The sequence below is a fragment of the Mytilus edulis genome, chromosome 10, assembly GCF_963676685.1.
Source record: "Mytilus edulis chromosome 10, xbMytEdul2.2, whole genome shotgun sequence".
Lineage (NCBI taxonomy): Eukaryota > Metazoa > Mollusca > Bivalvia > Mytilida > Mytilidae > Mytilus > Mytilus edulis.
Window position 1 is genome coordinate 38,008,118 of NC_092353.1, and position 72,089 is coordinate 38,080,206.

The following is a 72,089-nucleotide window of genomic DNA, read 5'->3' on the forward strand; positions in this document are numbered from 1 at the left end:
ATGAGGGTGTTTATATTTTATCTACAAGTTTGAGTGTCCCTCTGGTATCTTTCACCCCTCTGTGGTAACTTATAATTTAAGTACTTATTCAGTACTTATTCCTAAATATATACAGTATTTAGAAAATTGTGTTTTGATGGCAGATCTTTGATTGTTTCACAACCTTTCTTTCAATTCGTCAAGTTTAATACAAAAAAATATACAACATAATTATGTTATGCCGCAACACCAGTGTTCCATGTTAGGGAGGGTAAAGCACTGACAAACATGGTGACTAGTACCACGTTCTTTGTGTGCCAGGAGCCTGCATTTTAGTGCTTATCGTTGGTTCATGTTTGTTATATGTTAGGTCGTTAATTTTCTCAATTGAATTGTTTCTTATTATGCAATACTGTACGATGTATGTTTAGCTTTTTTTGATGAAGGTCACGATGTTGCCTGTGGTTGCTTCCACCCACATCATCCGCTGTAAAACAAAAAGGGCGAGTTAAAAAAAAATTAAAAAAAATATAACATAATTCACCAAAAACCAATGAAAGGATTAACATGAACCCCATCAAAATCCGATAATGAACGCAGGTTCTCCGGAAGAATAAGACGTACGCATGTAATACAGTGTACATCTTTCGCTAGTTACACTCTTCGTGTTTCTCAATCCAAATAAAAATACGATGATAACACTCATTTTGTTCATGTAACAATCATGGGAAAAATAGACTGAATTGAGGTTAACACTGTGACAAATGACACTTACGTATACGTGGTCATTTGTAACATAAAAAATGCCATTAAATCTGTGACTATTTTTAGATAAAGTAAGAAGATGTGATATGATTGCCAATTGGACAACTATTCACAAGGGACCATATGACACAATTAACAACTTCGGTTCATCGTAAGGCTGTCAACGATGAGCGTAGCCCATACAGTATAGTCAGCTATACATGATTCTGTAATGAAAAATATAAAACAAAGAAAACTAACGGCCTATTTAATGTACAAAAACAATTTTCGAAAAAATATGTAGCACAGCAACAAACAACAACCACTGATTAACAGGCTCCTGACTTGAGAAAGACACATACATACAGAATATGGCGGGGTCAAACATGTGACATGTTTTAGTTCATGTTCACATTTTTCAAATTGTTCAGTATATTTACCTGAGCACATTGTCATCGCATATGCCATCTTTTAGAGGGAATTTACACATGAAATATAATGTCATGATAAAAGATGATATTTGTATTAACATATGTAAAGTTTTTTGTGGCTTTGAACGGATCATTATCATGCGCGTAGCTACGTTTACGTCAAAACGCCCGGGCGTACACCTGAATTTGGCAAAAAAAAAAATCATCTCAATAATATTAAAAGAATTAAATAATAGTACATCAACCTTCTATGTCTTTCTTCAATGGCTTGTAATTGCGAATAAAAGAGACAAACATTTTTATCATATGATATATTTGTTCATTTTCTGTCAAAGTCTTAATATACCGTGAATTCTATACTCACTTTTCTTTTCTTTTTTTAAAGCAATTCATTATGTGCTAAGATTCGATATGCGGTTTTCATTTTTTGTCGAGCCATTGCCATTTATGTCGCAAAAGCGAGGCATTTCGATCCTAAATTTCGCCAGCGGTGCCAATATTATAACTATGTACCTTTAGGGGTACGCACTGAAACCCGGATGTTGTTAAAGTTTTAAGATATTAATAATTTTAATTGTCAAACCTTCGTAAAATTTTACGGTAGCTGAACAAAAACTGTTGATGGTCAATAGAGTATCCAGAGTATAATGACGAAATTATATATGATGAGTTTTCCCGAAATTTATGGATAAAAGGAATTTCTTTTTTGCATTTACAGTCTGAGGTTAGAATGTGTTACATGTCAATTACTTTGTTAAACATTCGTCGAATTTAATGAAACTTTATTGAAGGTTTTTTTTTATGTTTAATTTCAGAAGCAAACTTTTTTTCGTTCAATTTTCCGTGTAACTGTTATAATGACAGACAGACTTTAATATCTTTACGCAATTTAAATCAGACGATCTGGAATTTTTGTCACGTTTGTTTCGAGCGACATTGATGTGTCCTTTGTAGACGATACGAGCGTCTGGGGCAAGTACAAAATTTCAAAGCTGGTATCTATGATGAGTTAATTTTCGTGATAAATTTATAAACCTCCGTAGTTTGTCATGAAACTTGTGCAGAAATTAATATTCCTGACCAAGACAAAATCTCTAATGAAAATATTTGATTTGTTTAAATCCTGTAATGGACTGATAAATTATTTTTCGCTTGGAGAAATCCCAGGCGAGAACCAGGGTTCCATAGAGAACCCTTTACAAATTTTAATATTTCACCTGAATAACTCATTTACGACATTTGCACATGAAAATGTGTTTTCGTTGATTGAGTGCTTTACCCCACGGCGCCCTAAGGCTTTAATCATATTTGAAAGTAACTGGTATAAGCCAATGACCGTCATTCAACTCTAAATAAACACAATGAATAGATAAAACATCAAAAAGAAACAATTTTTAATCTAAAGAATGTTGTTATTGATGACTTTTCATTGACAGGAATGGTAATATGTCATTCTCGATAACGCATAAACTTCCGGAGGCTTCACCCCCGCTAATCTACTACCAACAGGTTCTTTGGCCTGGATCCGCCTTTAGGCACCTCAACGAGGTTCGGGCGTACACGTAAAAATGACCTAGCTACGCCACTGATTATGATTTAAAATATTCGCTTTTAAAGGGATCTTAGACATGTTTTATAATAAAATCTAACAAAAGAATCGACCAATACAAAAACAATATTTTGATATTTCATGTAAAGAATGAAGTGAAAAACCTTGCTAAGAATTTATACAAAGCTGGAGTTAAGTGAACATTATCACTATGCGCTTTAGTGGAATTAGAAAATGAAAAAAAATCCATTAAACCTACTCTTGGAAACTTGTTACGTAACATTTCTTTAATTAATATATTCCACAGCTGAATCCTGCGATTATTTTGAGAAAATATTTTGTCACCTCTAACTGCTGTCGTGCAAATCCAAATTACATTCTGACATGTTTGAACCAAATGTTGTACATAGAAGTGTACGTTCTTAACATAATGTTGGTCTGTTAGGGCTGGTAGAACCATATCGTGAATACCAGAATTAACCACACATACATTTGGCAAGTTTGAATTGAGGTACAGAGAAACAGCTTCTTGTGTAGTATTACCGATTGTAGACTGAATTTTGACATCTCGTGCATATTCAACTGAGATATATTCAATCTTGATTTCTCCACAATCAAAAAGTGCACTGTAACATCCAGAACAATCTGTACAAAATGGGTGTTTCAATCCATAGAAAAAAGGTCCTTCTGTACTAGATGGTTTAGTCCAATTAGAACGTTTTTGTTGACGTAAATACGAGATGAGGTTACATCGATAAGCCTGTTTTCGAACTTTGCATGTTTGTTTTTTTTTCAAAATATATTATTATTTATAGTCATGCAAATAGATCTTAAATTAACCGTTAAAATTTAAGTATTTAAGCTATGTAACATTTAGGACAAAACATCCCCTAAGGTTGTTCCAAATACGAAAATGTATTCTAGTCTTGGGTTACAAAATCTGTTTTATTTAGAACAATTCCAAGTTTTGCTAATATTTAATTTATCATTATTACATTATCGATGTTAATTCGTGTTATCACAGACATGCTGAGTACTGAATTGCTGATACCCTCATGGAGCAAACCTCCCCCGGCACTGCCATCCACCCACGGGTTGAAAGAATACTCATCAAAGATACCAGGCATATATATATATATACTTTTAATAGCCAACAATACGTAATGGGTTGCTGCCAGCGTTAAAGGCTATCAAAATGTTTAACTCTAATTTGCATCTATTCTGAAAACAAACCGACTAGATTTAACAGAGAATACAAAAGATCCATCTTATACATATAACTAAAAAACATTGTCAGCTTAACATTTGACGGGCTTTGTCTATTTTACCAATTTTTGAAGGCCGTATAGTGACCTTTAGTTGTTAATTTCTGTGTTAGTTTGGCCTCTTGAGTCGAGTTGTATTTTTGGCAATCATTTCACTTATTCTTCCACTTCTTCTTATTTCTATATTTAAAGTTAGCTTCCAAATTATGCAGAGATTTTTGTTTTATTTGACTTATAACCATTTTTATTTGAAATTGTTTCACACCATTCAACAACCACTCGATTATTATAAAGATAGAAAATTTATTAATTTCACCAATATAGTTTTTGTATTAAAGCGGTCTTGATACATGAGGTAAATATAAAGCCAATATTATAACTTTTGTTACCAAAATATTTATCAATATATTGACAGTTTCTATTTCATCGTATTAACGATTTATTGAAATCCTTGTTTTTATATCAGTTGCTGTGTAACAAATATGTTCCCCTGTACTTATTTATCTTGTATACAGTCAATCAATGTTAAACTTGGCAAGCCGAAAGCGTACATCAAACTTGTAATACTTGTGTATTTTTCCACAACCTATTTACTTCAGTTTTTGGGTTGGATATATTCAAATAATTCTATAAATAGAAATAAAATAATGAGTCAAGGGACAAGGGGCCAATTTTGCGTTAATAATTTACCACATTCATTTTGTATATTAAACAGCAACAGTAGTATACCGGTATTCAAAAGTCATAAATCGATTGAAAGAAAGCAAATCCGGGTAACAAACTTAAAAGCTAGACGTACGCTGTAATGTCATTATATGTCAAATTTTTAATGTACCTGGTGCAAAACAAATCATGAAACATAAAAAGGATGTGGTCGCGCTGTTTGTACAAAATATGAAAAAAACACCGTATTTGCCCCTTTACAGAATACCAAGACAAAAAATACATAACTGTGATGCAGACTTTAAGGAAGCTGACTTGTCATGTTTTGGATTTTTTGAAACATTTTCGGAATCCTCTGGTTTTATCCATTTGAATGCCTGGAAAAAATTTGCCCGGTGACCCCCATTTTTCTTTTTATAAATCTTTTACATGTATAATGATAAGCAATCTGTAAAAGTATTATAAAATTTTAATTACTTTTTAACAGTTTTTGAGAACTTCAACTTGTCAATGACAAAGCTATGAAAAGTCAAGAGAGAATATTTTCCCGCCAAAATTTCAATGGCATATATCTTGAAAACAAGTACGGCGACCTGTATATTTTCTTTGCTCTTTGGATTTCTTTTAAAAAAAACCTATCGATATAAACTAGTGTTTTGAAAAGTTAATTACTTTGACACTGAGAAGCGAACTCCCTTAAATTGAAATGAGGAAAATGTTAATTCGTGAGGAAAAAAAATGGTTTTTACTTTTGTTTTCTTAGTAAATGAAACCAACGCCTTCTAAATAGACACACAAATTGATAAAAAAAAAATAAAATAGTGAACCCTTAAAAAAATAAGAGCTTAATGTTAAACTATTACGACAATCTAAAGAAACGTCTAAATTTTGTAGATTTGCATGGAGTTTTGCAAGTTTCTCATTAGTTTCCTCCATATTCTGTACATTTACTTTTATTCTTATTTGTTCTATTGTTTGATATTATCGAAAATTTGATATTTAAGGTGATCTGAAACGTCCACCAGCAGTGACATCACAACTGACTACTTACTTGATGATAACACCAGGAACAAGTTGTCCACCGGCAGTGGTATCGACACAGTACCAATAATAATTTTGTTTTTAGATATTCCAAGCACTTAAAGCGGTTTTTCAGATTAATTTTATTAGGAACTCACAAGCTATCTTGTGACATTTGAAAGTCGGGGATGCGTAAATGAGTAGAACCGTTAGGAGTTTTATGACCAAAAAGAAACTGTATATTGATGATGTACATTTATATAAACAGTGACCTCACTTCTTACTTCTGTTCTGTGTTATTATTACAAGCTCCCTCAGACAAAGTTTAACTTATTTCAATCCTGTTATATTATTTATGATGAGTTTATTTACAACCACTGTGTTCATGAAACAGTAATTTTTGTCACAGGAAAAATAGATTTTAAAATGGTAAAGATGTTCCATCAAAGGCAAAATCTTTATAATTTGTATTCCTCGATGGTCATTTATTTGTCTTTTGTAAATGCCCACATATAAATAAACAGAATAAACAGATTCTACTGAAAGAGGGACGAAAGATAACAAAGGGACAGTCAAACTCATAAATCGAAAATAAACTGACAACGCCATGGCTAAAAATGAAAAAGACAAACAGACAAACAATAGAAAACATGACACAACATAGCTATAGAAAACTAAGGAATAAGCAACAGGAACCCCACTAAAAACTAGGGGTCATATCAGGTTCTCCGGAAGGGTAAGCAGATGCTGCTACACATATGGCATATAAGGGTAAGCAGATCCTGCTTCACATGTGAATATAGGTTTACAATTTCTCCTTTATACTATACATGTAAAGTAATATATCTTTCGCTATGTGTTAATTTTGCAACAAACAAAATTCAAAGTTAGAACCGTTTTAAGAAAACGTGTCTAGGATTTTTTTTTTAATAGATCGTATCTTAATCATCGAGATCTATACACAACATCATCGCAAATATTTAGATGCGATATTCCATTTTTAATCAGAATTCTATATGAGGAAGAATTTAGCTAAAGTCTAAATCAACTTATGCTAATGAAATTCCTGACTAAATAATATACCTGTTTTATATTGAAAATAGAATGGAAACGAAACATATGTCAAAGATGCACAGTAAAATTTAGTTTGAAAGAAGAGCCCGCTGTTAATGGAAGAATCTAAGCAAAATGGCAATACACGTAGATTATTTTCTTTGAAATCTAAAAGGCCACTACAACTATGGACTTGAAAAAACAATTTGTGAAATGTACACCTCGTAAGAAGGATCCAAATGAATATCACGGTCCAAAACAAGAAAATTAACAATAGGTAACTTATAATCGTCTCTATCGTTGTGAATGAGTGTTTCATTTATGAAACTATAAATGTTTTAAAGAATTAATGAGGGTGCTGGTCAGATACGTACAAACAATCCTTATCAAAGCTGTGATGGCGTTTTCTATAAATTTCCTTTAAAGCATTATTTTGTTCCAAATCGATATCGGGACATTGTTTGGTAAAATTTGTTTAACTGAATGTTAGTAGAAATAAGATCACATCTATTTGTATTTGCTGCTTAAATTTTTGCTAAAGAGGTTTCTTTTTATATTTTCAGATGATTAAAACACATTTGTGTTTGTATGTCTTGGATGTTTATTAATACATATTTAATTTAAATTTATAATTTTTCGTGACCTATAACAAGACAATTGCATCAAATATTGCTATTCTTATATAATAGAAATGTTATTAATTACTTTGGAATGTCTTACAAAAATTCTATACATTCCTCGATAAAATCAGTTTGCATATCTTTAACATTATTCCGTATTCAATACACTTCAAACTTTGCAGATTTATCAAGGTCATAAAATGCTTCGTTGGGAAAGCGCAATCTGATATGTTTAAAATCCGTGAATTTACGCCTGTTTAAAACTTGCTTTTAAAAAGCTAGGGATAAATTACTTTTAAAAAAACCGTTGTTATTTTTCTGTGAAATAAATCCTCCATTTAAACACTTGAAAGAAATTTGTACTTTTTATGAATCAATGTTCCAAAGCGAACTTTAGTACATCCAACAAAGTAAAAACTGCTGACTATATACTATTTTCCAATTTAAAATCAAAACTGTAAACTGTTTGTACAGAGGTATGGCGAAGGCATCGCTTTATAAATTTGATATTTTATCAGTTATTTTGACAATATTGCATAACTTTCGCTATTGGTTTGGAGAAAGACCAAATATGCACATTGCCTGCATTCGTTCTTCGATTAGTGCACTGGATAGTTGCTTGGAATTTCTATTTCTATATATCCAAAATTCAAAGTCAGTTCTTATAGATAAAACAGCGAAAGGATTATTTTACACGTGTCTAACTTTAAATTTTATATATGTAGTTACCGTTGTAGCATATTTGTACAGAGTACATGGCATATTAGAACAGAAGATTAACCAGACTCCAGATGTAGAAAAAATTAAAAATAACCAAGCAAAATACGACTCCATATTGGGAAAAAGAGTAACATTTCTTTACAAAGCAGTTGGATTTCCTATTACAGTTATTTTAGCCGCATTCGCCTGTTATTTATGGAATTTTTATAATGAAAGCCTAATGGTATTCATCATCGTTAGCATTGATGCATGTCTTGAATTATTAGAATTTTTGTACATGATTGGGTACTGTTTGTTCAAATCATCAAAGACGGGTACTGCTGATCTCGGACCAGTAAAACCACTTAAAAAAAGGATGTCAGATACCAAACATATGGGATTTATAAAACCTATCCTTCCACCTATAACAACTCCGAATAATGCTGTAGAAGTATATGTGATGGAAGATATTAAATATGAACCAAATCCACCTAAAGTGACTCCATATACTGATGACTATGACTTCAATGCAAAAAGACCAAAGAGGAAACCCACTCCACCAAAAAGTATTTCATATACTGAGGAGGACTCTGATTTCACTGAAAAAAGCCAAAGGAGGAAACCCAATCCACCTAAAGGTATTCTATATACTAAGGAGGACTCTTACTTCATTGTAAAAAGACAGAGGAGGAAACCAAATCCACCTAAAGTTACTCCATATACTGAGGACTCTGAATTCAATGACAAAAGACAGAGGAAACCAAATTTACCTAAAGTTACTCCATATATTGATGATTATGAATTAACTGACAAAAGACAGAAAAGGAAAAAAAGAAGATCAAACACTAGACTGTATGATCATGTTTCTTAATCGATATGATTGTAAGCTGTATTTGTTTTCCTTTAAACTATGTAAAAACTGCAATTTAAATATTCGATTTTGTAGCTGCATGGTGTATTCTGCAAAAGATTTGAGCATAGACGAGGGTTATTTTATAGCATATTTAAATATATATATATATAACTGCATGTGTAGTCTGTATATATACTAGTAGCAACATCTAGAATTATAAAATAGTATCGATAGCTTAATGAAATATTAACATTTGAATTTCAACGACAGAAGCGGTTGAATATTACAAAAAGTAAAATCACAAAAATATGAACTCCCAGGAAAATACGAAATGGAACGGTCCTAATAAATTGGCAAAATCAAAAGCTCAAACACATCAAACTAATGGACAAACACTGGCATATTCATGTGAAGTGTAAATATATTAAAATGTATTGCTATGAAAATTTCAAGTATGTAAAACAATTATGAACTTGCAAGAAAACACTAGTTTGATTCATACACTCAAATAACTATCTTGGCGTCTTCAGATCCGTCTCTGTCATTTGCTTATATATAAATATACAATAAGTAGGCACTACTGTTGTCTTAAAACATCATTTCAGTATAAGAATCATTTAAGTCATGACCGTCTTCTATTTGCTACTTGCTCATGAAGATCTACGATTTGAGGGAATGATTATTTAATGTTCTAGTTATTCAAGGGTCAAGAGAGATCTGAATCCCTCTAAAAAGAACACGGATCAAACTAAAAAGTGTTTCTGCTCATTATTCAGCTAAAACAATCATGATAGAGCATTTATTGCAATCTTTAAAGATGGCATGGAGGAATTAAATGTTTTTCTAACGCTTTTACAATTTCCTTTTTGATTTGTAAATCATTTTACTATAATAATCATAAAGGTAAGATTTTATAATTGATAGACATATGTGAAATATAGTATCTTTTACACATTTAAACAACAGCTATGCACTATTGAATTGTTTGTTATTTTGATATGCACAATCATGACAATGGTATCTATTTCACCGTGTAGTGTATGATATAAGTATGCATATTTACAATACTGAGCTCTTGTACACTGTTGTGTCGAATAATAATGATTGTAATGGTTGTGGTTGTACCAAAGTTATTTGTGACCCGGAATGTATTAACACTTTTCTCTTTGTCATATCTGTTTTAACGGGTATTTACTTGTTTATACAACAAATCTGGGTCTTTGCTAGGAAGTAATATTGATATAACCCACTTGCATACACAATTTGTATAAAGCAAATGCAAGCAATATGTGTTTAACTTTTACGATCATAATCTGATATCTGTCGATAAATTTTGTTTACAATTATCAGTTATTAGTTTTCAACAATAATTTTTTTTTATAAATTACTCGAACATCAAATTTTTTTCTGCACCAAAATGCAATTGCTTACTCACCATTACATTAATAGTTGATAGTATAAGGTGTTTGTATGTATGTATACTTGCATACATGAGTTTTTTTTCTCTCACTTTATAATAGCTGAACATGTGTAGCACATCTACAACGAATTTTTAAATTGAAGGTCAGATTACTATTATACGTATTCAAATTAATAGAATTTTTAACATGCAAGCCAATAAATGAACAAACATTTATAATATTTTGTTGTTGTTAAAAAATAGATTTCAAATGGCTCTTTTATGTCAAACTTCACTAACGTATAAAGCAAACCTTCCCTTTGGAGGTCCATCTGTCTGTCCATATCAGAATAATTAAAATGAAAAAAAAGTTGATAACTTGAAGATGATGTTAAACATCACTGCATCTTTTCAGATTGAGATACTAAAATAGTTGGTATTTTAATATGCAATTATTCTTAATCTTTGCACAATAGAATAAAAGCTATGAGGGTAAAATTCAACCGATGCAATAAAATTGAAAATAAGAATAGGGAATGTGTCAAAAGACAAGAATCTGACGACAGAGCAGAACACAGCACAAATCCATCAATGGGTCTTCAACACAGCTAGAAAAACCTACACACGGAGACAAACTTCAGTTTGCCCCTAAAACGTGTACTAGTTCAGTGAAAATGGACGTCACATTAAACTCCGAAACATACAGTGATTCAAATTTAAAACGTGAGGCTCGCCGAGTGTTTTAAATATTTAAAATTTAACTGTCGAGAGTGGACAAATATCGTATTACACGAGATTTGGTGGTGTAATCTGTTTCTCTAATGATTTTCAAACAATACGCAGGCAAACTTATTCCTTCTTTTCGACTGATCTGCAAAAAAATGTGCTCTTTCTATTTGACGTCATCAGGCATGGTCGCCTGTTTTCATGCCGCAACAATAGGAAATTTAGAGGAAAACATGTAAATTCAACATCATAATCGAATTTTCACCAATGAAGAACTGAGATCAAACGAACCACACGTTGCTTAATTTTTTTTATACAATGGGTGCAGAAAGGGATAAAATGACGAATAATTTGAGAAATACAGTTTAACATATAGACATTAAGATCCAGCTAACAGCAGTATTCATTGTTAGTATTAGCTTTATCTAAAGTAAGTTCGACAGAATAAATCTGTTTTGTGTATAAACTGAAGTCGTCATTATTAAAAGTCAATATATCATCCAAATATCTCATATAATATTTTGTATCAGATTATGTTTCGATGGCCAACCATTCAACTTCATTCAATGTCATATATGTTTTTTATTTCATGTAAAAAAAAATCCTAACAATTTAAAATAACTTTCGGTAACAGTTTCATTTAAACAACACAATATAATATAATTAATAAGTGACATGCATGTTACTTCTTCTAGTCAGAATAATTTTTGTTTTTATTTCTTTTCTTTCTTCTTCTTGCCAGCATTAACACTTTTCTTGCCACTAACTGCTGACTTCTTTGAAGAAATAGGTCGTATCATACTTTGTCTTCTTCCGCCACTACCAAGTCTTACTTGTTCTAAAAAAAATAGATCTTCGAATTCATTAACTGTGTAAATAAACAAATAAATATCACATACCTCAACAACAGTGTTTTAAAGTAGTCCATTTACATACAATTTAGTTTCTCACTTCTGTATAATGTCATTACTAGTAACTTAGGTTCCAACTACTTCAGTTTTGACTTTTCTGTTTGTTTTAATTGGTTTTGTAGCTTGTCAGGTAGTTTAACATCTCACTTTTGTACTATGAAATTATTAGTAACTAATGTTTCCGAAAAAAAAATTTGAAATCCACTACTTATTCAAAAATTGAACAGAAAAGCTGATAAAAAAGGAAAGCTCTGAAAAAAATGTAATTAAACCTTAATTGTAATAGGAAATCATGTGATTATGTTGTGATCATTTATATGAGACAGTGTCTGTTTGTCTTTTTTTTTAATTTTAAGCCATGGCTTTGTCAGTTTATTTTCGATCTATGTGTTTGGCTGTTCCTCTGGTATCTTTCGCCCCTCTTTCTTTGAAAGAGTCACCGTATGTATCATGGTATTAATAGTATCAAAAATGTGTCTTGGATTGTTCATGTTGTTGAACCTGATGAAGGTAACATGTCTTGCACATAGAAATCATTGTTCAATTTGACAACAATGAAGATATCTAAGAGGTTCATTTATTTTTTATTCAATTTTAATTCTATTGACGAGTTACTCGAATACTGTAGTTAATAATTACAGCGGAAGAATAGTAAACGTATGCAAGAAAAATGTTATATTGATAAATACCTTCCTCTGCTTGCTTTGCTTTTTTGTCTCTGTGTCTCAGTTTTCCTAAAATAAAGGGGAGAAATGAGACCGTGGTCATATACACAATTAACTCAAAGTAGACAAAGGTAAAATTGAGAATGGAAATGTGGAATGTGCCAAAGAGACAACAACCCGACCATAGAGCAGAGAACAGCAGAAGGTCGCTAACAGGTCTTCAATGCAACGAGAAATTCCCGCACCCGGGGGCGTCCTTCAGCTGGCCCCTAAACAAATATATACTAGTTCAGTGATAATGAACGCCATAGTAATTAAACTCCAAATTATACACAAGAAACTAAAAGTTAAAATAATACAAGACTAACAAAGGCCAGAGGCTCCTGACTTGGGACAGGCGCAAAAATGCGGCGGGGTTAAACATGTTTGTGAGATCTCAGCCGTCCCCTATACCTCTAGCTATTGCAGAAAAGTAAACGCATAACAATACGCACATTAAAATTCAGTTCAAGAGAAGTCCGAGTCTGATGTCAGAAGATGTAACCAAAGAAAATAAACAAAATGACAATAATACATAAATAACATCAGACTACTAGCAGTTAACTGACATGCCAGCTCCAGACTTTAATTATTAAACTGATTGAAAAATTATGTCTTCATCATATGAATATCAGGCACAATCCTTCCCAAGAGGGGTTTAGTATCATACCATAATAACATATATGAGAAGAACCCGTGTCATACCAACAACTGGTTTATTAATAATAAATGTGTTTAGTTCCGATGCAAAGACCCTATAATTGAATCAATATTAACGCCAAAATATGCAATCTTTAATGACCTGACAACAGTATCGTAACTATATCCCTTCTTAATAAGTCTATTTAAAGGTTTTGTTAGCTTCTGAGGTGAATACTGACATTTTTGTGCTTTACAATGAATATTTCCATAAAATATTGGATGTGAAATACCTGAACGTATAAGAAGTCTGCATGTTGAGCTATATTTCCGAATGATGTCCTTATACCGATGATAAAATTTAGTAAATGTTTTGACAAGTTTGTGATATCGAAAACCCTGGTGTTATAATTTTTTAGTAATACATAAATTTCTCTCGTTAAAATCTGAAACATTGTTACATACACGAGCGAATCGTACAAGTTGAGATATATAAACACCGTAAAATGGTGACAAGGGAACGTCACCATCTAAAAATGGATAATTAACGAGAGGAAATGAGAAATCATCTCTTTTATCATAAATTTTAGTATTAAGCTTTCCGTTAATGATATATATATATATCAAGATCGAGGAAAGGGCAGTGGACATTGTTAGTATTAGCTTTATTTAAAGTAAGTTCAACAGGATAAATTTCTTTAGTATACATACTGAAGTCGTCATTATTGAGAGCCAAAATATCATCCAAATATTTAAAAGTATTATTAAATTTGTGTATCAGTTGTTTCGATGGGTCTTTGTTGATTTTTGTCATAAATTGTAACTCATAGCAATACAAAAACAGGTCCGCAATAAGTGGTGTACAGTTAGTCCCCATTGGAATTCCGATAACTTGACGATATACGGAATCTCCAAAGCGAACAAAAATGCTATCTAGTAAAAATTCAAGGGCATACGGGGTGCCGAATGGGACTCTTGTGGTTTTGTACAAAATTCAATTCTGTCATAATAAAATCATTTTTGTCTTACAAAACTATGTGATACAGACTTGTTTTATGAGAACTTCAATTTTGTGATGACAAAATTCATTTTTGTCATGACAAAATTCATTTTTGTGATGACAAAATTCATGTTTGTTAACAAAATTCATTTTTGTAGACAAAATTCATTTTTGTCATGATAAAAGTCAATTTTGTCAAAATTGACATATGTTACCTGATATGGAAATTAAAACACAAAAGTCAATTGTGTGAGACAAAAGTCAATTTTGTATGCAAATTTGTTAAGTTTGGATTCTGTGAACTATTTTGCATACAAAATCGACTTTTGTGAGACAAAATTGACAAAATTGAGTTTTGTCTCACAAAAGTCAAATTTGTCTCACAAAAGTTAATTCTGTCTCACAAAAGTCAATTTTGTGACGACAAAATTCAATTTTGTGATGACAAAATTGACATTTGTGAGACAAAATTGACTTTTGTGATACAAAATTGAATTTCGAGTACAAAATCACAAAAGTCCCATTCGGCGCCCCGTAGGGCAGATATAGTATCAAAGCATGTCCAATTGACATCGTTTTTTTTTGTTTATTGCAACTAAAAAATGATCTAAAAGAGTTTGAACATATATATTCACATTCTAACTTTTTAAATGCCCATTTAATTAGGTGTGTGAATTTTTTCTTAATGAAATTGTGAGGCAATATGGTATATAGGGTAGAAAATTCAAAACTTTGAACAGATTCAAAATCACCAATATAAGCATGCAATTTATCAAGTACTTCCAACGAGTTTTTGACACTCCAAAAGTAATTAATTCCACTATTTTCGAAGGCCTTATTTGAACAATTTATTATCAGGTTTTTGATTGTACCAAGTGTACTGGTAAGAAGAATAGATAATTTAGTAGTGGAACAATGGCTTGAAGACGAAATAAATCTATATTTGTAAGGTGTTTTGTGTAGTTTCGGAAGCCAATACATAGTTGGGACTTTCATTGTTTTTGGTTCTGCTTGTAAAGCGGTAGCTAAAAGTTTATTTTTGTTACAGATGTCGTTTTCTGAAAATGGAGTCAGTTGGAATGTTGGTGAATTGGTGATTTCTTTTTGTAGAACCTCAATGTAAAATTTACGTCAAATGATAATAATATTGTTAGCAGCTTTATCGGCCGGGACAAAAACAAATTCCTTGGCTAGTTCTTTTAGTTTATGTTTGATACCAGAAATAGGTTTATTGTGGTTATTGTTAAGAGTAAAATGTTCTTTAAAATGTTGAATACGTATATCAACTATGTTCATTACTGAATTAAAAAAAGAGTCTAAAGATTATTTGTCAGCTTTTTCCCGTTTTATCCATTTCAAACAGTAAGTACGGAGTGGGCCGTTGATGATTTCACGACACTCATTCCAATTAATAACTGACGGGGGACGATATTTAGGTCCTTTACTGAGGAATGATTTTAACTCTCTGTCTTGAACGATGTTAAGATCTCCTGTTATAACATGGGAAATGGGTCCATAAATATATTCGGAATTACAGCAATTACATGAAGTAGGTGTATTTTCACTGATATTAACATCTTTACACAATTGGCTATAATTAAACACATATTTCCGGGTAGATTTCTTGTAAATATAACAAATAAGAGGGAGCTCAGTATTATCAAAATATTCAGGAATTTCTTCTTTAACAGAATGGTACCAGCAATATTTACAAAATCAAAACCTTTATTGACATACTTTTTTTTAATAAAATGTTTTTTATGATCTTCAGGACGATCAATTTTAGGAAACAGTTTAGAATAACAATATGCCATTATAATTTGAACGATTTCATACTTAGGACTGCTATATGAAATTGTGTTGCAATCCTCTTAAATTTTATTTAACTTATTAATCGGTAATGAACAGAGCTTTGTTAACAGATAATGTCTACCGTTGTTTTTTGAAATAGAAATTAGGTCCGAAATATTGGTATGATTGGTCCGACATTTTCTTTGATTGCGATTTTAGAACGGTTTTTTCGAACAGTTTTAGAAACAATATCCAAAATGTTAACAGAATCGGTTCTTGATATATTGCCAATTCCCATGATATTATCATAAAGACCGAGTTTATAAAATAAGGTGATCATAGTAGTATGATTACCAACGAAACAATTATCTACCACATACTAAATATGGATGTGAACAATTTTATGTCACCGTAAGGCGCTCAACAATGAGAAAAACAAAACCGTATAGCAAGCTATACTTGAAAAGCCCACATATGACAAAACGTAAATAAACTACGGCTAAAGTGGTGTTTTTAAAAAAAAAAAAAAAAGAAGATGTGGTATGATTGCCAATGAGACAACTGTTCACAAGAAACCAAAATGACACACATATCCAAGAATTTGTTGCATTTAAGGGAGGCAACTCGAATTTGTTATCAAGAATCAAGGGAAATAACTCCATTTGCAAACGATTAACGCTTGTGCGTGTACATTCTTCTATCGGAAAGACAAAACTTTGATCTCAATTGATATAGACCGCTCCCATGGATAAGTTGTATTGAAGATTTTATATTATTGCCAATGAAACAATTATCCGTTCACGAAGACTTAAAGTAAAAGATCTGAATAATAATAGCAAATAAACTTTTTATTTATGTAATTTTTATGTTGATATAAACTTGAAAATAGTTAAATTAAAAAGACAGTACTTTAATGTGCAAGTTCAGTCACTTTTTTTCGACGAGGTCCTCGACTCCTTGCTTTTATATAATTATTCATTTCTTTCTGTAAAGTACCATATTCTCAAATAAAAAAGCGTCATAAATTAATGTGTTTGAAGATAGATAAACAAGTCCATGAAATAAAACCAGCACGACCACTGTAATTTTACACATTCACTAATTATCACCTATCATGCTGATTTATATAGGATTGCTATCAAAATCATGATGCCACTTTTTCAGATAAGAAATAGACCGATAACATACCCAGATAGGGATTTCAGTACCACGAGAAAAAAATCCTTGAATCATTGAATACAAAAGATGTCGTCTGAAAATATTACTTTATTAATAAGAAATAAGATTATTGGTCACATATATAATAGTATATAAACATATTATTAACAATATTGCTTACAGTTCCTAAATATACAAAAAAAGTAATAAAAAACTTTGATAATGAGAATTGTAGTACCGACTATATATAAGACTTGATAGAAATGGTTTAAGATAACGAGAATTTATCCTTTTTTTTTTTTTTTTAATATATTTGTTTAAATAGAATTTCTTTAGAAATGAATAAATTTAAAAATATCCTCAGTAGCGGATCCAGGGGGGAGGGGGTTCCGGGGGTTGGAACCCCCCTTTTTTTTGGACGATCAATGCATTTGAATGGGAGCATATAGTTGGACCCCCCCCCCCCCCCCCCCTTTACTCTGGTTTGGGAACCCCACTTTTTAAAATGGCTGGATCCGCCCCTGGTCCTCCAAACATCATAATGTTAATCGAAATTATTTATATACAAAAAAAATATTCAGTAATGCATAACTAGAATAATAGTTTTATATACAACTGTTATTTCAACGGAATGTGATTTTGGCTAATACATGTATGTATACATTTTAAAAAAGAAAATGTAAATTGCGATCGAATGGACTGTTCATGATATCATCGAGTTTGCTTAAAAAATCAACTACTCATAAAAATCTTAATTAGTGCCAATATATAAAATAGTTTACAAATGGTTCTGTAACACTGTGTCTTTGTATACCCGAACAAGCTATGTTTGCGAATTTTAGTGGCAACACCATAGTCCTTCAATTTCTGTTTAATTTCAACCACGGTCAAATTTGATGATGTAAAGCCTTTATATCATCATTCACTTTTGCAGTCGGTTGTCCACTAAATTTTTCAGACATCTTTAACTAACACTGTACTTGTATTCAGTGTTATTTAAAAAACGCGAGTTGGTATTATATGATTTTAACGGTTTCAATTGGTAACGAATTTTGTAGAACACTACCATCCTCAGTCCTTACAAATATTTTCCTATATATGATGTAGTCTAGGAGAAAGTCTAATAGTAAAATCAACTGTTATAGTTAGTCCTTGTCCTTTAGAATTAGTTTATCCGATAATTCCACGACTCTCTTGGTGGCTGTCTACTAAAATCGTCTATCAAATTCAGTAATACAGTTCATTTGTTTGAAAACAATATCTGTATACATCCAAGTCAAATCTTAAAGACACGGAGTGACATCTATTCCCGGGTTTCAGTCTATTTTGAATGATATCTTCAAATGTGTTTGCTGCATTTAGGCGATCATGAGGGTTAATATTGCTACATTGTAGGCATATATTCACAGAGAGAGATCTCTGGTCAATTTGGCATGTTGTTTCCCACATTGTGTCCGGATAGCCACACCATTTTACTATAGGAATAGCTCATCCTGAAAAGCAATTATATAAGGTGTTAAAGAACTCAAGTACAATTATCAATATTTTTCTCGATTTTAGGCATTGCCAATAATTGCTGAACCGAGGTCAACGTATCATCAAATAATTGTCTCCCAAAGTGGAACTCTACCACACTGACAGTCAGTGTGAGAATATGGCTATTGAACATTACCTTATGAAAAACATATCTAGATTCTCAGGAGGGCAAACCCTACCCAATTGTTTATGCAATTAACTTTATATTCCTGAAATATTTGCCACTGGATGTTAAGCAAGCAACAGCAATTTAAAAAAAAATGCTTGGCATATAATTATGAATATCTAAATTATTGAATACAGACAGTAGATAGTTGAGTCTTTCAATTGATAATTTTTGTTAAGCGTTTTGCCACTGAATTGTTGAAGCAAGCCATGCAGTGGAAAGGTCAACTGCCTATGTTAGGAAACTAACAAAGAATTGTTCTATATGATTGTGTGTTTAATTACAAATGACAGACGCTTAAATTATATGAGAAATCAAGCCCTATAAAATTAAATATCAAACTAAAAAGTGTTTTAGTTGTTTAAACGTAATATCAAATGCAAATATACATGTTCCACTTTGTTTAAAAAAAAATAGTTCTTTTCATATACTCGCATATTCAAAAGTCGTCAAATGATAAAGTAAAGATGAAAATTCTGCAGTCGATATCACAGTGGGTTATTGCCTTGTAGAACCTAAGATTTGAACAAAACACTGATTCCCCACCCGTCAATTCCAGATATGGTAATTATGTCATAAAATTAATATATACTTGACGCATGAAGACTGGAGACTAATGGCTTATATAGTCGAGATCAATAAACACCTAAAATGTGAATATCAATTCATTTAGATGTACTTGACCTCAAAGGAAATTATTCTAATTACTTCCAAAATAAATTCGAGTAAAAATTCAAACAAAATCAGGCCAAAAACAAGTATTCTGTAAGGTTACCAATAGAAATTATGAAAGGGTGAACCAATGAAATTACAATATCATACTGTTGGTTTTTGTTGCCATTTATGCATAAGTTACGCTCCACTTTAAATTTCGAATCTAAAACGATGTACTGCAGTGACTGTCTATCTTTTTTTTTTTGTAATGAAATTCCCCCCAAAAAAATAATTCGAAATGAACATGGTTTATAATTATGGTTCAATTCAAAATGCGAGCTCATTATTTGCCCATCCAAAATGTCAAGGTAGAACAGAATAAGTATACAGCATCAAATACTCTATGTTTATGGTATGAATGAAGAAGATGTGGTGTATATAGGTACACGTCAACGAGACAGCAACCCAACGTCAAATATTATAATTAAAAGACATTTACAGGGAAGTATGTTGTCTTCAACAATACATCAATGTCTTTTCAAAATGTCAGTTTTAAATCGAATCGAGTCTATAAAAGTTGTGAATAAATTAATAGAAAACAATCAATGATTTGCCATTAACGTTTATTTCGTATCATAAATCAAAACAGAAAACAAATAAAATGTATATATAGCTTAAGACAGACGTGACTCCCCCCCTTTTTTTTTAATCTCGATTAGTGGACTGACTCTGCCTGAAAATTAGTTTACAAACATACTGCATTTGATTTTCGAATAGTTACTTAAGGATGAAATGTTATTTTGTGTGAAAATTCTTGCAACTGCATCAAACCCATTTTCTCGTCCTATTCTTCTATGACCATAGTCTAAAATTCGTGTTTAATAAAGAATGTCTGTTTTTTCAGTCATGTAGTGTTTAAATATTATGTATGGGGATATTTTCTCTCTTTTCCTTTTATTTTCATTTCCAATAGACTTGTATTTGTGGGGAATAATTTTAGTGACATTTTTCTTTCTTTTATTTCGGGTCGTAAGCAACTGGTATTTTTGAAGAAAAAAACGACCACAGAATTGAAAAATAATGAAATAGTGGAATAAAAAAAATAACGTAGTATTATAAAATACAAGATAAGTACCTTTCTGGGGTTCTGTTCCTTTGCTATAAGTCTTTCTATCTCGAACGAATCATCAATGATTTGTCTGTTTACTACTTCTTTCTTAGCACTACGAGGCTGGCAAAGGTTCACCAACGCATAGACGTTTTCCAGTCAAGATTATTCATTACGGCGACAAAGATCATGTGCAGATGTCATTTTTTAATTTTTTTATAAAGATAGCTTTCATTATCGAGTCTGTAATAGTTCAAATATTCGTGTGCAGCAATTTATTTAATTGCCTTCGTTTTATTAGTTTGGTAATATTAAGAATATTCCAGGTGACCAGCGCCTGCTGGGGACACTTCAGGTAACACACTATCGTGTCATAATTCACGTGTACATGCTTTACATAGATGTCAAGAGACTAAATAACGATTTCTTAAATATGTTTTCATCTGATTAAAATATAAACGCAATTCAATGAAGGAATTTATTAACAAACATAATAATAATATTATGCCTTATAATTAAAGCACATCCATCATTATTTTCATTTTCTGTAAGTTATATGTTGTCAGTAATTAAAAGACAAAACACTATCTCGAGAACACTATACATGTATTATTCTGTGAAACATGATCTATAACATATTATACACACAGACTACTGTCTTGCTGTAATTATGTCAACAAATAAAGTGTACCTCTGATTCGATAGTGTGCAAAAATACCCATTTTTGAATAACATAATTACGGGGGTTATCATTATGATATTTTGAAATAAAAAGTACCATAGTATTCCTCATTTCCCCCCGTTTTTCATGATCTAAGGGAAAACTTTACATTCCTAATGCAAGTTATATTAATTTATTTTTGAAAAAGTGCCATATACAAATAATCCAATAATGTCTCTATATGGACAGTCAATTTTTTCATGACTGCATTACTTATTTTCAAATAAAAAAATACGGGTCAGTCATTAACTTTATTTTAAATTTGAAAACATTGTTTGAAAGACAACAGAATTGTTTTGTTCATTATCACAGGGAAACTGATGAAAAGTGTACTGGATTCATGATACAACCATTAAAAGAAATATATCCTTAATAATCTATATGAATTTTTCATTTTCCTTATTGACCGATACTAATTAAATCTAACGCATGCGCGGCAGGGGAGGGACACATTCTTGGATATGGAAATTAACAACTATAGGTCACCGTACGGGCTTTAACAATTAGCAAAGCCCATTCCATACATTTAGTTCTTTTACCCATACTTACGTTCTAAAGATGGATACTTCTTCTCCCAGTCGTTTAAAATTGGTGTTATCTTTTTTAAGGACTTGTCGTCATATACTGTTTAAAACAATGTTATATATAACAGAAATTATGAAGATATAACTGATACATTAAGTATATAAACCGAAAGCGTTATTATTGTGAAGCCCAGGTGGTTGTGTGGTCTAGCGGGACGGCTACAGTACAGGCGATTTGGTGTCACGATATCTCAGTAGCATGGGTTCGAATCCCGGCAAGGGAAGAACAAAAAATTTGCGAAAGCAAATTTACAGATCTAACATTGTTGGGTTGATGTTTAGACGAGTTGTATATACATAATGTACACAGCAATGTATCACCATCATTGCTGGTGATCCGATGGATAAATCTGTTGTAGAGTTGTCACTGTCACTCAGACGTACTTATTAATATAATTATTTTCTGTGACTGTATCTTGTATTAATTTGTAGGATCCTTTACTATAGATAATTGAGCTGATCTATAACAATAACATCTCCATGCCTTATATATCATGTACTGTAGTATGCCGCTAGATTAAAACTGACGAGGAAAGTTAACACACGGCCACCGAAAGCTTTATTTTTGTGAAGCCCAGGTGGTCATGTAGTCTAGCGGGACGACTGCAGTGCAGGCGATTTGGTGTCAAGATATCTCAGTAGCATGGGTTCGAATCCCGGCGAGGGAAGAACAAAATATTTGCGAAAGCAAATTTACAGATCTAACATTGTTGGGTTGATGTTTAGACGAGTTATATATATATATATATATACACCAATATATATATATAACTGATATATCATGAAAAGGTCACGAATAAATACAAAAATATAGCACAGGTCAGTATAAGCATAAAGTCACCAACAGTTGACAAAAGTTACATGCATATAATATTAACTTACTATTAACTATAACCTAATAAATGTCAATGCATTTTACGGCTTAAGAACTAGGATATAAAGGGAGGAAATATATAAAGCTCAACGGAAAGTAGATAAAATGATCATAACATGGTCCAATAATAATAGCCTCTTTTGTAATTCTTTCTTTACTTACATTCAACAGTGCAAACCAGATACGTGTGCCTCACTTGAAACAACAGAAAGGCACTCTCGAATGGATCTTTGGCGAACAAATCAAACTGTGTGGCATTTTCGTCTGTCAAGTCTATCATTGCTGAAAAATTAAATTACACAGAATGCCTTCGATTAAAATGTGACTGTTGATGTTGGCTGCTTAAAGTCCAGCGATAAACTAAATGCATATTGTGTCTGAACAAGACCATTAACCCTGCTTTGTAATTAGAGCTAAATCCACATGCTAAGCTGGGTGTTTAACAGTCCGCAGAAAGACATGTTACTATAACCCGTTACCGGGCACATTATTCTTATTCCGTGACTATCAGTCTTTTGTTCTTAATCTTTCCCTTAATGTCAAATTCTTATCAAGTTATGTTAGCGGAGAAGCAGCACATAATAATTCTAAAAATCTTTAGTTTGATCCGGTTGGGTTTGAACCTACAATATTCCGCAGTCGAGTCGACATACACCTCGAAACCACAAAGAATCTTAGAAACATTGCCATTTCAATATGGTTTATTTAAAACTTGAACTTATGATTTGTTTAGTGTAATTTTGTAAATTCAATTAAAAGGATTGATGTGCTACTAAATTATAAAATAAACAATACCAGCAAGTACCATGACAGTAAAAGTTTATTTTTTTGTTTATGTGTGACAACTTGATACCACCTTCAAATAAAAATGACAATTATTATATAAATTTATATTAGGCAGATCATACGAAGGAAATAAAGTAGATAAAGTAAAAAAAAAATATTCGTTCGATATCCAGTTTTATATAAATTTGAGAAATGTAGTTCTGAGCAAGATTATGATATCACAGTGCACAATGAAGGTATTTCTGAAACAACACAGAGTGTAATGGCAAGTTCCGAATCGACTCCTGCAATCAAAGACACACACACACACAAAATCACATATGAACAATCAAACTGCATATCTAAGTGTCAAAATATGTGGTCCCTAACCAATAGACAGGGCTATAATTCGTTTTAAACAGTTTTAAGTTAGTTATAAATTTAATAGAATCCCATCTTTTTAACAAAAAGTAATAAAGTTTATCAAATTGATGGTTGCTCGTTGCCATTTTGACATTTTATAGAAATAGAATGCGAACGAAATAAACACTGGCACTAGGAATTGTACTTACTGTCTTTTGGAAGATTACACTTCTTATGTATATATTCTGTAAAGATCTTCGTTGGACAATCAGGATTAACAATAAGACTTTGGTTGTCTGCAAAAAAGATATAAAAAATTACACCGCCAGTTTTTGTAAATCCAATTTTCTATTGAATCAGATGACCCGTTTTCTGTACATGAGACCACTTTTGCCCAATACTGGTCTGAGCCTACATAAGACATTAAAGTACTAAAACTATTATTGTTCTCAACATATTTTTTCAACCTAGATTCATATAGACTTGTCTACAAGCCAGATACAAAAACATATACAAATAAGCAGATGAGATATGGTTTCAAATGAGAACCAGATGCTCCGCAGGGCACAACTTTATACGACCGCAGAGGTCGAACCCTAAACAGTTGGAGCAAGTATGGACACAACATTCAAGCTTGATACAGCTCTGAATTAGGATTGTGATTAAATAGTTGACACAGCATAGGTTTCTGACACATAATAAATGTGGTCTCATAAACTTAAAAAAATTAAATTTACGTATTATTGTCCAATATCCAAAATCTAATTACATGGCCATGGATTGATTCAAGAATTCAATTTTTGATGAAATCAAACAAAGTTTAATTTTGGACCCTTTTGACCTCAATGTGGACCAATTTGATAACAGGACCCAAAAATAAAAAATCTAAAAACATGGTTAGATTTAGCATACCAAAGAACCCAATACATTCATTTTTTGTTGAAATCAAATTAGTTTTATTTTGGACCCTTTGGACCATAATGTAGACCAATTTCAAAACGGGACCTAAAATTAAAATCTAAATAAACGGTTAGATTCGGAATATCAAAGTACCTCAATAATTCAATTTTTGGTGAAATCAAACAAAGTTTAATTTTGGACCCTTTGGACCAATTTAAAAACGGGGACCAGATTCCAAAAACTTAATACACGGTTAGATTCAGCATATTTAAGAACCCTAATAATTCAAGAATAAAATCCCATTGAAATTGATCAAGAAATAAACAATATATATACAAAGTATTAGAAAAGTATTGTTTTTGCCCCTTATTCCTAAACAGTTTGGGCAATAACCCCCAAAATCAACCTTCCTTTTTTTAAAATGGAACCTTGTGGAACAATATCAGAAAGATCCATACACTTACACACAAGTTATTGTCTCAAAACTAGAAAAATACTTATTTTGACCCTTTTTGGGCCCCTTATCCTAAACTTTTAGAACCAAAACCCCCAAAATCAATCCCCACCTTCCTTTAGTGGTTATAAACCTTATCTTCAAATTTTATTGATTTCTATTTACTTATACATGTAATAAAGTTATTATCCGGAAACCATCTGTCTTCGGACGACGCTGACGACGACGTGATACCAATATACGGTCGTATACAAATTATCCACCATAATCCAGATGAAAAGATGACGTCTATGTAAGCATCAATCGGACACAATACGGCATTCGGCAGATAAGAAACCCCAAATTGTAGTCTACTGTATAAAAAGTCCCTACATGACAAACCAAAATATTAAAAAATCAAAACAAGAAAAATAACGACCTAATTCAACGAAAAAACAAACAAATAATATATAACCAACGAGAACCATTGAATAGCAGGCTCCTAATACTGGGACTAGCACATTCAAAATGCGGTGGGGATAAACAATGGTGACAATATCACGAATCTATAAACAATTGCCATAGTTAAGTTGTATAAGCTATAAAATCAATCATTTTTTTCTTTGGAAAATACCTGTACTAAGTCAGGAATGTGACAGTTGCTTTCTATTCGTTCCGTTGGGTGATATAAACGTCGAGCATTTTGTTTTGTTAGGTTTTATTGACTTTGTTTTAAAATATTTCACCTGGAGTATGTTGGTTGCACGACGTGTTTGTGAGCGCTTAACATCCCTTAACAGTGGTTATAAAATCACAACATGAGAAAAAATTGTAAAAATCTGTTGTTATTGACCTATCTCAGTAGACTGGTACAAAATATAATAAGACAACAAAAGATAGATAAGATAAAGACGTTTATTGCAATAAGCACAATTAGGCTATAGCACAGGAATCCGATTGTAGTGATAGCAGAAAAATACGTAATCAATTCAACATTTAAAACTGGTTTCTGTTTTCGACAATGAAGCAATACACCTTATCGCTATTTTTCCGCCATTACTGGATATCCAACAGGTTCCCGTAAAATTAATTTTGACATCATAAAACAAAATATATGACGCCACAATAGAAAAGTGATTGTTGTATGCTGTATGCGTCAAAAGTTCAAGCGGCCGGGTCAGCCGGGAGTAGCGATATAAGCCGTGATCTAAGGTATATGAATGAAATTTATGTTCATAAAGTTGTTTGAGAACAATTGCATATTTGGAGCTTGGAATTGTAAAGAACAATCTAGTGATACGTTTTCAAGTAAAGTCGGTCAGTATATATATACAAATATTCTCAGTGCCGGTGTTGTGCCGTTAAAAAAAGAACTTTTGACTCACCACCATACTCAACTGTGATATACATTTCTGGTGCCTCTTTGCTAATAAAATGACGTCATCATGACGTAACGATATCGTATAAGTTCACGATATATTTTTGATCTTTTTCCATTAAGAAAAACTACTTAGTTTACGGAGACTTCGGTTCCACTACCTGAGAGATTTCGGGAGTTAGATTCTTGACTTCCGGTGTCTATTCAAATATCGAAAGTGAAAGTAGAATACATGCACCACAACACTCTTTCGTGACAACACCCTTGTTACAAGCCATGGTGACACGATAATAAGCATATAGATGAAAAATAACATCACTGATAGTTACCATATCGTACATATTTTAAATTGCAATGCTAACACATCAATGACATAACAGACAATGAATGTTTAGCAGAGATGCAAAGGATGTGTGTGCTGATTTAGAAGTAGATAGATACTACAAGTAGATATCATATTATACCATGGCTCAGCTAAAACTACTTAGAACTGTTATAAATATTTATATATAGGTAAGTGAACAGTTTTTCTCATGTAACCGGAGGGGTTTTTACGTTGTGTATTTTCTGTGTCAACTTTAACATATTTTACCCCAGACCGTGTAAAGAGTACATGTAGGTATAGGAATCCTGAGTCTCTGATCCTTCATATTTGGCTTTGCAAAACTTAACATTAGCAAGTTTTCATAGTTTATTAGCAAACTACATAATTCAACAAATATCAACAATTTGTAAAGATAAAAACATGAAACATGAATACAGTACGGGTAGGGACTTATTTTTATGGATGTCTTAATCCGTCTAGTCGGAAATGAATAATCCGACATTTTTATGGTAGGTAGTATGTTCATTAAACAACAGAAAGCAAGTTAAAATTCACATAAAAGTGACATAGCTTAATCTGTCATTTTAACCTTTGTCTAGATGCATTATAATTCTAGACACAATAGCGACATTGTGTCTAGATGCTGTGAAATGCATTACACCTTTCGTGTAGACAACACCTTTCGTGTACACAGTGAGCAAGGTCTATGCAAGACCAGTTAGTCAGCAAAGTCTGTGCTGGACCTTACGTGTAGACAGTGACTGAGGTCTGTGCAAGACCAGTTAGACAGCGAGGTGTGCAACACCAGTAAGCTCTTACTAAAAAGCTAAAATAAGCGGTCGTTTAATCAACCAAATGGCTTATGAAAACAAGCCCAGTACAATTATTTAAATCATCAGTTATTTAACAAATACTATTCAAATATAAACACTCTATAACTAAATTATAAGTTGCAAATTCAACAAAATATGAGAATAAATTCAATGAATTATAGCACCATAATGTAACTAAATATATAAACATGTTAAACAACAATTTTTATCAATAATTCATATTAACAATAGTAATTAAATGTTAATTTTACAACAGTCCATTTTAAAGGGACATAATACTGTTCTAAAACATAGGGTCGCCGTTACATTCCTCCCTCCTTAAAAAAACTGAAGCCATGAAGTTTAAAAACAAGGCTGGTATGAATCTCCATTATATACAAACAGTATATTCATCCATATATATTGCACACGGAACACATTCCAATTCCTTTATCAATTGAACACTAGAAATGCTGGCCATATCATCTCCAATATCAGTTATAACACTCGTATATATTATCTCATATCATCACCATCACTGAAAACAAGTCATGCAAGTGCTGAAAAATTTAATAACAAAATTAAACAAATAGTTAAACTGAATCGTCACCCAGTAAACTGTTGTGTCAAATGCTATGGAAATAATGTAACTGTCTAAAATGTACTAGATATTCTGTATGTGTTTAAGAGATATTTACTATAGAATAAAACAATCATGCAACAACCAGCACTTTATTATAAAAGACCAAAAGCGATTACGTGAATCAGAGGCTCACATTAGCGATTAAAACACGTCAATCGTGCAGAAACAATTATGTTGGCATCCAAGCTTATATCCACATAAACATGATAATTTTGAAGCAAGTTAGCATAAAATAAAATGATGTAGGCGACAGCCCTTTTCATGGGTCTAAAGGATACAACAATGAGGTACTTTACAATGCTGTTCCTGTCGATTCATACACATTCATCTTGAGCTATGTGTAATTACTGAATGTGTTAAGTAAGACAAATATGATCAAAATATACCATTCTATCTAAACAATCTAAGTTAAGCTTTCTTTAAACCATTTGAATTTTTTCATCTATGCAATTAATTGCTTATATACATTCTATAACTATCAATACATACTTTATCTCTGTGCCAATCTAAAATCAGTCTTTGTAAAGTTAAACTGAAATGATTACTCATCATTATTACATACATATACATGGCAATATCTTTTAAAATCAAAATTAACATCAAGCAAGCATAATGACATTTATTAAAATTTGACAATTTTTCTTAACATATTTAACTGTATCAATAGCATTGCCGCCTAATGAGAAGATCAGATGTTTCACCTCAGGATCCCACCGCTGCCACCAAAATGTAACCGGAGGGGTTTTTACGTTGTGTATTTTCTGTGTCAACTTTAACATATTTTACCCCAGACCGTGTAAAGAGTAGGTATAGGAATCCTGAGTCTCTGATCCTTCATATTTGGCTTTGCAAAACTTAACACTAGCAAGTTTTCATAGTTTATTAGCAAACTACATAATTCAACAAATATCAACAATTTGTAAAGATAAAAACATGAAACATGAATATAAAAAGCAAGTTAAAATTCACATAAAAGTGACATAGCTTAATCTGTCATTTTAACCTTTGTCTAGATGCATTATAATTCTAGACACAATAGCGACATTGTGTCTAGATGCTGTGAAATGCATTACACCTTTCGTGTAGACAACACCTTTCGTGTACACAGTGAGCAAGGTCTGTGCTGGACCTTACGTGTAGATGTAAAGCAAAATTATATCCGGGTGAAATTTGATCCGGAGGAAAAAATGTCACAGTAGTTGTTGTTATTTTTTTATCCGGAGGAAACTATTTCCCTGGGATATTTTATCCTTAGCCGTGAAATTCTATCTGGGTAGTTAACTTATTAAATAGTTATTAGAAAAAAATTATCCTTTAAAAATACAATGAAATAATAATAGTGTATTTGAAATAAAGCGAAATTGTTAAAAAAAAATATATATTATAATGGGAAATAATTTCACAAATTATCCTTGAAAAAATTTCCTGAAATATTCAAGTCAATATCATCCTTTTAAAAAGAAAATTATCATGAAACATAGGGAAGAAAATCAGAAGTAATTTCAAAGGTCGTAATTGTGAAAATAATATCATGATTTAAATAAGGTTAGTGAAATTCATGTAAAAGTGAGTTGTTTTCAGATCTCAACTTACAAATTTAAATTTAAAAGTAAGGTAGAAATATAGTTGAATATTGCTACTGTTAACAGTAATAGAAGAATTTGATTATGATGATATTTTTAACTATATAAATAGGTTTGTCTGGGGACAGAGATGTAGTTGTTGATTATATGGAAATCAGATAAATCATAGCATAACAATATATTGGAACAATAGCATGTTTAACAGCTGGATAGTTTTTACCTGTGAAATGTTATCTGTCTTATTAAATCAAGTTGTAAGTCATCTTTTTATATAAATGAATATACAAAAAATAAGATTCAAAGAAAAATTTCGCTATAAAATAGATTCAGAAATATATTATATATTAGTGTCTTTAAAATATAAATTTCTCATAATTACCTCCCTTTGATAAATTATGCAAATTTAGTCTACCTTTGTGAAACATTTTATAATTATAGTCAGGAATATATTGATTGTGAGTAACTTACATAGTAGTTAATGGGACTCTATTTCACACGGTTCTGTGAAATATAGTACGGCAAAGATATACCGGTACATACTATCCGCATAACACAGATAGATTTTCACTCCTCTGGAAAAAATCAACCTGTGAAATACCATGCCTGGAAAAAAATTACCGGGACAAATTATCCTCAGGATAAAATATCACAGAGGAAGAAATAAACCGTTACATAGACAGTGACTGAGGTCTGTGCAAGACCAGTTAGACAGCGAGGTGTGCAACACCAGTAAGCTCTTACTAAAAAGCTAAAATAAGCGGTCGTTTAATCAACCAAATGGCTTATGAAAACAAGCCCAGCACAATTATTTAAATCATCAGTTATTTAACAAATACTATTCAAATATAAACACTCTATAACTAAATTATAAGTTGCAAATTCAACAAAATATGAGAATAAATTCAATGAATTATAGCACCATAATGTAACTATAGTGCGTAACAAGATTTTGTGAGGTAGACGAAATTGACTTTAAAACGATCGTATTGACTTTTGATGTGCAGAAATAGGCAGATCGGACATATTTTGACTTTAGTTACTTACTTCTTAAGTTTGGGATTAATTGTAATCAACATATTCCAATGAGACTGAAAAATGCTTTTTTTTATTATGATAAATAATAATTTTACCTGCCGTAGTCGTGCGTAGAATATATTTCGGTATTTCTCTTACGAAAATGACTTGTTTAATGGAACAAAACGTATTATTTGTAAACTTTCTCTTTACTCTTCACAATAGGCTTTTAAAAAATAACCTTTCAACTGTATATTCCGAAAATTTTGTGAAAATCGAATAAGTGGCAATTCTTACCTTTCATACCTTAACTTTCATTGATAAAACATAATATTGACTCGTCCAGTGTCCAGTTTGAAGGTCATTTTAGTTACCGTACACATTCATGCACGTTCTAATTAATCAATAGTCATGTATGAAAAGCATAAACAAGTTTGAAGGTAAACTAATAACAACTTAATCCAATCAAATTGCCTACGATTCAATAACAATGACCAGTCCACATCATAAAAATGTATAGGGGTAAACTGGGTAGGGAGAAAATGTCAGATATATTAAGTTCATTATTTTGCAATAACAAGTAAAAATTTGTTAACCAATAGATTTGTTATAATTTCATAAACATGTCGTTATGTATTGGTATAGTTTTTGGATCTTTCACTAGCGTATTTAAGGCTGTAGAAAGTTTGGCCTTCAAAAGTCAACATAATCATTGACTTTATAAAGAAAATTCGCCTTTTTAAAACATTGAATGTTTCACAAATAATATGCGACAACAAAGCAAAATCATTTCTTAAAACACTGCAAAAAAAATAATTCTGATTGATGCAGTGGTATTGTCATAAATTGCACTGGAGTGAACAGTGGTACATCAAACGTCGAATTCCCTCACACAATGTTATCACACACTATAAATATATAAACATGTTAAACAACAATTTTTATCAATAATTCATATTAACAATAGTAATTAAATGTTAATTTTACAACAGTCCATTTTAAAGGGACATAATACTGTTCTAAAACATAGGGTCGCCGTTACACTCAGTTAGTAAATATTCTTAAAATGGATGAGAGTGATATACATGTGGGGAAGACATTACAAAAGTTATCATGAATTGAAACAATTTGTTTAAAACTATCAGTCGATTAATTTTATACAATTGTATATAAAGAAATTTGGAGCCAATTGCAGCTGCAGATAAAAGAAGAAATGGAAACAAGAAAATTAAAGAGGAATAAGAGTTTAACAGAATAAATTATTCCTGTATTCACGGAGGCAAAAAATTCTAAACAAGTTTGACAAGAAAATCTCCTTATACAATATGTCTGATAAAACAAAGACATTAAAGGCCGATGCCAATAATCTTCATAAATAAATATAAAATTTTATAATTTGATGAAAATGTAAACCTTCAGCGCATCAAAAAATATTTTACCTCTGAAGCGTAGAAGCAACCTAACTTGAAAATTGGATCAACTAAACAAGAGAATCATGCGAATGAGCATGTATCAAATGTCAAAAAACCCTTCAAAATCAAGACTCTTTGGCCTGTGATTGTTGTTTGGACTGGCAACATTGGAAATATGTGCCAAAACAATCCTATTGGATATGTAAAATTTGTTCCAAATCTTAATTTACTTACATGAATCTTTTAAAATTGGTTTAATTTGATGCCTTAATAACCATGATAACTTGCTTCTATAATATTTATATAACACCCAAGCTTATTTTCAATCAGTATGCATTTAATTTGCAGTGTTTATTTGTATTATTAACGAATAAATACAATTTGAAAATTTATATTATTTAGATTTCATACTCTTTACTGGTTCTACACGAAATCCCCTTATTATCAATAATTTCTGTATATATATATATATATATATTGGTGAGTCAAAGCAGCCTTTCCACAAACGCCTCAATGGCCATAGGAGTGATATCTCTAAGAAGCCACTTCTCCCAGTTTCTCAGCACTTCAGACAGTCGGGTCACAAACCTGATGACTTTAACCGCATGAAAATTCTAGTGATTGAACAGAATATTCACTGGAGTGATGCCCAGCGACAGGTTCGGGAAAGCTTTTGGATAAAGGAACTTAATGTACATCATCCAAACGGCATCAATAAGAAATACTAGCGTTTTTGTTTTTTCACTCATTTTTATTGTTAATATACACAGTCACGTATATTGATTTATAGTGTTTTGTTTATATTATGATATTCAGGCTTTTGGATTAAAAATCAATCGACCAAAACTTACCTGTATTATTACTGATCTATTTTTACACCTTATACATTATGTATCAGTATTGTTAAAACTTGTGACACTTGAAGAAGGCCATTTGTTGAGCCGAAATATTTGTCAGCACGATTTAATAACAACATTTTCGTATTATAACATCTTATATCAGTACCGTTGTGCAAATCTTTAGACTGATATATTTTTTTCCTTATCTGCATAGTATCGCCTATTCTAGACGATCCGGTACATAGTAAATTTGCTGGTTGGTCGTTTTTATAGACTTTTATATATATATATATATATATATATATATATATATATATATATATATATAAACGAGTCTAAATTGAAAACTACGTTCAAACCTATATATCACGTTTCTTTCCCTATCCGATGGCATTTTATTATAAAACCGGATGTGGGTACACGTAGCCTACGATTACGCGTAGCCTATGAATACATGTAGCCTACGAATACACGTAGCCTACGAATACACGTAGCCTACGAATAGCAATTTGACTATTCCTACCCGCATGAGGGTACGCGCAGACACTGCCTTGTTTTATCATGTTTATAGTGGGTTTCATTGGGGTCTAAGCATGACGCAGGATTTCCAATTTTTTGTAAGCGTGACACATGAAAGTCAAGTTATTGTGCAGTGAAAACGGGAAATGAAGTCTAGCGGGACACAGGAAATTACAAAAAAATAAGAATTGCTTACATACATAGTGTAAGCGAGATACGTGAATCTGACAAAACAATAAGCGGGATCCGGGATCAGAACCCCCCAATGAGACCCCCTTTATAGCATAAGATAAGATATTTTTTACAATGTATAATCTAAAAAGGAACAGGATTGTTACTAATAGAATTGAACAATATTACCATTACACCTTATTGCTATTTGACCATCATTACTGGACATCACAACCATTCCTGTAGATGTGTGGCACCATTATCATGATTAACAATCATGACAATGCAAAAGTGATGGTGATTGTTGTATGATGTCAGTAGACTAACATTCAATAGTTTAGATAAAGTGTTGCAAAATCTTGGGTCAAGTGTTGTGGAATCACAAATAGAAATAACACTGCAGTTACCACCATGACCACAATCCAAATATGGCAGAGGTCGAAAAAGGTGAAATAGTTTGCTGCCTATTTCTCTGTGTATACGTGTTGTTTTCAAGAATTACTTAACCACCAGATTGACATGTACAGTTTAGTTGTGGATGTGTTTTCTTAATACCATATATAGCCTTATTACAAAAATAAAAGCCATAGAAAATTCAAGGAATATAGTTATAACTCCAAGAAATATGTTTGATGAGATAATCATATAGTCGTAATTTGGATATGATAATAGCAACTTGTCAGTGATAAAAGAAGCTTTATTTGTTGATTGGAACGTAGTCTATATTTAAATCTTGCTTGAAAGTTTAATGTTTCACAGGTTTAAATTTATGATAATTTGGATAAATATTGATTGGTATATTGTCATGATTGTATACTTAAAGAAGAAGATATATTCCTTGATAAAAATGTTTTTTAAAAGTTTTTAATAACAAAAAATTTCAATCAATCAATAATCATGATAACTGTGTCCTAGTACCAAAGAAACTGGGCTGATGAGTCACTCTCTGGAACTTCAAGATCACTAACAGAGAAGTCGACCTGGTAGTAGTTATAAGATTAATGTCGACCTGGTAGTAGTTATAAGATTAATGTAATCCAATGAACATTCCCGTACTACAACCTGACAACAGATGCTTCAACAACTCATAAAGATATCAGCCTGGTGGTAGTTATTACATTGACAGTACTAATTGTTCTGCTCCATATACGCTTTTGACTATTAACTACAGGCTATTATCATCTTGGATTTATTTTTATGCCCCATTTATGGGCATTATGTTTTCTGTTCGTCAGTCCTTCTGTTCGTCCATTCGTCCCGCTTCAGGTTAAAGTTTTTGGTCGATGTAGTTTTTGATGAAGTTGCATTGAAGTCCAATCAACTTGAAACTTAGTAAACATGTTCCCTATGATATGATCTTTCTTATTTTAATGCCAAGTTAGAGATTTTATCCCATTTTTAGGGTCCACTGAATATAGAAAATGATAGTGCGGATTGGGCATCCATGTACTTGGGACACATTCTTGTAAAATTGAAATTTGCATAATTTCTTGTGCTTGAATATTTTTTTTAATGACATGTTTATTCTGTATTATAATGTTTTGAAAGGTGCATAACACTTTCAATACAATGTATTTTGTATAGATAGTGTTGTGGGCTGCACAGTACACTCTATTGGAAATGTGCTATCTTCTTAGTAATAGAAAGTATTGTGTGCTGCAAAGAACATTAAAATGCAGATATGACAGATCTAATTATCTTATGTTGTACTGTCATACCACTGTTCCAGGTTAGGGGGAGGGTTGGGATCTCGCTAACATGTTTAACCCGGCCACATTATTGATGTATGTGCCTGTCCCAAGTCAAGAGCCTGTAATTCAGTGGTTATCGTTTGTTTATGTGTTGCGTATTATTTTTTTTTCGTTCATCTTTTTATTTAAATAAGGTCATTATTTTTCTCGTTTGAATTGTTTTACATTGTCATTTTGGGGCCTTTTATAGCTGACTATGTGGTATGGGCTTTGCTCATTGTTGGGGTCCGTACCGTGACCTATAGTTGTTAATGTCTGTGTCATTTTGGTCTATTGTGGACAATTGTCTCATTGGCAATCATACCACATCTTCTTTTTTATAAATAACAGAATAAACATGGAATTTATAAAAAAAAATTAAACGCATGAAATTATGCTAATCTTGAGTGTAAAAACAGATCCAACAGGGCTATGGAAAACTGAATCAATTTTGCATGGCCTAATCAGAATCTGATATGATTTTATTTTGCCTAATTAAACATGCTGACTTGTTTTTCAGGGTTTAAAGGACATTCAGCATGGAACATCCAGCTGTAGGGTTTGATGATCCAACCCTAATTGACCCCTTAGATGCCATTCTAAATGACCTTGCTAATGACCTTGATGGGGATCCCACAACATTCCAAGACCTTCTACAAATTTCAAGGTCTGAACTTGGACCCAATAATATGGCCAACATAACCACCGCTATGGAATATTTTAGAAGCATAGAAAACAACAAAGTTTATGACAAACTAGATTTGGTAGATTATCTCATAAATGTGACAGATACTTTGAACTACCATACAGTCATGGGAACTAATAGAGTTTCAGATCAGTTGAGCCTGTACAAAGAAAGACTCCTCAAACATAGAGAAGCACTGAGAACCAAAGGAGTAGATATTGATAAGAACTTTGTTGGGAGAATTGATGACATTAAAAAGATTGAGGGAGTTATATCTGGTGACTTTGCTCACTATGATTCTGTCAGAGGTAACATTAAATTACACAAACTAGCAAAATTGTACAATTACCTTCTACATTCATGACATTATACTTACCGGGGATTCATTACTTTTTATAGAATACAAATTTTCATGGATTTCCTGGGAATGTATGAACCATGAAATAAACATGTTTATATGTTCATCAAAGTACAAATTTTTTAAAGCCTAATGTATGCAGAATTTGCCGAAGCCTTTAAATCAAATATCCATGAAGATGCAGTGTTTTATTTTGTCTACATAACTTGGTACACACGAAAAATATTTTTTCACAGTTATTACATGTATTATGGTTATAATTTCATTTGAGATCAAATATTGATATTTTAAGTAAGCTATCACTTTCCCTCTCCGCAAATTCTTAAAACAGCAACAAAAAAAGCCTCAACAGATATATTGTTAAACTATAAATTAAGCAAACAGATATGTATTTAAAATTATTTTCCTGCAAATTTGAAAAACAAGACAATTTAGCTAAAACTTCATAAAACTATAATAATTATTTTCAGAAAATCTATATTTAAATTTTATTTACAAAAAGAAAGACTGTTTTTTCATGTTTATTCATTTCATCATACACACTACAATTATTCCATACTCCATGGTCTGTTTTGTATTCTTAATTTATGCAATCACCAACCTTTTTTGCCAGTTGAAGCAGTGACATTCAATTTATGTTCATATTTTTTATTGAAATCTTTCCAACAGGAGTTTGTATATGTGGCCTAGGAGGAATGGGTAAAACAAGTTTAGCTAATGAGGTCTGCTATCGTCTTTATAAGTCAAACCAAAGATGGAAGATCATCAGAATTGATTTGAGGTAAGCCAACATAGGATTTAGAAAACAGTTAAACCATTTGAACATTTTGTTAGCTACTATTTAGGAGAGAAATGACAAATGTATTGTGTTTTTAGCTCTGACTGCATCAATTGGTGATTTGATGGTCGCAAATTTAGTTCACTGGCAAAGCTTTAGCTGGGCCATTAACAGAAACAACATGAAAACATACATTCAAAATCTGTCATCATGGTCATACATCTTCTGCAATTGACATACGTTTTCATAACACAAATTGTGAATTGATACCATGAACATTAGTGAAGTTATCCAATCAAAGTGAAAGTTACAAACGTTGTTGCATTAGAACTCACCTTTTCAGAATCTAATTATAAAGCCCTATATAAAGGTAATCTCATTGTTCCTACACCAAATTGAAAATAATGTTACATCATTGGTTGAATTTCTATTGTTATTAATGATTTAAACCAATCACAACGTTTTGGTGATCGCTTTTGAAAATACTACCCAGAATGCATCAGATTCTGAAACAGCGAATTATGATTGAGTATCAGCAAATTAAGTAATGTCCTTTTTAAAAAAAGGATCAATTAAATTGTTAGAATTTGTGATATAGATTTAATGTTTATAAGTAGTAAGAGTAATTTTATTCACATTTTAAGAGAATTAAAACAGTGCAAATATAAAAAAGAAGATGTGTTATAATTGCCATGCAATGAAACAACTCTCAAAAAGACCCAAAATGACACAGAAATTAACAACTATTGGTCACCATACAGCCTTCAACAATGAGCAAAGCCCATACCACATCTATAGTCAGCTATAAAAGGCCCCGATATGACAAATATAAAACAATTCAAGCGAGAAATCTAATGGCCTAATTTATGTACCAAAAAATGAACGAAAAACAAATATGTAACACATCATCAAACAACAAACACTGAATTACAGGCTCCTGACTTGGGACAGGCACATACATACAGAATGTGACTGGGTCAAACATGTTAGCAGAATCCCATACTGCAGTGAAACTTTTAAAAACTAACTACCTAATAGACAATGGAAAACAGCTGGTTTTCAGGGTTTAGATATAAGAAGATGGGGTATGTTTACTCTTGCTCCAAGACACAATTTATAAAAGTAAACCATTATAGGTTAAAGTACGGCCTTCAGCACAGAGCCTTGGCTCACACCAAACAGCAAGCTATAAAGGGCCCCAAAAAATGACTAGTGTAAAACCATTCAAACAGGAAAACTAACAGTCTAATCTAAATATAAACAAGAAACGAGAAACACTTATAAACCACATCAACAAACGACAACTATTGAACATCAGATTTGTCTGTTTGTTGAAATTTGAAATCATCAAGATTTACAAACTGTATTTCTATACATCTTCAATAATTAAGGTTAAATAGAGAAGGGGATCCAAAAAATACAGAGAAATTGAAATGAAATAATCTTCATGAAGTAGTAGCATAAGTAAACAAATACAAAATGTATATCTGACACAGACTGTTTTTGTTGCTGAAGTCAAATTCTGCTTTTTAAAATGACATATTTTGTGTCATTACGGAATTTTTATATTGTATTTTTACAGAGAGAGGGATACTTTATTGGATTTACTGAGTTTAACACTAACAGAACTACATGAGACCTTTAGTTCTACAGATATACCAGAAATGATCAAGAAACTATGGAAAATCATTCCTGACATAAAAAGAAGTGAGCGCCATTGTAAAGTAGTATCCCGTGATGGAATAATATCTTAATTCTCAATATAAATATTATATGTATTTGATTATAAATTGTAATGCACATTGACAATTATGGTGGAAAATACATTGTGTTCGTAATCAATTCTAATATGACGTTCTTCTTGAGCATTGGGTACAAAGCCATGTTCTAATTTGAATAGAACATGGACTGCACGTGATTGACGTCACAATTGAAATTGCAACGTCAGATGAATTTTGAACAATGCCAGAGATCAAAATGGACATTTTTGTTGGTGTTGCTCGATAGGAAATTAAATAAAAACATTCTAAAAGTAAATTTAAATGTTTTTGTTCTTTTTTTATTGATAAACTATTGATTTTTCTATAACGTTTTTGTTCATCAAATCAAAATGCCGACATTTTGAGCGTCTACTATAGGTCCGCTTCGAAGTACAAAAGTTCAAAATATTCCTATTAGAATCGAAATAATTCTATCATGCCATGCTCTATGCTCATTTTAACATGGGTAGGCATTATATTTGTAAACATTTAATACCTCGCTAACGCTAGGTATTAAGATATTAACAAATATAATGCCTACCCATGTTAAAATGAGCATAGAGCATGGCATGAAAGAATTGTTTCTTAATTAATATTGATTACAACATAAATTAGATTTTATTTATTTTTGCTGTGCAATGAAATACTTGTGTTAGCTTAAAAAGCCACTTTCAATCCATATTTAAGCCTTTAGTGTTCTGAAACCAGAACTTGGCTAGCTAACAATTGGTTTGTTTGCATTTGTTTGTATAAACTTTGATCCTTTTACTCAAATAATATAGCATTATTACTTGTCCTTGCAAAGATTAAACAATTTCCTAAAGGGTTGGACAAAAAGTTTCAATAATGTAGGAAAGCTTGAAAATAAATGAGCTTACATTGCAACAGGCAAAATTGAATAACTGTTCCCCGCTGGTAAGAGCTAGAAAACAAATGGCCTGACTCACAAAATGTTTTGAATAGTTTCACATGAAAATCAAATACATATTCATGAAGCAGTCTTAAAAAACAATATTCATGAAGCATTGTCTACATACAAATAACAAGGAATTAGTTGAATCTGAAATAAATTTGAATTATTGCATGATATTTCAGTATGAACTAACTTACATTTATTAATCATGTTAATAGCCATGTGGAAATGGCTCACATTTTTTAATAGTTGGGTTATCTTCATCATATTTTTTTTATTAATATTTTTTCAGAATTCTCAATTATATTATTTAAGTTTTAAATCATATCTAGTTTAATAATACTAGGTATACAATCTTTTCTTACACTTATTGAAACTTAATAGTACTTGGTAATGTGAATAAAAAAAAACATGGCTCAAACAGAATATCAAATGCTCAGCCCCTTATGAGAAATTACTTTTATTTTCTTTTAAAGGGACAGTATTGTTATTTGATAATATAGATGGTCTTCTTCAAAACAGAAAAGGAAGGTAATGTCATTTCTTTCTGTTATATAAAAATAAGATGTGGTATGATTGCCAATAAGACAACTCTACCAAGAGACCAAATGACACAGAAATTATTACCTATAGGTCACTGTACGGACTTTAACAGCGAGTAAAACCCATACTATTAATTAGTCCAAGACCTTTTTTGGTACTTTATGTAAATATACATTCATATGCATTCATTTTCGTAGAAAGGGTAGAACACATACTAATTTGAAATCACATCATATAGGAAACTTAATGTAGATGTGTCCTCTGATTTTATTTGGAGGATACTGAACATTTTCTGAAATTTACTGATGTGAAACAGTTGCTCTCATGTAAACGCAGAAACATTTATAAAGATGATTAAAACCATGGAAATTACATACCCGTAAAAAAAGACAACATACAGTTGATCAACAACATGCATCATGAGCACATGTTACCTAATCTCTAACTAAAAATGTCATCCTATTGAAAAATAGCACTATCATGCTGAGCAAGGTAAATCTTGAATGAACCATATTTTTAAGCAATTTAGCAAATAATTGTGCATTGGGCATGAGTACAAAAATAAGCTTTAATTTGGGTCAGATAAAATTGGACATTATAATTGTTTGATGATATATGTCATGTATGTATTTATAAGTGTAAATAACTCCTTGCCTTGTCACTGGATCATCTAACTATTTGCACAAACCAAGATGTTTGAATTCCAACACACAAAATAAAAATATTATGTTTAAAATGCATTGGAACAAAATTACTGTACATAATACTCTTTGAGATATTTTAGTAATGACTTTAACATTTTATTTTTCATTGAATAGAATAGAATAGAATAGAATATTTTATTTACCAAATTAGGGCCCCAGGAGGGCATATGATACAGACAATATTATTATAAACAATAACATATGCAATACACACACAGTAAAGATATGTAACAAGTGTTATAAAAATAATAAAATAAAATAATATAACACAGAAAATACACTCAACGAAATAGTAGCAATGTATTATTATTCAATGAATACTATGTTGAAAATGACTCAAGTGCACCCGGTAAGTGTATCTTCACTTTGAGAAGACAAACATGAGGCATTAGTAGTTTGTGCGGAGAAATGTCAATATATAAAAATACAAAAAAAATACAAAAAGAACCCAATAAAAAACAAAGCAATTAAGCACTCCCACATTTGACTATGAGGTATACTGCAAATAACAAAGTTTATTTAATAAAGGATATTTAATATGACTTATCTGCAGAAAGCACCAAGAGTCGGTGCTTAAAGGGGAGTCCCTACTTGTACTTAATGCAGATGAGTCAAGCTCCTTAATTATTGAAAATATATTTTTAAAACATATTTCTAAGATTATAGATTCTGTGTCCAGCCAGCAAAGATCATCAAGGGACGGTGCCAAAGAATTTGAAATTCTTCTTATGATCTGTGCAGGCTTAACAGGGTATCCAAATTTATATTAAAGAGTTATAATGAATTAGTTATTGCAGATTAAGTTGTACTTTAATTCTTAAGTATCTTCTATATATTTGTAAAATGCAAATAGTACATTAGGATCCTCATTATTCATTATCCAAATTAATTTGTTATCAATATTTAAATTTTGAAAGTTTGGACATGATTTTAATATATTTTGCATCATTTCCTCTCTTTTTAATAAATGAGGGTCACATTTAAATAAAAAATGAACTTCATCCTCAACCTCACCTGAGGTGCACCTGAGACAAATTCGGTTTTGTCGAAGAGTACCCTGGTATCTACCAGATTCAATTTGCAATTTGTGAGCAGATATTCTTAATCTAGTTATACATTTCCTTTGCTCAAAATGTCGCATTATTGACAAATAATTTTCAAAACCATAGTTGCACTTGAATGTAACATAAGTTCGTAGTTTACCATCTTTATGTTTGTCTAGCTGTTTTTTCCACAATGCAGTATAGTATCCCTTAACTATCTGACCACAGTGTAGTTTAAATGTTGAGTATTTTTCAAGAATATGTTTTTCTATGCCTGACATTTTTTCCCTTAAAATATTAATTGATCCATACCAAGAGGTTTTTTTTGTTTCAAATAGCTTTTTAGAACAATTATATGCAGCTTTTAACAAGGGAAATGATGAGCCAATATTTTCTAAACGATGCCAATATCCTAAAACATGTTTGACTATATCATAGTGAAGTGGAAAACGGCCTAATTCAGACAAAACTGCAAAGTTTGTACTCTTCCTATTAACGCCTAAAATATATTTGCAGAATTTAATATGAAGTTTTTCACAAAGTATCCTTGAGTAAATTGTATCCACTGTTATGTTTTCTTTTTTTAAACGTGCAGTAAAGGGATTGAAATATCCCCAAATTTCACACCCATATAAAAGTATAGGCTTTATTGTATGGTCAAAAACATGAATTGCATTTTTAATAGTAGGATTATGCACTAAAAAATCATTACATAGTTTGAAGTATGCTTTTAAGGCTCTTTGGTATAAATCATTCTGAGCATATGAAAAAGAACATGATGCATTAAATTGGATACCCAAATATTTATAATTAGATACACACTATAACAGACAACAGACTTCACCAGTATTTTAGTAATGACTTTAACATTTTATGTTTCATTAATTTAACAGACAACAGACTTCACCAGTATTTTAGTAATGACTTTAACATTTTATGTTTCATTAATTTAACAGACAACAGACTTCACCAGTATTTTAGTAATGATTTTAACATTTTATGTTTCATTAATTTAACAGACAACAGATTTCACCAGCATTTTAGTAATGACTTTAACATTTTATGTTTCATTAATTTAACAGACAACAGATATCACCAGTGTTGAAATTTTTCAATGACTTTCTACAGATGTTAGATGACACAACAGTAAGTTTATCCTTTTTTTTTTTGAAAATTCAAAATATTAAAGTAAGATGAGAAAAGAGATGAGGGGGGGGGGGGGGATTTCTGGCTTTCAACAATGAGCAAAACCACTTGTATTCTTATTTTTTTCACGTATTTACCTATGGAACATTGATTTAAAATCGAAAATGCAAAAGCAAATATAAAGTACCCTGATGTGCTTGTGTAACTTTATCGGATGAAAATTTTTTGAAAAAATACTTATTATACTGCTTTAATAGTTTATGAATAACTTAGAATCTAGAATATTGAAGTTCTTTTTAATGCTTCAGTGAATCTGAATTGCAAAGTAATAACCACTTGTAAATACAAAACTTAATCCTGGTATCTTTGATGATTTACAACCACTGGGTCAATGCCACTGCTGGCAGTGGCGTAGCTAGATCATTTTTACGTGTAAGCCTGAACCTCGGCGAAAGGCCTGAAGCGGGCCAAAGCGGGTCCAGGCCAAAGAACCTGCTGCATGGTAATGGATTAACGGGGTGAAACCACAGGAAGTTTAAAGAGTTATCGAGGCTGACATACCATTCCTGTCATCATGGTCATTGAAATCTCATCAATAACAATATTCTTTACATTCAAAATGGTTTATTTTTTATGTTTAATCTTTTCATTGTGTTTATTTTGAATGTAATGACGGTTATTGGATTTGGAGTAAACGTCCAAACCAGTTACTTGTAGATGAACATGAAATAATCAATTTTCTGAGTTGTTCAGGTGCAATATTAAAATTTGTAAAGGTTTCTCTATGGAACCCTGGTTCTCGCCTGGGATTTCTTTCCGCGAAAAGTATATTCACTTATCAGTCCATTATAGGATTATAAACAAATCAAATATTTTCATTACATATTTTTTCTTGGTCTGGAATATTAATTTCTGCACAAGTTTCATAACAAAATATGGAGGTTATAAATTTATCAATGTAAATTAACTCATCATAGATACCAGGATTGAAATTTTGTTGGCTCGAAATAAATGTTACAAAAATTTCAGATCGTCGGACTTAAATTGCAGTATCTCAGTATAACGCTGTAAAATGAACCAACAAATTTTGCTTCAGAATTTAACCATGCAAATAAAAACTTCAAGAAAGTTTAATTAAATTCAAAGAAGGTTTAACAAAGTACTTGATATGTAACAAATTTTAACCTCAGACTGTAAATACAAAAAGAAATTCCTTTTATCCATAAAATACGGGAAAACTCATCACATATGATTTCGTCATTATGCTCTGGATTCACTTTTGACCATAAACACAGTTTTTGTCCAGCTACCGTAGAATTTTTTGAAGTTTTGACAAAGTTAATGATATCTTAAAACGTTATTCACATACTGAACCTTCATGTACATAGTTATAATATTGGCATCGCTGCCAAAATTAAGAATTGAAATGTCTCGTTTCGCGACATAAATGTCAATGGCACGACAAAAAATGCAAACCACATATCGAAACTTAGTACTTAATGGATTGCTTTAAAAAAAAAAAAGGAAAGTGAGTATAGAATTCACGGTAGATTTAGACTTTGACAGAAAATGAATAAATATTTAATATGATACTAATTTTCGCCAGTTTCATTCGAAATTACATGCCATTGAAGAAAGACTAAGAAGCCGGTTGATGTACTGGTAACCAATTCTTTTAGATGATTTTTTTTTACCAAATTCAAATGTACGCCTGGCCATTTTGACGTAAATGTAGCTACGCGCATGGCTGGTGGGGCATCCATGTACTATGGACACATTCTTGTTTTATTATAACATATGGACAATAGGAAGGTGCAAAATAAATAAAGGAAGAACTGATGATATACTTAACATTATGAGACTAGCAATATATTTTTTTTATATTTTCAGATCAGAATATTAATTACATCGAGACAGAAGTTGATTGCAATTGATGATAAACAGTTTATAGATAAAATGCGACAAATTGGTAAATCACAGAAAAGAATGGATGAGTTAGTACTAGAAATAGAACTGAAGCCCCTCAATGTTAAAGAGGCAACAGAACTTTATGAAAAATGTGTTGACAAACAGGTAATTATCTATTTTGAGGAAGATACACCTGTAGTTTATTGACAATTAAACAATATAAGGAAATTTCAGTCAAACAGGCAAAACTGTCAACAAAGTTTTTTGCCCCACACGATGTATTTCATAAGACATAGAAAGACTATGTGATTGTCATTTTGGCCTTTTAAGCGCTATCACATGACATTCTCAGAAGAGTTAGAAAATCAGTTCTAAACAACACTTTTTAAAGGAGTTATGCCCCTTTGAAATTAAAATAATATGGTAAATTGCATTAATAGCACTCTCAAGCATACATATCTTGTAGGAATTTTATGAATTTGATAAAAGGTCTATATGAGCAAAGTCTGGGACAAGGTCAAGAACCAGCATTGATCAATTATTTTTACCAGATTAATGTACCTAAAAAATTGCATCGTGCACTTTCACACCTACATTTCTTGTAGGATTGTTATGAAATTTCTTTCAAAGTTTTATATCAGTAATGTCTTGGGTGAGTTTGAAAATCAGCACTGATGTCTCTTTAAAATGTAATTAATATTAATCATTTTATTGTAAGAACTTTCACGCTTTCATTTCTTGTAAAATTTCATGAAGTTTATAGCACCAAGGTCTTGGAAGAGGGCCTAATAAAGACAGACATTTTTTTCATTTTTTGGGGGATTTTTTTTTACATGAATATAAAGATTTTAAAAGAAATTGCATCAATTAGGATGAATAAAATACTTGAAATATGCTCTACATAAAATAAAAACATACTGGATATTTTATCCTTTTTGATGTTACAATATCATTACATGTACATTTGTATTACAAATCTATAAAAAAAAAAACTCGTAGGAATGTGTATTAAACATTTTATACAAACAGAAGTATTTTATATTTTTCAGTACAAAACTGATAGAAAGATAACTGGAGATATTATAAGATATTGTGGGTATTGTCCCTTGGCCATCAGGGCTACATGTAGTGCAGTTAATGGTGGACTCCTTGAACCTCAAGTTATAAGATATAACTTAAAAATAGCTGCAGAAAAGGGTGGACTCTCCCATGCTTTGCAAGTTAATAATTGTCTAGCACAAACCTTCAGTTCGCTTGATGTTGAATACCAGAAGAAATTGGCAAGACTCACAGTATTCCAGACAGCAAAGTTTGATGTTAATGCTGCCAGCGCTGTGTTTGGTGAACTTAACATGACTATGCGACCTAAAATGGACCTGTTAGCATTAAAAACCAGGCATTTTGTGGAAATAACAGAACCTGAAGATTACATGATGAAAAAGAAAACAACTTCAGCTACAACTGATATTTTTTTGACTCATGAATTGAGGTATTCTTTGCATCCACTTGTTTACATGTTTCTTAAAGAACTAATTAAGGATGGATGTTTTCAAGAGGAAGTAAAAAAGGCATGGCAAGGATTTGTCAGTCATTTTGAAAAAGCTGTGCAGAAAATAGGTGAAAAAATGGACACAAATTGTATGAAAGCTTGGAGGATGATTGAAGAAAATAAGAAGCACTTCATTAGTCTGTTTAAAGGTGATCATGTCCAAGATACACAGACAACCATAGATATGAAGGACAGAATTTTACTATGTACTCAAATGGTTTTAGTTGGAAACCTCTTGCTTGGAGATTTTCATAGGTATGTAAATAAATGTTCAGAGTTATATTTTTTTTGGTCACTTGAGAACATGGACTACAAAGGCTGTAGTAACACAATGAGATTATTATCCTATGTCATCTTTGATGCCATTCTATGTTTATTCTCAACTCATTGAAAAGGGCTTGGCAGATTCAATCCAACCTAGAATAGATTTTCGTACAGGATAGTTAGTTGTACAGCAGCAAGTTTTATATTTGAACTGTGATTTTTTACTTCGACATTTCTGCTAATATTGTTTAAAGACATTAGTTGTCATAATTGAAAACTTCTCACATTTAGGTAGGTTAGACAGACAATTTATTATGTGGCTGTATTGTTTTTAAGTCCAATAAAAATAGAAAACAGAAATCCTGTCGAAACATTTATATGACAAAAAGTCCAACAATAATATCAAACCTTTACACAGACGAGAGAGAGTCTAGGATATCAAAGGGACATTCAAACTCACAAGTTGAAAAAACGCCATTACTAAAAAGGGGAAAAACAAACAGATAGATATACTAAAGATTATAAACAACCTGAACAACATAAACCAACCAAAAAAATGGGGTTGAAGTAAGATGCTCAGAAAAGGTAAGCAGTTTCTGCTCCACAAGTGACATGGCAAACAGAACAAAACAATTGTCCAAATAGTTATTATAGAATTGCTACCACTTTAACTCTTTATTTCCAAGACACTGTTACTTTCACATTGATAGAGATGTTTACAATTACTAGTTGTTAATGCAATTGCTTTTATGCCATCGCATATAGCCATCTTTGTGACGTATATCAGAGACTCACATTTGACTTGAACTAAGTATTGTATTCAAATGCATAATGAATACAAAATTCATTTCTTTTTCTAGAATAAACAGGATTGAAAAAATGTTGGAAAGCAGTAAGCAGAGGAATTGCAAACTAGAATATTTATTCTGGAAAATTGAAAAAGCCAGTTTTTTCTTTGATGTTGACAGAAATGAACTTGTAGCAAAGTATCTTCTAGAGATAGAAAGTACCTGTGATGTTGTTACAGCCATAGGTACTGCTTTGGCCCCTGTTTTTGGAATTTATTTCCTCCTCAAAGGAAAATTTAACATGCGAAGAAAGCAGCTGGAAAATGCAGTAAAAGATCTTACAATGGCCCAGAAATTGTTCAATGAACATAAATTTGTACGACATCGTTACATGTATCATATTACAAATATTTATGAAAAAATAGGTCAAGCTTGTCTTATGCTTGATCCACCTGCAGTAGAAGAAGCCAGAGAAAATCTCTATGCTGCTTTTAAGAAAGCTGCAGAAAAAGTTGAAAATTTTTATAATTTGGACATCCCTTCATTTATTGCAAGCATTGGTCGATTGTGGTATGTAATAGGACTAAAAGAAAATGAATTGAAAAATACAAAAGAGGCGAAAGAAAATTTTGAAAAATCCGTTAGATATTACACAAAAGCTATGGCTTTGGACACGCAAATGAATCTACACAAGTATGACAATTACGCTGATAAATTAGTGAAACGAGCTGAATCCTACGACGAGCTTGGATTGTTGAAAGTTTCTGGTGCATTAAGTGATGCAGTAAAAGATATCAAAGAAGCAGATAATATCAGAAGGAAAATCCTACAGCCACCTCATTATAAATGTACACATACACCACATCTAGTGGGCAAAATCCTCTTGCACAAGGCAAAACAGGAGTATGACAAGAAACAAAAAGGTATGGCTGTTTTTATAGCTGTATGTTATGGGTTTTGCCCATACCCTTGACAAATGGTGGTGTAGGGGGTATGTAAAATCCTGACTTTTGAAAAACAAATAGAAGATTAAAAAAAAAGTTATAGGTATTGCTCATTGTTAAAAGCTGTGTAGTGACATATAGTTGCTAACATCTATTTATCCTTAGGTCTTTGGTGAATAAATGTCTTATTGGCAATCATACCACATCTCCTTATTTGATCTTACCTGGCAGAGAGACTTGAAAATTGTAATAGATAGATAGAAACTTTGAATAACACAAATGATCAGCAAGACATGATCTACAAATAAGCCATAATACCTGAAATCCTCCGTTGCCTCGATATTGGAGTTATTCCCCTTTAATGATAATTTTTGCATTTTAAAAAAAATGTATAGATGATTCAAAACTTAAAAAAGGAAAATTATTAGAAGGATTAGAAAAAAAGGGCCATTGTTGAAGATGCAGGTGAGTAACACAGACTCTTTAGAGCCTCTTGTTACATGTTAAAAGCATATTTTGTCTTTGACTGCTTTTCATTGTATGTTCTTCTATTTATCATTGATTGCTCATATAAGGTTTTAATATGATTACCATATCATAAATTGGGAACTTGTTAACAGTAATTGTTGGTTTTTTTTATTTATTTATAGCTTAATGTTGTAGGGAAAACGGTACTATTTATTCTGCCATAGGCGACAATACTAACATTTTCTAAATTTACCAGTTTTTTTGCCCCACCTACGATAGTAGAGGGGCATTATGTTTTCTGGTCTGTGCGTCCGTTCGTCCGTCTGTCTGTCTGGCCGTTCGTTCGTCCGTTCGTTCGTCCGTCTGTCCCGCTTCAGGTTAAAGTTTTTGGTCAAGGTACTTTTTGATGAAGTTGAAGTCCAATCAACTTGAAACTTAGTATACATGTGCCCTATGATATTATCTTTCTAATTTTAATGCCAAATTAGAGAATTTATTCCAATTTCACGGTCCACTAAACATAGAAAATGATAGTGCGAGTGGGGCATCCGTGTACTGTGGACACATTCTTGTTATAATAAAAACCTGGATAAAACAGTTATGTGTGGTGTTAGTACTTTATTACTCTATTTTAAAAATTGAAGCCAAATAGTATCATGACCAATTTCCAACGGAGCTTGTTTATGTTATTCATGCCCACCGTCATTTTGCACCAAATTTATAAAATTTTGGAAGCCTTTTCGAATAATTCTCTAGAAAATATTTCAATAGGTTTTAAAATTTATATTGTAAATTTACACACTGTAGTTATTCATAGATAAATAAAAAAAATATATTGTACCCTTGTATCCAATCACAGCCCTCCTAAGTTGACTTTCTTCACCTGTCTTGGGTACACAAAAGGCCAACCTATAGCTGGAAAAATGTAATAGTACCGTTTTCCCTGTAGGGAAATAGATGTTAATGGTAGATATTAGATAGTCTCTATTAAATATACAAGCCCCCCCCCCCCAATACAACTTTGCTCTCACAGGATGTGAAGAAGTTTAGATCATTACATATTTTGGGGGTATTTGTTTACTGATGAAAACTGTATGTCAACTTCTAAAGCAATTTTAATGACCTCACCACCCTACAAGTATATTACATATTAAAAGGCTTATAGCTCTTTTGTGATAAATTCATATAAAGATGTTGATACATTCTTCTATGAAATGCTTTTAAAATTAACTTTATATTTTGAAATAGGAAATGCTATCAACCATCTTTGGGAAGGAATAATGTTTTACGAGATTACCAGAGATATGACTAAATGTGGTGGTCTACATCCAATACATATACATAGGCAGGAATATGAGGAAATAAAAGCTGAACATCTCTGGGCTTTACAGCAGGCAAGAGAGACACAGAAAATTGAACCAGCCATCAAGTTTTACAATGTGAGAAGAATTTCTTATTACTTATGATTTATTTCATGTCAATAGCATCATTCAAAATACTATTCTATGTAATTATACCCCTGCTTTAAAAAAAAAAGGGGGGGTATACTATTTTACCTCTGTCTGTCCATCCATCCTTCCGTCAGTCCGTCCATCCCATTAATATTTTTTGTTGCATTTTTCTCAGGAACTACAATACAAGGATTTCTGAAATTTGGTTTCAGGATTTATATAAGTCAGTATACGGTGTGATGTGTTTTCAGATTCATCACTCAACAACTTCTTGTTTACCGAACACTTGTATCATTTAACACATGATAGCCAAGTTGAAAATTTTCGTCACATTTTTCTCAGGAACTACAATACAAGGATTTCTGAAATTTGGTTTCAGGGTTTATATAAGTCAGCTATATTATATAAGTCAGCTATACGACGTGATGCGTTTTCAGATTCATCACTCAACAACTTCCTGTTTACCGAACACTTGTATCATTTTACACATGATAGCCAAGTTGAAAATTTTCGTCACATTTTTCTCAGGGACTACAATTCAAGGATTTCTGAAATTTGGTTTCAGGGTTTATATAAGTCAGCTATACCGTGTGATGCGTTTTCAGAGTCATCACTCGACAACTGTCTGTATACCAAAAACTTGTATGATTTTACACATGATAGCCAAGTTGAAAATTTTCGTCACTTATTTCTCAGGAACTACAATACACGGATTTCTGAAATTTGGTTTCAGGGTTTATATAAGTCAGCTTTACTGTGTGCTGCGTTTTCAGAGTCATCACTTGACAACTTCCTGTTTACCGAAAACTTGCATATTTTTACACTATTGATATTATCCACTTGGGGCGGGGGTATCATCAGTGAGCAGTACCTCGCAGTTTCACTTGTTTTATTTATTTTACCAATTTCAACTCTTACACCTCTCTTGTCTATACCACTGAAACTATCCCCTAATTATTAGTAATTATAAAGCTATTATATTTTCATATTTCAATAGAATAAAAATTCTACACTTTATTTTAACTGCTCTTTTTAATCCAAGTTCTATATGTGTATTCTACCAATATGTTGATCTGTAAATTTTAAATTACTTTTATAGCAAATCTTTAGGGGATGACCAGTGGATTTTGATGTGGGCACTTTTTGTGTCACTTTTATGAGGAGTCAAAAATAAATATTTTTGTCCAGCTCTGATTGAAAGATATAATCTGGCAGCCATTAAGATAGAAATAAAAAGTATGACCTCATCAAATTTGCCAGGCAACTCTCTCACCCCCAACCCCTCAGAATTAAGTGGTTGTTCCTTAATATCTCAGGATGAGTATCCAATTAAGGAATAACAGTAAGTGTAGTTGAAGAGTTGCCACCATCAATTGTAGATTTGACGGTCACAAATGCAGTTTTACTGGCGACGCGTAGCGGAGACAGTAAAACGGAGATTTGCGACCATCAAATCAAAATTGACCGTGGCAACTCTTCAACTACAGTACTGTTATTCAGATTCTAATTCATTTCAAAAAGAAATAATACGATAAAAATTGGAAAACTGTCTAAATTTGACAAATAAAAAAAAATCCGTGAACCTTCATAAATAATTTTGGCGCCAAGACGTCATGGATAAATGTGATGTCATACAAATGAAAACTTCCAAAGTGGAGGTTATTACGTTACCTGTACGCTTCAAATTCTGATAAAATAACATTAAAATGGTGAATTCGAGGTAGGTGTTGTTTTATTTTCGATTATATAGTAGTAATCGAACATTTGTTGATTCAATCATTTCAAAATGGTTGGACCTCCTGAGTTACGCCTGGTCAACTGTGGAATTGACGGCAACTTTTAGCCAATGAAAAAAATTGTTACATACAAATTGCATTAGAATTAAGATTATGCTGTTTAAAACATAATTTCAGGATTTTGAAAAAGGTAAATTTGAGGAAGATAGGCAAAAAGCAAGAAGTGAAAGAGAGACAATAAAACACAGTGAATATGTTCCAATAGAAGATGTCAAAGCAGAAATAATGATGGCTGGACCAGGCAATATGACCTTCACACCTGTCAGAGTAGACGACAGTGACAGTGTCTCAGAGGAAGAAAATTTCGAAACAGTTGAGTTCAAAGAAGTCGTATTTAAATATTATAAGTTAAAAGATGATGAGGTGATGGATTTTGATAAATTGTTTGAAAGAATGGAAAATCCTGACGATTTTTCAACATCAGAAGAAGAGGATGTTGCCATGGAAACAGAAACAAAGGTCATTGAAGGTAAAGGTTTTGAAAGTTTAATGGAAATTCAAGAAGACATTGATCAAAATTCTTCTAAATCTGCAAAGACAGATTTAACAATTGAAGAAGATGAAGTTTTTGGTGAAAAAGAAGAAAGTGGGAAAAAATATTTGTCAGAAATTCAACAAAAGTCATTTGAAAGAAGCAGTATCTCTTCAACTTCTTCTCATGATATAAGTTCTAAAGAAAAGAGGGAACGTTTTAAAAGAAAAAGGTCAAGAGATCCGTCAATGCAGGCGTTCCTTGACAGTGTTGAGAGAGAAACATCAGAAAAAGGCAAAGCTGTTTTAAAGTCTACTAGATCAACCTCACAAGATAAGAGTTTTGATCTAGAAATGCCAGTACTGGAATATTTAAGTATTATAGATACTAAAGATAAAGAAGAAAAAAGAAAATTATTGGAAGACATGAAACAAAGATATCCATCTGTACAAGAGGAGGAAAAGGAAGGTAACTAAATGATTTGTTTACTTTAAAAAGAACAAGAGAAATGGAGGATTATCATTGATTCAAACATTTTGAATTATGAGAAAAAGAAGATTTGGTATGATTGCAAATGAGACAACTATCTGTTAGAAACCATGAATTAGATATATTAAACTCTAGGTCACAGCATCAATCCTTCAACAATAATCAAACCCCTTACTGTATAAAAGTAAACTATAATAGACCTAATAATTATAAAATGTCAAACACAAACATAAAAACTTACTAAAAGAATTGATTGCAGTATTAGTTATCTTTTAAGTATACATGGTAAACAAGTCATGTAATAACCAATCTGTGGAGTTTGTTATCACAAAATTTTGTAATTCTTACTTGACTATTAAATTTCTGATTTATATAAATGGATTGAATTCATTGTCATTCTCACATATTTGGCTATTGTAAAATATAAAAAATATTAAAATTTGCATCAAATTACCAATCAGTATTTGAGGTGATCATATCATTCACTTAAATGAAGTAATCTTTAAGAATATGAAAATTGTATATTAAGTTATTAACATCTTTTATATCTACTCTTTCAAAGAGACAACCAGAGAATCTGAAGATACTGAACAACAAAAGGTTACCATGACAGTTGGAAGAAAACGTCAGTTACAACTTTCAAGATCGGAAGAAGTGTCCCGTCAAAAATCCAGCAGAGATGTCAAAAAATAAACTGCATTCACTGTCTTTCAAGGTGATATGAAGAGCAGGGCTTTCTGCCAAAATGAATTTTAGCAAACAAGGAAGGAGCAGCTTTCCCGTTAAAATGAATATGGCAGGGAAAGAATCTAAGGAGCTTTTGTTTTATTATTGAGCTTTGGTTGTAGTTATTATTGTTGTATGTTCATTTGATATATGCAATATTATTTGAAGTCAGTTTAATAGTTATAGGAGAAGGGATGGAACTCTTTTTCTACTCTACATTTTTTTGTCAAGCCTGCTATATTTTTATCAAGGAACAGCATTCTCAGCAAATAAGTGAAAATATATTTTTTTAATTTTCAGTATTTTTAATGCAGATAAATGTTTTTTTTTGGGTTATTTTTTTCATTTTAGTATTTTTGATGAAGATTAATTATTTTTTTTTTTTTGGGGGGGGGGGGGGGGTAGGGAGGTTGTTCCCAGTTAATATTTAGATACAGGTATTGTTTTTCAAACATCAATAATTTTGTCAAACCTTCATAGGATTTTATGAAAATTAGGCTGCTTTTTTTATGATCAATAGGTAATGTCTGAATCAAATTTTGAGATTTCCTTGTCCCAAAGTTCTTCTACAAGAGAATTTCAGATGTAAATCAATCTATTTGTATATTAACCGTTAGTTTTCAAAAGGGGCTAAAGGGTTGGATTTTTTTTTTCTTCATATGATACATATTACCATGTGCAACTTATTGTGGTGTCCAGCACTTAACTCTGTTAAGTACAATATTTAATCAACTAAGCTTTTGATAAACACTTGTTCAAGAATACATGGTAGCAGTTCTATCATGCATGGCTCAGCAAAGTTTTTTTTCTCCATTTATCTTGAAACAAAAACTTGATGGACAATGTTAGGAATTAAATAATTTTTTTTGAGAGTGCCTTCTTCAATTTTTTATTGTGTATAAAATGTACAATACTACATTGAAAGTAGTATGACCTAGTATGGGTTTGTTTCACACTGGACTTCCAATGATTTCCCAGATTTTTACTGCAATTAACAAATTCTGTCATAGAAATGTATTAATTTGTATGAATTTTAATGTGAATGAAGACATGCATAATATTTTATAATTGTAGTAACCTTTTTTTTTTACAATTTACAGCCAGTTTTTCTATTTTGATACATAGAATGTCTATTTTATTGAGTTAACTCCAAAAAAAATCTTTAAATTTTTTCATGCATAATTGTATTTGCTCGATAAAATATGGTTATTTTGCACAGTTTGTAGCTTGAAAATAATTTGATTTTCTATCAAATATTATAGAATGGGCAGGCAGCACTTATATTTTTGTTATGAATTTATTGATACAATAGTATGCATATTAAAATAATGGCATTGGTGATGTGTTAAGCATTTAATTTGTTATAGCTTACAAATATTATTTGTTCGTAGTGAAACAATTTTAGAAGGAAAATGTTTTTTATATAGTTTACAAATTGTTTTACAAACAAATATATTTTAAATTTTAATTACATGCATTAAATTTTTACAATATTTTTTTCAATTTTTAATTGATATTTTTTCAGTATAAATTTTCTGTTTATATTTACAATGTATTTATATACATATTTCATATGTATTTCATTTACAAATGCAATGCTTGTTTGTTTTTCATGCTTTTGATATTTTCATAAGGAAAGCTATGTTTTCTTTATTTTTTTTCAATTCTTTGGGATTATCTCCCTTAGAATAGTATTGTTTTCATTCCTCTACCACTTGAACACAAAGCAAAATACTGAAGTTTCAACTAACCACACCAAAATCAATACAATTTTCTTGTCATGACTTTATACTATTCCATTCATTGTACTGCTCATCTTATATGGATATGTTTTAAATATGGTGTCTAAAGATGGCAAATATCTACATTGTACTGTATATTTTTTTGTGTTCCATATTACAAAAGTGCCATATTTTTGTTATGAATTCATTGATATACATATATATATTAGTATTGAAATAGCAATGCAATACTTATTTGTAAAGCATTTATTTTGTTTTTCTTATATCTGACAATTTTTTTGTCCAGCCTGCAACTTCTTGTGCAGAAAGCTTGACATAGAGATAGTGTTGTCGGCAGCAGCATGAACTAATTACTCAAAAGCTTTATATTTTAGAAGATGGAAGATTTGGATGCTTCCTACTTTGTATAAAGATGCCTTATATGTCTAATGTCCTTGACCTTATTGTCATGGTTCAGTGACTACTTGAAAAAAGTTAGGATTTTTTGTAATGTTTATTTCTCTCTTAATATGAGTAATAGGATAATTCTATTTGGTTTGTGCATATCTTGCAAGCTTGAGGTCCTCATTTTTATCAAACAATTTTCATCTGACCTTGGCCTCATTTCATGCATCAGTGAACAATATTTAGTTTTGTTGTTATATACAAGCAAATACTATAAGCAATATGTCTATTATGTGAGGGTTTGGATTGGGTTAAATGATTAAAGAATAATGCCCTTAAAAAATGAAGATTAGAGAATAACGGGCAAAAAAAAATGAAGATTAGAGAAAAAAGGGGTTAATTTTTTGAAGATTAGAGAAAAAAGGGGTTAATTTTTTGAAGAATAGAGATAAAGGCTTAAGGGGTGAAAATTAAATGTTTACAGAATAACAGACCCCCCATCCAGACCCCCTCTTATATGTGGTGTATGGAATGATTGTAAGGTGATCTTGTCCAATTGGCAGGTGTCATCTGAGTCACTAAGGGAGACATATAATACAATTATTGTACATATATATATTCTCAGAACATTAATGATGACTTTTCAATACTGTAACAGTTTATTTTTTACTGAAGTATACAAATGCATTAACATGCTTTTTAAAGTAGACCAAACTATCTTAAATAATTATCAAATAAGAATAAAAAAAAGGTTCATTTATTGACCATAAACACAGTTTAAGATTTTTTTCATTGTAATCAGAATGTAATCAAAAAGTAATCAGGATTACAGGGTATTTTGAAAAGTAATTGATTAAATTAAATTACATGTAATCAGATTTTTGGCTGATTAATGATTACACTGATTACTTGAAAAATTGTAATCAATTACAGCTGATTAACGATTACAATTACAATTACCCCAAGTCTGCATCTGACCTTGACCTCATTTTCATGGTTCAGCATTTATAGTTAGTTTTTTTTGTTTTTTGGTCCCTTTTTATTCTAATATATGCAATAGGTCAACTTTATTTGGCATATAGAAGTAATTTACGATGAACAAGTCAGTCTGACATGTTTAATATGACCTTGACCCCATTTTCAACATAATATCAATCATCAGTAAAGAAGGTGAGACATTTCAGTGTGTGCACTCTTGTTATTTGTTATCCGGGTGAGACAAGTTTATATATTCTTTTAACATTGACATGTTTTAAAACATGTTTAAAAAAGTATTATTTAATATTTCATTTTGTAATAAGTATTTTGTCAGTCCTTTATTGTTTCAATTTTTTATTTTTATTTTTGAAATATGTGTTTCATTTACAAATACAATGCTTGTTTTATTTATGCTTTTAATTTTTTTATAGATCTGGCTCTAAGGTTTTTTTCAAGGTTGAATCTATTTGGGTGTGTCTCACTTACCAGTATTGTACTCATTCCTGTACCACAAAGCAAATATTGATATTTCAACTAATAAAACCAAAATATAAACTTTTTCTTAAACTGTTTGGTGAACCAACCCCTGTGTGAATTATTTCAATAGAGTCCCTGAAGTTGATACCTTATATTTTTTTCGTCTTGATTTATATACTATATAGGTGTATATTTCTTGATTTATATACTATATAGGTGTATATTTTGTCTTGATTTATATACTATATAGGTGTATATTTCTTGATTTATATACTATATAGGTGTATATTTCTTGATTTATATACTATATAGGTGTATATTTTGTCTTGATTTATATACTATATAGGTGTATATTTCTTGATTTATATACTATATAGGTGTATATTTCTTGATTTATATACTATATAGGTGTATATTTTGTCTTGATTTATATACTATATAGGTGTATATTTCTTTTGATTTATATACTATATAGGTGTATATTTCTTGATTTATATACTATATAGGTGTATATTTCTTGATTTATATACTATATAGGTGTATATTTTGTCTTGATTTATATACTATATAGGTGTATATTTCTTGATTTATATACTATATAGGTGTATATTTCTTGATTTATATACTATATAGGTGTATATTTTGTCTTGATTTATATACTATATAGGTGTATATTTCTTGATTTATATACTATATAGGTGTATATTTTGTCTTGATTTGTATACTATATAGGTGTATATTTCTTGATTTATATACTATATAGGTGTATATTTCTCAAAGGATTGTATGTATGCAAACTTTTGCAAAACCATGATAAAAGTTTCAACAAAAGTATAATGAATAGATATAAGAAGATGTGGTATGAGTTCCAATGAGAACTCTCCATCCAAGACACAATTTGTAGAAGTACAGTCTTCAACAAGGGACCTTGGCTTACACCAAACAGCAAGCTATAAAAGGCTCCCAAAAAAGACTTGGTGAAAAACCATTCAAACCGAAAACCAACTGTCTAATATGAAAAACGAGAGACAAATAAACTGTATAGCGAGGTGTATCATAGCTAGATCTGAAGGAGATGTTTCCTGTTCTGCCTGCTTGGTATTATTAACTGTAGAGTGAGGTGTGTCATTGCTAGATCTGAAGGAGATGTTTCCTGTTCTGCCTGCTTGGTATTATTAATGCAAACTAATCATAATGAAATAAAATCCATAAAAGAACCTTAATCAACACAGCAAAAACATAGATCTTTATAAATTAGTTTTTTCGGCCACATCTTCATGTGTCTATCCTAAGATAGGAACTTCATCAGCTGTTGTCTTTTAAGAAAGTTCAATCTTTATAATCGACACATTTGAGGAGTAGATAAGAACTACTCTGTCTGTGTCATTTTAGGTGTCAACTTTTTAATTTCTTTTTAAGATATCTATTCTCATGATAATGCTTTATATAAACGTATTTACACTTTTGGTATTTAGCTGAATCTTGCCTCCGAATGACCTTAGATCTACTCCGAATCACGTTTTGACGTCAAGCAACAATCACTTTTAAATTGTGACGTCAAATAATTTAAATTATGATGTCAAAGTTTACGGGAACCTGTGTGATTTTACGTAATGGCGGACAAATTTTAATACAAGTGTAAACACGTCTATTGTTGTCCCCATCAGATAGTATGATGTGAATATCTGCAGATATCTTATTCTTCATGTATTTTTTTGTTCCTGTCACGTTGAAATATGCCACACACAAAACCTACATAGCATTTATAGTTTGGAAAAGAGTTATCTCCCATGTTAAGTAATTTCTTCATTAAAGAAAATATAAGTTATCTCCCTTTTATTGTAATTTTAATTGACATAACTATTCAAATATACTTCAATGAACATTAGGCATACAATTCTAAAATTGTTTAATAAATTGTTTATACTATACATCTTATGAAACTTTGCTATACATTTCTTATAATTATCTTATAAACATGATAAAACCTTTCTATACATTTCTTATAACCATCTTATAAAACCTTGCTATTATGCTATACATTACTTATAAATTTATAATCATTTTATAAAACTCTGCAATACATTTCTTAAAATCATTTTATAAAACCCTGCATTACATTTCTTATAAAATTTTGCTATATATTTCTTATAATCATCTTAAACATGTTTTTAAATCTGACTCCACTTAAAAACAAATTCATGACACAAAGTTTGATTTTTTATTGTACATGTTACAATAAAATGGTATTCATCTTCCATTGCAGCAATATATAAATTTTAAATGTATGCACAATGACCATATGCATGCATATATATGTATATACAAATAAAGAACATTACTTTATAAAAAGAGCCCTTGCTTATAATATAAGGATACATTTTTTAATCCACTGTTTATACATATATGTCTCTTTAATGATCTTTCCCGGTGTGTATTCTCATATGAACTTTCAGGTTCCCATTCAAAGAGAATTCCTTTTGACAAACATTACATTCATAACCTTTCTCACCAGTGTGTTTTCTCATGTGTATTTTTAATGATTGACTGTGCCTAAAACTTTCACCACACACATCACATGTAAAACATTTCTCACTACTATGAATTTTCATGTGTATGTTCAAATTTCCACTTTGAATAAAACCTTTACCACACAAATCACATTTATAACAATAATCACCAGTATGTATTCTTTTGTGAACTTTTAAATTGTTTGCATGTTTATAGTTCTTTCCACATATATCACATTTATGAGGTTTTTCATCACTATGTACTTGTAAATGTGATATCACATGTTTCTTCTGACCAAAATATTTATTACAAATTTCACATTTGTAAGGCTTTTCGCCTGTATGTGTTCTGACATGTGCTTTCAAGTGTGGTTTCTGCTGAAAAGCTTTTCCACACTCATCACACTTGAAAGGTTTTTCCCCATTGTGTATTCTGGTGTGTAATCGCAAATTGTCAATTCTTTTAAATTTTGCATCACATACATCACATGTATAGGGTTTATTATCAGTATGTGTTTTTAAATGTTCTTGTAAATGATGTCCGTGTCTAAAATCTGTACCACAAACTTTACACTTGAAAGGTTTTTCACCCGTATGTATTCTCATATGTCCTACTAAGTAATCATTACGAGTAAACCTTTTACCACACATTTTACACTCATATGGTTTGTCACCAGTATGGGTTTTCATATGAGTTTTCAAAGTTTGGCCTGCTTTAAACACTTTAAAACATATATCACATTCAAAAGTATTCCTTGTTTTATCCGAATGTATTTTTTTATGGTGTTGAAAGATTTCTCTCCAAGCAAATGTTTTGTTGCAAACATCATATTTATAAGGCCTTTCACCAGTATGTATTCTCTTATGTGACTTTAAGTCAGAACCTTGATTAAACTTTTTACCACAAAACTCACATGAGTGATGTTCATCGCCTGAATGTAATCTCATGTGGGTTTTTACATCCGCTTTGCGAGAAAAACCCTTATTGCAGACATCACATTCAAAGGGTTTCTTGCTTGAATGTATAATCATATGAGCCTTTAAAGAATTATTTTGTGCAAAGTCTTTATTGCATATATCACATTTATATGATTTGTCACCTGTGTGCATTTGCATGTGTTTTCGTAAATAAGCTCTCTGTTTTAATTGTTTACCACACACTTCACATGTGTATAAAGGTCTTTCCTCACCAGCATGCGTTCTCTTGTGTCTAGATAATGTACCACTATCACTAAACTCTTTACCACATACATCACATTTATATGGTTTCTCACCAAAATGGACTCTCATATGCACCTTAAAAACATTTCCATAATTAAAATCTTTTCCACATATGTCACAGTTATACGGTCGTTCCCCATTGTGTATTCTCATGTGTGGTGGTAAACTAATTTTGCTTCTGAACTCTTTATTACAAATTTCACATTTGTATGTTTTTTTCTTTTGAGTATGAGTTTTCAAGTGTGTTTGAAAGTGGTCCTTTCGACGATACTGTTTGTCACATGAAATGCATTTGTAATTTTTTTTTTCACTGTTTTGTGCCATCATATATGTTGTTACTAACACAACTTATCAGTCAATATAGTGTATCACTGACATTGATAATGATGTCATATACTCGACTATAACATCTGTTGTTGCCGTCATTAAAAAACTCTGTGACTATATGATGCAGTGTGTGTTGTGGACATCTTTTCTCATCTTCTTTTCATCAAAAAGTTATCATTAGAAAAATTTGTCTTCTTTTCCTGGTAGTGTCTAATCTGCAGTATCACTTAAGCATTAACAGACTTGACAGTCAAAAGAAAACCTGTAAAAGATCAAATCAGAATCAAAAATAAAAATAAATACAAGAAGTTCAAAAGTACCATTGAAAGTTTCATTGAGTTTATCATAGGGACATTAGCTACCAGATATATAAAAAAATATGTCTGATATTTTTTATTCAATCATTTATGAAAGTAAAATGACAATTCGTTTTGGTCAAACAAGTCTCAATAACATTGATGATCAATTATTCACTTGCAAGTGAATACTTCAATCTCATTGAATCTGTATTCATGTGACCTTCAATTTAATCCCTTAACTAGAGATCGATTATGCATGTTAAGTAATGAAACGGAAGATAATGTCAACATTAAAACCTGAAATTAAAAAGACAATTGCACAAGGTTTCTATCTGTTTATGTTTATATCATGTTATGTGACCGTTGTCAGTTTTCAGAGGTCATCTCCATAATCAATTAGATGGCATCTAGACTTTAACACGCACAAAATTCTGTATACCATCTTGTATATGCATTGTTGACTGTTTCTTTCAGATTTTTTTATATGTGTTTTACTATATCATAAATCAAATATGAGAATTTAAGTCAAATAGGTGAACATGATTTTTACAACTAGTGCCCCATGAAAGATAAACAAATGATAAATACTTTGTATATTATAGTACATGTACTGAAAATTCCGAAGTTATTGCATGCATTTATTATTGTGATTTTGTCATATTTACTAAATTGCAATTTTAATTTTTGTGATAATGATATTCAGAAAAATTCTGTCATATCGATCTGTTTGATTCATTATTGCGATTATAACCCTGTCATGCCTGTTGTATTTTTTGCAATAATAAATTTCTGTATTTAAATTATATAAAAGCAAAAACATACTGCAGGCCTATGGTAAGATTGAACAGTTTGCAATCATTTATAACTTTTAGATGTCTTATAAATTGTTATGTGTCAAATAGAACCTGATTGTGGAATATCTGTTTGTCAGGTACAGACATTGACCAGGGTTCTCGTTAAGGATTTTTGAATGCGAGCCCAGGAACTCACCATTTTTGGCCATGATGAGTCCAACAGCAAGAAGAAAATATTTTATTGCAATAAATGTAATATTTTAGTCTCTATTTCCTAACAGAGCAATGACATTAAATTCAGATCACTTTTAAACTTTAGCTATAAAATGATGATATTTGTGTTTAACTCATACTGTGTTCAGTTTATAAAATATTTCAATCTTGATGCATCTGTGGACTCACCAGTTTTGAAAATGGTGAGTCCAGACAGATTTTGATGAGTCCAGGACTCATGGACTCGCCTTAGTGAGAACCCTGAAATTTGACCCTATCAGTGGAATTATCTGCAAAATATAAATGTATGAAGATCAGGACAATAGCCTCAAATTGATCAATATTTTCCCTTAAAAAAATCATAGCTTGTTCTTTTCCTTATAAAAGGCTACTAGACATGTATCTTTTTTTGAAAAATGTACATGTATGTTCAATGACTCCAGTTTCCTTGTGTTTTTATTTTATTTTGTATTTTGTTTTTAATGTTGCTCAGTATGTATGTAAACTTTCTGAGGAGTTGCACTGACAAACTGTTACAGTAATATACTAGGGACTAGGGTCAACATTTTAAATCTCAAAGAGGCATAACTCTTAAAAAAAATATCATAATTTCTTCTTGATCATATTGATCACAGACGACACAGAGGGACAGAAGGATCAGGGGCAAATACAGCCATTTTTCATAAGCAATATTTTTTACCTGGGGCTAGTATTAGTTATAACACTCCTAGGTGTTATATTTTTAAGTGAGGATTTTGCTAATATACATGATGTATATACATTCAGGGGTTAAAAAATGTTGTTACAGATAACTAGCCCAGGACTTATTGGCAGCAGGATTTTACTAGCCCTGTTCGAAGAACTGCTAGCCCATCAAAACTGACCTGCTAGCACATGTATGCCTTACAAATCAGAGTTTGCTGCATAATACATGGTGGGTGTCATGTTTTGAAGGGGACATTATACACCGTTTTAAACTAGTTTATTTGCTGGCAGAGAAAACATGTTTATTGGTTTTATCGTGTGAAACAAGTGGTTTAATTATTATATTAGTTGTCCACACATACAAGGGAGACCTTTTATTGGGATGCTCGGGAAAACACTGGCAATATTCGCAGAACATGGTCTTGGAAATTTCATCCTGGCGCCACAGCCGACCTTGCCCAGGGGAATCTTTCTGTCCATGTCACTAGATATGTTCTTTTCCGCTTTTCCCGATTGTATTTTACATTTTTTCTAGATGAATTTTCAGCCTCAATAGTACCCCCTTCATCTACCGATTAATTGAAAATCTCGACAGAAGCAATGTACAATACCCCCTGTACTGAGAAATCGATATTAAAAGTGTGAGATATTGCAATCAATAGATGATATCTGGCCACCCTGAGTTATTTGTTCTATTTTTAAAACATGTAACTGTACAACAGAGTTGCGTTCAATATCGTAGGGTTACGTAGTGCTACATAGATTTTTGTCTACTGAACGAGTAGCTAGCCTAGCTGCTATCAATATCTATGTAGCAGCTAGGCTAGCTACTCGTTCAATAGTCATAAATCTGCATAGCCCTAAGTAGACGCTACGATATTGAATGCAACCCTAGACCTGTACAAACCAGTTCAAATGCATTGAATCCCGGATGACGTAATTGAATCTGATTGACTAAGATAGAATAGGGATGAAGGGATTTTCCAGTTATCTATTTTGGAAACGCCAATAATGTTTTGTTACTAGTCCGTCGGGCATATTGGGTTAAAGTTTTGATTGCCCGAGGCGCAAATGATCTAGTCCCGGGCGTCGGGCTAGTGGATTTTTTAACCCCTGACATTTAAGAGATTCCTTTGCTAATCAATTTTCATTATACTTTTAATAGACATATTTACACATTTGGTAGCATATGGCAAAATCAAGGGTACTTTATTCAAATGATTTGAACCACATGACTTTGTCCCTTTTGATCAAATTACCTCCCTTAGCTTAAGATTGAAAACATCATTTATTTTAGATTTGCGGATAATCCAGTCATTTTCCGTAATGTATCTAAAACTAATGTATCTTTAAAAACTTCCTTTGGCAGTATTTACAAAAAATGCTGTTTAATTCTAAGGGAAAATGCTTAAAATTTGACCTTTTACAAAATGGGGAGGTTTAAATCATCATGTTTTTAAAAGAATTTGGCCAAAAACTCAAGAAAGCAGGTAAGTTAAAAAGTTTTTTAACTTTAAAATTCAACCTACAAAGTGTTTCCCTGTATGCAAACAAATCATGAACAATATCTTCTTCCATATATGTATAAATTTCTGTTTTGAATCTTGCTATTTTAAGATTTTCTTTCATTTTATATGATCTTATATATACAATGTACATAGCAATTATACTATGATTACGCTTCCGATTTTTAAACTAAAAAGGCCGAAAGATTTCAGAGTAGACAATGTCTATTTGTACACGGACAGAAGCCTTAAAACGTGTACAATTCACCCATATATGCGAACAAATTGTTCATTCGACATAGGTATTGGCATACTAACATTTTTATTTAAGGGGACTTATACATGTATAATCCTATTGTAATGGCTGCCGTCATGATAAGGCAAAATGGCCGCTATGCAAATTAGCAAATTACCCTAAATTTTGCAATAAGAGTCAGCTTAATTTTGTCTCAAAATGACCCATCTGCGATCAGGTGATTGTCCCATGCATGGATAGAAACATTTTTAAGAAGTGCCTTTGCTTTTGAACTGTTTTATTCTTGTTGTTTTTCATTTGTTGATTTATTTACAGCGCAAGCATGAACTTTGCAACTTTTTTTTTCAAACATAAACATGCCACCATTTGTGACCAAATACTTTTTGCACTTCTACGTATGTTCAATTTTAGCAACAGCGGTCATGTTTGTGGTTAGAATAAATTTCTGGATAAATACATCATACAATATTAAAATGTTAATGTTTTAATTTATCAGTTGGTACTAAAAAAAAAAATACAGGGACCCAACGTGCCTGCGTAGACAAACAGATCGTTCATTATTTTAAAATTTAGTGTGTACTATATTGAAACAACATGAAATTAAGAAGGGCTAAAAATGAGGAATCGGCGCCAAAAGTGAAGGACAAATACCTGAAATATTAAATATGTATTTCTCGCTGAAATACTTATATCCTTTTGATATTTCTTTGTCTCCCTGACTCCTACTTCCTGATTTTACAACAGACTCGACAAAGCTAAAATTGATGGCCGGTAAACAAGTCAAATCCTTCGTAGAAGTATGCTCTGTTAGTTTTTCGATGTCATTTGCCGCCATATTGTTTACTTTAGTGACCGAATATAGCCTCGTTCTGAACCTGTAACAATGTATTAGATTTTAGCGAGAGAAATTTATGTATTACTGAAAAATTATTACACCAGGGTTTTCGATATCACAAACTGGTCAAAACATTTACTAAATTTTATCACCGGTATAAGGAAATAATTCGTAAATATAACTCAACATGCAGACATCTTATACGTTCAGGTATTTCACATCCAAAATTTTATGGAAATATTCTTTATAAAGCACAAAAATGTCAGTATTCTCCTCAGAAACTAACAAAACCTTTAAATAGACTTATTAAAAGGGGATATAGTTACGATACTGTGGTCAGGTCATTAAAGATTGCATATTTTGGCTTTAACATTGATTCACTGATAGGGTCTTTGCATCGGAACTAAACACATTTATTTCTAAAAAAAACAGTTGTTGGCATGACACGGGTTATGTTCTTCTCATATATTTTATGATAGTATGATACTAAACCCCTAACGGGAGGGATTGTACCTGATATTCATATGATGAAGACATAATCTTTCAATCAGTTTAATTGAGGTCTGGAGCTGGCATGTCAGTTAACTGCTAGTAGTCTATTGTTATTTATGTATTATTGTCATTTTATTTATTTTCTTTTGTTACATCTTTTGACATCAGACTCGGACTTCTCTTGAACTGAATTTTAATGTGCGTATTGTTATTCTTTTACTTTTCTACATTGGCTAGAGGTATAGGGGGAGGGTTGAGATCTCATAAACATGTTTAACCCCGCCGCAATTTTGCGCCTGTCCCAAGTCAGGAGCCTCTGGCCTTTGTTAGTCTTGTATGATTTTAAATTTTAGTTTCTTGTGTATAATTCGGAGTTTAGTATGACGTCCATTATCACTGTACTATTATGCATATTTTAGGGGCCAGCTGAAGGACACCTACGGGTGCGGGAATTCTCGCTACATTGAAGACCCATTGGTTGCCTTCGGCTGTTGTTTTCTCTATGGTCGGGTGGTTGTCGCTTTGACATATTCACCATTTCCTTTCTCAATTTTATGAATATTTATGAGCATCTCATCAAGAACGGAGTATGGTCATAGATCTATGGAAAGCCAACGGGGTCAAAATTCTTAATTCGTAAGTTGTCAATTCGTTACTTGTAACTGTGTAATTTCTAAATTGTTAATTCGTAAATTGTTAATTTGTAACTTGTTACTGTGAAATTCATAATGCTATCAATTTGTAACTTGAACCTTTGTAGTTTTCTTAATCGGTAAATTGTCAGTATGTTACTTGTAACTGTGCAATTTCATTCGTAAATTGTCGATTTGTAACTTGTACCTTTGTATTAAAATTCCACATTCTTCATTTGTTAATTGTCAATTTGTATAACTTGTAGATTTCAAAATTCCTTATTAGTAAATTGTCTTTTTGTATATTGATGGTTTGTAACTTGTAACATGTGACTTGTCGATTCGTGAATTGTCGAAGTGTGAAATGTCGAAGTGTAAAATGTCATCGTTGTATTATGCTAACGATCATTATGACGACAGATGGCGCTCGGGTTCTTCTTCTGTGTATAAGCCTCCTGTAAGTAGGAGCACCACCATATGGAATATATACCAAAGGAGTTTAAATCAATTATGTACAGCGCATACATATAAAAGATAACAAATAGATAAATACATTCATTTTGTTTGTTTTATATGGCATGTATAAAAGGGACTCGGTTTTATATTGAGGTAACTTCGTATAAACATGTTAGTTTACTGTACTGGTCACCAAACCTGCAATGAGGTGTGTCACTTCCTTAATAAGGTATATAGATGTGTCGCTGGAACGGGCTCCCTTATCAACTTCGCAAATATATTACTGTCACTTTGCAAGAAATTTCTACTTAATATTTCACCGGGTCAAAACGAGACTAAAAACGAGACTAAAAACATGAAATATAAGACGGTGCTGGAAAAATACTAATATTGTCCTGGGCCCGCAAATTTTTTGACAACCATCATTCATTAATATTATAATCTCAATATTAAAATTTCAGAAAAGAATGTAATTATCTAATGATATGTTTTAATACAAGAAACAAATGGACGAACATTCTTTATTTAGTTGGCTCCTGAGTAATGAAAATAAATCAGGAATCTGATGTACGTACAGTAGTTTGTTTATGTAATTTATACGTGTTTTCGTTTCTTGTTTTTTTTATATAGATCAGACTGTTGGTTTTCTCGTTTGAATGGTTGTATACTAGTAATTTTGGGGCCCTTTATAGCTTGTTACTCGGTGTGAGCCAAGGCTCCGCGTTGAAGGCCGTATCTTGACCTATAATGGGTTACTTTTATAAATTGTTATTTGGATGGAGAGTTGTCTCATTGGCGCTCATACCACATCTTCCTATACCTATAAAAAATGTTTAATGATATCATATAAGTACTTTGCAAAACGAACTGAATGAAAAATTATTTTAAATGAGTCACTTAGTTGATGTATACTTTATATCAAAACTGTGTTGAATATGCACTTTTTTGTAATAAAATCTAAAGGAACCAGAAAACTAATCGAGGCCCTAAAATTTGAGATATTGCTGGGCCGTATAACTACATTGAGGCAAATGAGGCAAATGCCTCATGTTAGAAATTCCCCCCTGCCCCCCCCCCCCCCTAAAAAAAATTGAAACAAAAGATTGTCTTCATATCAAATTGTTTTTTCACGGAAAGTGTCTTTCAAGACGCAAGTTCTCTTCACTCTTTGGTGTCGCCCCTGCATGTTTTTTTGTTTTTCCATGTTTCTATTTTCCTTTTAGTTTTCAGAGTTGATGGTCAATTGTTTGTACTTCTGTGTCCCAGGTTTGTCTTTTGTTCATTTATTGTCCTACTTTATGACTATAGTCTGAGCGTTGATTTTCATTTGTAAACGTGGTTTTGCAATGTTGCATGTCCACCGATGTCCAGACATTGTGCGAGAAAATATTTTAAGAATATACGATGCTACTGGACACAAAAAAAATGGTCCTTTCTGCATGGATAATTGATATCAAAGAATACAAAACAGTTTTTTTGTAAATAAAACTAGATAGCTGACATGGTTTGAATTAAAGTAAGGTCACCTATTACCCGGTATCAAATAATTTGAAAAAAACAACCACAAGGTAGTGCCATATATGACCTTTCACATTGAAGGGTTAAACTTGCATTAAGTCGTGTTAAGAAAATCACCTTCAGAGGAACTTATCGACACAAAGTCATTGCATAAAAAAATACAAATGATCAATAGTCAAAGTTTTTGTTCCTGTTTTTCATCTTGATAATTGCTGGAGGGTCTTCAACAATACTTTGAGAGAATCATTAATACCGTAACACAAGGTGAAGAAGTGTCCCTAGTGTGAACTAGTACTTAAAGTATAATACTGCACTGTCACTATATTTAAATCTAGTTTAAAAAAAAAGTCTAAGCACAATCCAAGACAAGAACAGATAGACAGATCCGGTATTAATAATTATGAGAATTACAATTTTTGCTTTATCCTACATATCGGTCTTTTAATGTTGTATCTAGAACCTTAAAGTCTTAAATTACAGTGAATCTATGTTTTTGCTTTGGGACCAGAATATTGTCGAAAAAAAATAGCAAAAAAAAAAACCCAAAAATTAATTAAGCCGTTTCAATGCAAGGAGAGTCTGGGAAACGTTCAGAATGCACGACTTTGCGTTATTTTTCTCAGAGCTTCTCCCAAAAAATATTCGCCTCGCTACGCTCGGCAAATGTATTTTGCCTCACTATCAAAAGAGGCTAGTTACAGCCCTGTATTGTCAACCAGAATGCTAGAAAACCGCATATATTTTAATGGTCAGGTCAATAATGGGATATCATATGGTCAATAGTATGGGACAAGAACACATCTACAAACATCAATAAGTTTGAAAGAATACAGCGACAACCTGTGAGATTTATAACAGGAGAGTACAAATCCAGAGAAGTTGGTTGCGTCTCAAACATGCTCACAAAACATAAACTATACAAGACACACAGACAAGACGCTCAAGCCAGAAGCTAATATTTCTGTACGAGGTGGTCGCAGTGCTATAGAACCAGACAATCTTCCTATATCAATTTAAAAAAAAACTCGTCCAAAAAGAACACTAAATAGCTGTCAAGGGCCCGATTTAACAATGATCAGTCAAGAAATGTTGTGAACAAACATGCAGATAAAAAACTACACGAGATATTTTGAAATCTCAACGAGTAAAATACAACAATATTCTAAATCATTTTTCGTAAAAATAGTATTCGAATAGAACCATATTGAAGAAGCGTAGTGCGTACACCGAGCGTTGACAGCCGTTCAGAAACTACTCTCGTGCATCGTCAATACATCGACGGCGCTCTCTCTACCGTTGTATTAAGGGCATACGATACAGTTTTGAACCTGTATTTACAAGTTGATAAAAATTTGCATATAGGCTATTTTTTACCTGATTAAATCAAATATGTCATAAAAAATATACCTTCATGTGCTACTTTTTGAGTAAAATGAGGTCGAAATTTTTGTATATTTGCTCAAAATTCAGATTTGTGTCCGTATTTTCTTTTTCGAAAGAACGACGTAACTTTTTTTCTTTAAAAGATAAACACAAATTGTTTTTTGTTAAATAATCGGTAATTTCTGTATTTTATAAGTATCATTAAAGATTATGCAATTTTTATTCCGAAATAACTCTGTATTTATCAAATGTACATGAATAGAGGAAAAAACGTCATTTTTTGCTGCATGTTTATTAAAATTAAAAAAATTACGCTATTTACAGTTTTATAAAATTTGGGTCACATAATCTCCTTGCAAAATGAAACAAATTGCTGTTTTAAAAAATAGTGGTCCATGAACTCGTTTTCAAATTAAATCAGTTTGAATGATAAAAATCAGTCGAAAAATGCATCTTTTCCCGATATGTCATAGTTTGACGTCGCGAAAATAACAGTTTACGTTAGCAACGTCATTACCTTCCCTGTAACTGTATCGTATGCCCTTAAAGCCGGTATTTGTATCCACAACGTTCTCCTACAGATACAGATCTAAAATGATCATGGTACAAAATCGAAATATACTAGGAGGTGTCCCCTCTACATATTTTTAACGACCATGATCGTTAAACTATGAAACTGTTTATTTTTTACTACACGCGTCACCTATACATAAATTTGAGAATGAAGATGGGGAATGTATCAAAGAGACAACAACCCGACCATAGAGCAGACAACAACCGAAGGCCACCAATGGGTCTTCAATGCAACGAGAAACTCCCGCACCCGTAGGAGTTCTTCAGCTG

At 31.6% G+C, this 72,089-nt stretch overlaps 3 protein-coding genes across 3 annotated transcripts; 1 reads left to right on the plus strand and 2 right to left on the minus strand.

The window, feature by feature from the left end:
• Nucleotides 1–11,714: 11,714 nt before the first annotated feature.
• Nucleotides 11,715–26,825, minus strand: LOC139492752 (uncharacterized protein CXorf65 homolog). The gene is made up of 6 exons (XM_071280904.1): nt 26,694–26,825; nt 24,185–24,271; nt 23,010–23,129; nt 21,939–22,013; nt 12,536–12,646; nt 11,715–11,839 (listed from the first exon to the last, which is right to left on the minus strand). The coding sequence occupies exons 1-6, from the start codon at nt 26,716–26,718 to the stop codon at nt 11,715–11,717; spliced, it is 543 nt and encodes a 180-aa protein (XP_071137005.1). The 5' UTR covers nt 26,719–26,825.
• A 70-nt stretch (nt 26,826–26,895) lies between these two features.
• LOC139491116 (uncharacterized) lies at nt 26,896–56,071 on the plus strand. The gene is made up of 13 exons (XM_071278487.1): nt 26,896–26,965; nt 27,082–27,199; nt 36,255–36,727; nt 37,447–37,558; nt 39,138–39,262; nt 40,705–40,759; nt 43,601–43,664; nt 45,555–45,737; nt 46,622–47,376; nt 48,246–49,096; nt 50,834–51,024; nt 52,950–53,772; nt 54,356–56,071. The coding sequence occupies exons 3-13, from the start codon at nt 36,274–36,276 to the stop codon at nt 54,484–54,486; spliced, it is 3,744 nt and encodes a 1,247-aa protein (XP_071134588.1). The 5' UTR covers nt 26,896–26,965; nt 27,082–27,199; nt 36,255–36,273; the 3' UTR covers nt 54,487–56,071.
• A 4,323-nt stretch (nt 56,072–60,394) lies between these two features.
• Nucleotides 60,395–62,295, minus strand: LOC139491118 (zinc finger protein 658B-like). The gene has a single exon (XM_071278491.1). It carries the CDS (start codon nt 62,156–62,158, stop codon nt 60,515–60,517), a length of 1,644 nt encoding a protein of 547 aa, XP_071134592.1. The 5' UTR covers nt 62,159–62,295; the 3' UTR covers nt 60,395–60,514.
• Between the last annotated feature and the right edge of the window lie 9,794 nt (nt 62,296–72,089).

Bases quoted from the DNA above. Each gene is read 5' to 3' on its own strand.
- LOC139492752 (XM_071280904.1), bottom strand. From the start codon at position 26,718: ATGTATATCACAGTTGAGTATGGTG. The intron at 24,272-26,693 runs GTGAGTCAAAAG...TCTTTTTTGCAG, and splicing joins TATCACAGTTGAGTATGGTG to ACAACCAAAGTCTTATTGTT. The intron at 23,130-24,184 runs GTAAGTACAATT...TTAATTTTTCAG, and splicing joins GTGTAATCTTCCAAAAGACA to CAATGATAGACTTGACAGAC.
- LOC139491116 (XM_071278487.1), top strand. From the start codon at position 36,274: ATGGAACATCCAGCTGTAGGGTTTGATGATCCAACCCTAATTGACCCC. The intron at 43,665-45,554 runs GTAAGTTTATCC...TTATATTTTCAG, and splicing joins AGATGTTAGATGACACAACA to ATCAGAATATTAATTACATC. The intron at 51,025-52,949 runs GTGAGAAGAATT...ACATAATTTCAG, and splicing joins CAGCCATCAAGTTTTACAAT to GATTTTGAAAAAGGTAAATT.
- LOC139491118 (XM_071278491.1), bottom strand. From the start codon at position 62,158: ATGATGGCACAAAACAGTGAAAAAAAAAATTACAAATGCATTTCATGT.